Genomic DNA, 72,089 nt, shown 5'->3' with positions numbered 1-72,089 from the left:
GATATGCTGACTTCTTTAGCAATAAATTTCTTATTAAAATAGACTCCCTGAACGTCTATAACCAACGTATATTCCTCTGACATTATATAGCTTGAGCTTTTTTTTAAATTAGCTTAATTGCTGTTTATTATAGTTATATTTAATGTTTTTCCTAAATACTTTATTAAATGTTCAGGAGGATATAAGTTTTTCCAAAGCTATCGAAATAATTAATCTCATTATCACAGACCTTTCCATTCATATGTATGCATATATACACATACGTATTAAATGCTTAGCAATTAACTAAGTGAACATTATTAACACACTTTTCTAGGGGTGGAGCATCTATTTATGCCGGTTCTGTTACTACTTAATTATGATAGTCATAAATCATCAAAATACATATTTTAAAAGCAAATAATTTATATAGTTGGGCTATGTCTGAATACCTGCCTTATGATGAATTTCAATGGTTGGATAATATTTTGGATTTTTATGTTTCCACAATAGAATAAAACTCTTCATATGGTTTCATTTTAGAGGTTGATTTGGAATATCTAAATTCAATTCATGATATGCGTAACGACTTACCATTTTGTTGTGAATATAAAAAAAAATTTTGCTGATTTAAATGCTAAAAATAAATTTGTAATTCAGCAGTGTCTTAAACATAGTTTAAAATTGAAGAGGATTCATTGAGTCTTGAGATTCAAACAGTCTAATTGGTTATAAAAGCAAATAGGCTTAAATACTTTTAATAGAGCTTTCAAAGCTAAGACTGACTTTGAGAAGGATTTTTTCAAGCTTCTGAATAATTCAGTATATGGAAAAACTATGTAAAATATTGACAAACTGAAAGATATAAAAAGCATTTGTGAATGGGAAAGTATTGGAAAAAGGTTAGGAACTCGAGCCGTCATCGCTAAACTTAAGCTTCCATAGCTGTACATCATTTGTGTAAAATATGACTGCTATACAACTAAAAAGATCATATACTTTATATGATAAACCAATTTATATTGATTTTGTTGTGTTAGAGTTATCTAAGTGGAAAATGTATAATTTTCATTACGATTACATGAAACCTTAGTTTCAAACAAAGCTATCTTTAAACTATATGGGTACTGACTTTTTTGTATGAACTATTGAAGCGAATGACATTTATATTAAGAATGCTCACATACAGACGCAGGTGCTCCACCGCCAGAATCGGCATTTAAAAAAAAAATTATATACGATATTTTCTAAATATTCAGATGTATAAAATTTTAAATCAATGTCATTATAAATATCCCTATAAATGTCATTTGTTATTGCTTCAGGGATACGTGTTTTCAACACATCAACTCCAGTTCGACATCGCAGTGATGAAATTTATAGTGGGATGCCATGCTAAAGACAACACAAATTGAACTACAATTGATTACAAGTGTAGATATTTTTAGTCTCATAAAGAGGGGTCTAAGGGTTGGTACAGTTCTATGCTCTAACCGATATTTTATTGCAAATAATAAATACATAAGTACTTATGATAGTCATAAGTCATCAAAATATGGTTGGGCTATGTCCGAATACCTGCCTTATGATGAATTTCAGTGGTTGGATAATATTTTGGATTTTTATGTTTCCACAATAGAATAAAACTCTTCATATGGTTTCATTTTAGAGTTGGATTTGGAATATCTAAAGTCAATTCATGATATACGTAATGATTACCATTTTGTTGTGAATATAAAAAAAATTAGCTAAAGACAACACAAATTGAATTACTATTGATTACAAGTGTATATATTTATAGTCTCATAAAGAGGGGTCTAAGGGTTGGTACAGTTCTATGCTCTAGCCGATATTTTATTGCAAATAATAAATACATGAGTAATTATGATAGTCATAAATCATCAAAATACTTATTTTAAAAGCAAATAATTTATATTGTTGGGCTATGTCCGAATACCTGCCTTATGATGAATTTCAGTGGTTGGATAATATTTTGGATTTTTATGTTTCCACAATAGAATAAAACTCTTCATATGGTTTCATTTTAGAGTTGGATTTGGAATATCTAAATTCAATTCATGATATACGTAATGATTACCATTTTGTTGTGAATTTAAAATTTGTAATTCACTATAGGAATTTACAGCAGTGTTGTAAACATGGTTTAAAATTGAAGAGGATTCATTGAGTCTTGAGATTCAAACAGTCTAATTGGTTATAAAAGCAAATAGGCTTAAATACTTTTAATAGAGCTTTCAAAAGCTAAGACTGACTTTGAGAAGAATTTTTTCAAGCTTCTGAATAATTCAGTATATGGTAAAACTATGTAAAATGTAGACAAACTGAAAGATATAAAAATCATTTGTGAATGGGAAAGTATTGGAAAAAGGTAAGGAACTCCAGCTTCCATAGCTGTACATCATGTGTGCAAAATATGATTGCTATACAACTAAAAAGGTCATATACTTTATTTGATAAACCATTTTATATTGATTTTGTTGTGTTAGAGTTATCTAAGTGGAAAATGTATAATTTTCATTACAATTACATGAAACCTTAGTTTCAAACAAAGCTATCTTTAAACTATATGGGTACTCACTTTTTTGTATGGACTATTGGAGCGAATGAGATTTATATTAAGACATACAGACGCAGGTGATCCACTGCCAGAATCGGCATTTAAAAAAAAAATATAGACGTTATTTTCTAAATATTCAGATGTATAAAATTTTAAATCCTAATAAATGTCATTTGTTATTGTTTCAGGGATAAGTGTTTTCTTTTCATCTTCTTTTAATTCATTATGTTTATTTGTAGTCAATTTCATTATTTAATTTAAAGTTCAGTTTTATGTTTATAGTATCATTATTAGGGAAGTTTTACAGAAAACTATATTTTCAAATTAATTTTGACTCAAATCAGTAGGCATTGCAGATGAGAATGCTTGCATGAAGCAAATAAATGTTAATAATATAATAATTTTTTTATTAGCAAAATCATAATTGCTATCGTTACTGTTGTCATCGATAACACTATCTAATCCAAATATCGTTAACCGAATTTTGCACATCCTGAGCTTCTCCATATTTAATGGAATTATGTCTTCTTCAGCTTACCGACTAGCTAAAGCTTCAATATCAATTTCGCTGAGAACGCATGTCGGTTTAAGACTATTTAAGTTTATATCATTTTGACCACCTTCATAAACTGTACCAACTATGGTCATTACAAAAAGGTTCTATTTCAACATATTGATTATGAGAAAATTGAAACGATGAAAGAGTTAAAGGAATTTGTTGAGATCTAAAGTTTGGTTTTGCGCTATAAAATCTCGTTGGTTTTTATTTATTTTTCATTTTTTTTGCTGTCAGTGCTAGGCATCTTCTTCCATATAAAATAAATTGACGAGCATACTTTTTATGGAGGAAAATGTACATTTTTAAGGGTGCGAATGATCAATAATCTATAACTTATGAACGGGTTTAAATTATTTCTTCGGATTTTTTTTGTGTTATTAAGTAGAAAATGGTCTATCGATAATCATAACTAAGAATTTAAATATGCTCTAATTTTACCTTGAAAAGTTACCCAAAAAAAATAAGAATTATATATATATATAAGTATTTGTCAGTTCTTTTAGATTAAACAGGTCCACAAAAAAAAATCGATGAAATGTTCGTTTGACCAAACCTAGTCTATCATATATTTTTGCGGTCGCTGAACATGGAAAAAATCTAGACATGATGGAGCAAAACGGACTTCAGATTCGTGTTCAGCGACCCCAAAAACATATCACAGACTAGGTTTGGTCGAAGGAACCTTTCATCGATTTTTTTTGTTGGCCTGTGTTATCAAAAAACCAATTATTTTATCGGTTTTATCTAATATAGAGTTTTGAACCAAAATGTGACTTACGGTCTCACAGAAAGTGAAATGCTTGACTAATTTTTCTCTAATTTTAATACATACATATATGTATATTTTTACTAGTTGTTTATTTAAAATGCGTTAAATAAATATATATATTTGTTTTAAACAATTGTTGTTTTTATGAAAGCGTTTAAGATTTTTTTTTTGGCACATTTTTATTTGATTTGGTACATTTTCTCTGGCCTTTGGTACAATTTCGAAAAATTCATTTATCATCCTTGGCACACACACCGACGGGGGTGGAGGAGTTGGTGTTTTCTAGAATCTTTACCGTGCGATATTTCAAATTACATATTTGTTATAGTTTTTATAACTGTATGTGTTTATAGTTATCATGTAAGTGTAAATTGTATGTGTCAATATAAACAAATGTTTGTATATATTTAAGTACACATAGCATTTGTTAATGAATTTATTATTCAAAGTCTACTCTTGATAGTGAAAGTACTTGTTCTTCTTATTAAAGTGAATATTCTGAAAATGGTTCATGAAGTAAAAAGCAAAAAAGTAAATATAAAACTTTCAGCGCCTATAAAGAATTTGGAAGATTGTAAGTGATATCAAGGTGATGCAGTAATAATGCGTACACCAGTTATAATATTATCCAATAATGATATATTTCCTAAAAGTGAAGCATTTAGAAGTAGAACGTTTCAATTTCATTGGAGGGCAGTGTTGCCGTCTCGCTCACTACAAAAATCTTTGAAGGTTTGTGTCTGAGTTGAAGATTTGTGCCTGAGTTATGATCATGTCGCACCCTAATAGTACATTCAAGTATAAAAGCTCAAGCTGTAGCATTTTTAATGAACAAATCTCAAATGCGTAAGCCCTACGTTTCCCTAACCCCCGAAAGGGGATCTCCGGTACATACGGAGTCTCCCCAAAAAAGTTGTGCAATTTATATACGAAATAAGGAAACAACATATAATATGTAGTTATTATAATTTATTGTTGAATAAGTGTAAAAAATAAAAAAAATTAAAAAATAAAAACGAAAATATAAATTTTTTGTTCTTTTGAAGATTTACTAAACTTCCCAAGTTAATGTGTTTTTGACAAACTCGAATTACATCTACATACTTAAATATGTATGTGTGTATGCTTACATTGTTGCATACGTTTCTTATCAGTTTGATTGACATATGATCTTAGTTTTTGTAATTACATTTAAATAACATACCCTTGATATATATTTATGCATTCGTTTCTTATCAGTGTGGGGTTTACTGCATTTGATTAACATAAGTTTAAGCATTTCTTACTTTCTTCTCAATGCGGTTTCTTTCGAGTATTTTGTTGACACATATTTGAAAAATTTTTGCTTACGTTTCTTATCAATAAAACGTTTACATCAATTAGTACAAACAGTGTTGACAAAAACAGGAAGAGAAAAGATGATTTTTAATATTTAAAAAAATTTCCTCTTCAATTATGAAAAAACATGCGCATACATGCTACATTGTTGCACTTGTCAATGTGACTTTATATATTTGTTTGACATATGATCTTTGTTTTGTAAAATCATTAATCGCCTTTTCTATATATTCCATATATGATTCCGACCAATTAAGACTATATAAGTATAGGCTAACATTTTAACTGTGAACTGTTTTGCAAAATGATATTTACACGTTCTACGAAGATCAATGTGCTATTTTGTCAACGAAAATGAGTGAATTTCAAGTAAGAGATAGTGCATGGTCATTGATTGAAATATCATATCTGGAGGTTAATATTAACAAAAATACGAACCCATAAAAGGATCAAAGTATATACGTTTACCGCCAAGCATTATGAAAAAGCATGCATGCGTTTAAGTGTCAAAATTCAGATGAATTTTGTTTTAAGTGGGCAATTATATCAGCTCTATATCCGATATCCACCTCACCTGTCACTCAAACAGATGCTCATCATACAACATCGTTGATATAAAGGCAGCTGTAAAACATTTAAATTTTCCGCTAACTGTTAAGGAAATCTAGATCCTTGAGCAGAATAATCCTAACATTAGCGTCAACGTTTTTGGCTTGAACCATATTACTTCACACAGGAGGAAAAAGGATGTCATATTAACTTATTGCTCCTAGAAGAGATGGAAAACCTTCATTATGTTTGGATAAAAGATATGTCAAGGTAAGAAAAACAAATAATAAAAATTAATAAATATAATATTTTCAGATTATTGAAATCTCCATTAACGAAACACAAAAGGAAAATGTTCATGTGCAATACATGTTTAACATCTTTTCACAACAAGGATGACTTAATATATCATGGGGACTTTCGTAACAAAATGGTTACTCAAATGCCTTCAATAAATGATAACACACTAAAATTCACCAATTTTGAGAAACAGTTGGATGTATGTTTTGTGAATTACGCGGATTTCGAATGTATTTTAGAACCAATAGACATTCAAAATTCTAGTAAAGTAAAATCAATTCCAGAACATATTCCTTATGCCTATAGTTACTATATTAAATGTTCTTACGGTAGTAGTTTAGATAGTTTTAGAATATATAGTGGAGAGGATTGTACAAGTGATTTGTTTTTTTTTTTATTTAATTCAGGATGTTTTGAATATCTACGATATTATAAGTACCATAATACCGATGATTCCGTTAACTCTCCCTGCAGAGAAACGACAAAGGGAAGATCCAGTTTGTCATGAATTTTTAACTGCAGAAGATAGATTAGCTAATCATTGTCATTTAACTGGTAAATATAGAGGTCCTGTTCATAATCAGTGTAACTTCGTACCAATATTCTTTCATAATCTTTCATCATACGATTGCCATTTGTTTGTTAAAGAGCTTATACCGTTAAATAAAACTGCTAAAAATATAACGAATGCCATGAGAAATATTTTAATCAGCAGTCATCGGCAACCAAAAAATTTGCAAACAGATGATGGGTAAAGAGTTTTTCAATACCCACATATAGTATTTTAATAGCATCTATAGTAGAACGATTTAATCATTAAACATTTGCCTTAGTATGTGACTTATTAGAATGTTCATGCTTTATGTAAGGTTAAGATAGTAGGCACAAATCCTTATATAAGCATGCTACTTTGTTGCACACATTTCTTCTCAATGAGACTTCGTGTATTTGTTTGTCATATGATCTCTGTTTTGTAAAATCTTTAGTCACCTTTTCTATATGTGTATATAAGAATAGACTAACTTTTTAGTAAGTAAGTAATCAACATGGAAAACACCTTAGTAGAAATGTTTGCCCAACAAGCAACTAGTCTGCAGGTAAGGATGGTGGATTTTCGGACAGCCTTATACATGGCTCAACGTATACAAGAATTAGAGGAACCATAAAAGGAGAAAACACATCCCAGCCAAAGCGGTCTATGCTTTCTTTAACACAAAATGGAACGAAGAGGATGACAATGGCAAATTTTTAACAGTTGGAGCGTGGGGAAATTGAGGAGTATATGTGTATTGGCGCAACCCCAAAAACAGGAGGAGTATCAAAGGAGAGCTTTAAAAATTTAAACTAAATTGCCAGAAAAAGGCCATGAAGTCTATTTAACCTATAAATTGTTAGTGTAAATGGTTGTAACTCTTGCTGGCAATTTGTGGTGGAGAAATCGAGGAGTACATAATGGAACAACATCAAAAACAACATGAATATCAAGGGAGGGGTTTAGAAATTAAAACTAAATTAAGGTATTATAATAGAAAAAATAGAGAAGCGATGTATGGCATAGAAGTTTCTTTGAAATAGGGTAGTAGTAATATATTTGAATATATAATTCTGATCCTCGAAGACGAGGTTCAGAAAAAGGCAATGAATAGAAAACCAGGAGATAATTACCATAAAAGGAGAAAACTCTAACTTTTTATAAGTGTTTAGGAAATTTTAAGAAATTATTGGTTTTCTTAGAGAAACGTGTACAGCACATCATGCCTGGTAGTATTCGAGTCTTTGAGAATATCATTTCGATTTCGAACTGGAGTTGATGCGTTTTGAGGACATGGAAAAGCCTTATATGTGTATGCCTTGAAAGCGAAGATGAGCATCCCAGCCACAGAGGCCCATGCTTTCTTTAATGCGAAATGGAGCGAAGAGGATGAGAACGAAAATTTTCTAACAGTTTGAGGTTAGGAAATCGAAGAATATATACTGGAGCAACACCAAAAACAGAACGAGTATCAAAGGAGGGATTTAGAAATGGAAACAAAATTTCGATGTGATTTGTTTATTGAAAATGCTACAGGCGCAAGCGTACAGGGTGCAGGACGGGCACACGGGTATTTTATTGATGTTAATTATGAACAAATGGGAAATTTTAATAGATATTGTTCTTTTCCATTGATGGAGTGTGTAGATAAAAGAATAATACTGTGGAATGCACCTATGATGGAACCAGCAGCATCAGAAATTTTAAAATGTATTTTAGGTGGTGATACATGTAATGCGAAAGTAAAATATCAAGGTGGTGCAGTAATAATGCGTACACCAGTTATAATATTATCCAATAATGATATATCTCCTAAAATTGAAGCATTTAAAAGTAGAATGTTTCAATTTAATTGGAGACCGGTCTCATTTCTAAAAGATTATAAATCAAAACCACGCCCATTAGCAATTTACCATTTACATAAACATATTATTAATAAAATGAAATAAAATACAAAAATTTAAAAATGTTTTTTCTTTTTTGAGTGAGAAGCTGTTTGTTGTTCGATTATTTCAAATTCACCTAATTCATTACGCACAGAATTGACATTTCCAGTTATGGAATCTGTATTTCCAAAAATAGTCGTTATCGACTCCGTAACATATATATAAGAAAAGTCGATAACGAGGTTTAAACTGTAGTTGTCGTTAACGAGACATTGAGAAACTAGCCCTACATGACTTAGTTGATCATTGTAAGACGAAAAAGTGAAAATCGATTAAGTGGCCATAGAAGACGCATTAAACTCACTGATAACAACAAACGAACGGCCAAAGATCAACTAAACACTGACAGCAAACACATTAAAAATGTCTAGCGACGATAACGATAACAAAATAAATTACGCAACCGCAGCTATTGAAAAATGTAATATTACTTGAAAATAATTACAATTTCAATAGATACACTATATGGTTGTAATTAAGATGTAAAGGTATCCACACACCTCTGCGATTCCGTCGGAGCGGATCCGCACCATTTTTGAAGCTACAGAGTTGACTATTTACTTCGAAAACCCAAGAACGCACACATCTGTGCGATTCTATCGCAGTGAAAAATGTCTTTTCATAAACAAACAAAAAATATTTTTCCACAAAAACTTTTATTCTTAGCATTTCCACAATAAACACGTTTCGTTTTCTTACGTTAATTTTTGTTTTAAGTTTACAAAATCCGTCTACTGACCTATTTAGTTCTTCTCAAAACGCGGCATTCTGCGATTTCGGCACAACGAAAAGAAGAACTGTGAATGTTCGAATAAAATCGCTGCAACAAAATCGCATAAGTGTGTGGTTCGTCATCTAAAACTATGGTCGGGCATGCATTGTTGTAATTTTTGTCGAAACAGATTCGCACCGACAGAATCGCGTAGGTGTGTGGATACCTTAAAGCTCAATTCCGAAAACACTATTCATATTGAAGATACTACTGGTTTAGGAATTAGGAAATTATAAGGAAATTTTATTTATTTACTACAATTGCTCATAAACGTTACTATCGACCGAATGTTTAAAGCAAAAGGAACAAAATTCATTAAATATCGACATATAATACCCAACAATATTTAATATAAATGGGAATATATTGACGACAGGAGTTGTTAACTCTGATCAGTGTAGGTTGTGCAACGAAGAACAGGTAACAGCAGAGCACATTATGTGCTACTGTAAAGCTCTCTCGCTAGGACCAGGATTTGCTTCTTGCGATCAACGTACCTAGAAGTACACAACCTAAATGCCGTTCAGCCAAAGGATCTCCCAAAATTTCTTAGCAATACACCAACTAGAGCTAAGTTAAATAGATTATTTCAGGTGGCGGTAACTAGATGACCTGCCTCCCTCCGCTAAATCTATAATCTATTCTAAATCTGGGATCACACGATTTGTACATTTGTACATATTTGCACATTTTCACAGTTACAAAGTGGGGTTGTTTGGAAATCTATTTTTTATTTTTTGAGAAACTTCTAGACAACACCACTCTGTGTCTGCCAGAATGTACAAATCTCGACAAATGTACAAATATACATATGTATATTTAGATATGTTCTTTATCAACAACTTCTCATTAATATGTTATATATAAGTAATGATGAAGCCAAGAGTATTCCTATGATTAAACGTCAACATTTTGAAGGCATTATATTTATTGTAAAATGCAATGCGAACCATTTATGTATATACATAAATACTAAATGTATATAAAACAATATGTATTGGTGTCAAACCGTGAAAACTTGCACTTGTCATGCTCAATGGAAAAGTTTAAATATTATTAATGCTATAGCAACAGATAAAACTATAGATGTATTTTTTTCCGAATTTATGTTTGGCTAGATATCAACAAATACCGTTAATTCTTGCATCATTTCTATTTTCTCATAATCAACATGTAAAAATAGAAACTGTTGGCAGTATGAATTAAAGAACGTGCCTTGATTTCATAATAGAAACTGAAAAGGAAATATAATTTTATTATATTATTATCAACATTTATTTCTTTAAAACAAGTATTCTCATCAGTAGTGAGGCCAAATTAATTTGAAAAGACAAAGTTTTCCGTTACATGTTACGTGTATACGAGTATACGAGTATGAAATAGAAATTTTAGTAATCCCTCGAAATAATCAATCAATTTTTTATTATTATTTTTTTCTTTATTGATACAAGAGCTCGCTATTATGTTAATGAAACCTAATAACATAGCTTGTGTCTTCCAAAAACTAAAATCACATTGCATTGATAATAAATATTTGCAACATAACTTGATCATTTTTTATTTAAAATGCTTACACCAATGTGTCAAGGATGCGTTAATTCAATGCAAAAAAAATAAACCAAACTTTTGTGAATAGAAATTTATACTTTTCAATTACTTTACATTAATAAGAAATGCTGGCAACAATATATCAAATACATGCTAGTCAACTTGAAATGCTAACCTGTGAATATTTAAAATTAAAAAGGGCCTAACTTCATCATTTTTAATATTGATTACGATTAAGACTACTATACTTTAGTTTTGCTGATTTTAATTCACAAATCTGTAAAGGTTGAACCTTGTTTTGAAAGATTCAAATCTACATTAAAGAATCAATATATGGTCCCGAGTTAGGTATTTATAGTTTAAAAAGCAAATGCCTTCATGTATTTACGTGACAAATTTGTAGAGTAAAGAAATTCGGCGATCGGATAGCAGACTTTGTATTACCTCCAAAATTTCAGCATCAAATGAGATGTGTAAGTTCTTTGGATTCTATTACCGCCACTTCCGGTTTCCTTGTTTCGAGGTAAAATTTATATTTATCTAAACTTTTTTAATGACTTATGGCAGTCAAAAAAGGTAAAAAAGCTTCTCGACAGGTGGCGATCAGAAGAGCTGACGTCTTATGTGCTTGACAAGCACTTAGAAACCGAAGTAGAGCTTGAGTATGCCCGGAATTATTCCATGGAACATTAACTCATAGAATTCGATTATGTTAAATGTTCCGCTCTATACGACATTAAAATCATGAGCCGAAATCGAAGAACGTATAATGATTTTGAGTTCAAAGTCAGCGTGGAAATAAACTTCCGCGATGTTTAGTTGCATTAGGAAATAAATTAAATAAATAAAGGAAATTAATATATTTACACTTGGTTTATTAATTCAATAAATATATTATAGGTTTGTTTATATATTTTCATATCCACCTTTAATTATATTTTCTGTATGTTATATGTATGTCGGATATTCGAGCTTATCACTGAAAGATAAGATCACAATCGATTGGTTATATCATCATCATCATGGATTGCAATGGAAGGATGGTAACTCAACACTTAAAAATGTACAAAAGTTAAAAACATTTTAAGCCACTATAAAGATTGATACTGAGAAAGCTGTATTTATAAAGCAAATAAATCTCTTGGAGACAAATCTCAAAGCGCTGCCTGAATAAGGAAACGCCTATCGATTGAAGAAACTGAATGTAATTCGGTTAAAAACAGAGATTAAGCCTATATCAAAATATTACTTTAAATAAAATAATCATTTTGTATACAAGTTTGCATTTTTTATTTAACCTGAAACCGTGAAATAAGTAAAGTGGAACAGGCGCGAATGTCAAGCGTTTTTATTGCCTTGAACACAAAAGCTTCGATCTTAGCTTGTGTCAAGCGCCACCTGGTGGGCAAAAATATTACACAATTTAATAAACAAATATAACTGTGGAAATGATACCTTACTACGAGTATATTCCGTAAAGAACCAAGGAAACCAGAAAGGTGAACTTCAAAAGAGAAATACTTTCTACACAGCGATTATAAATAAAGCTGTTAATATTTACTGAGAACTACATATATAATGGCTAGCAGAAATTATCAGGGTATTCATATAAACGCGTAAATACCTCGTAAATAAACCGGTTTAACGTACAAAATTAAAAAAAAAATGTACGAGGTTTACGTGGATATAAGGCTTTTACGCGTTTAGATGAATTGCCATTATAATTCAAATCTAAAAAAATATATTTAGATACTTCGTTTTTTTTTGTCAAATCAGCGGCACTGCACCGCGTAATTGTAGCCAACCCTATTTTTGCTATATGTGTACTCAATGCTTATTCTTCTTGTTTTTTTTTCCAAAAAATTGGAATTGAAATAATTCATTGGATAAGTAAAAAAAAATGACACAAAGCGCTTGTTTGAGTTCAGGCTTCCCAAAAGCCAACCAGTCTCTTTGAAGCTGCTAAACTTCGAAGGAAACAAGTCGTTCGTCATGCGATTAATTAAAGTTTTACGTGAAGATGCTATTGAAAAGAAAATATTTTTTCAGTCAATTTCAATATGTTTGCTCCACTAAATAGATTGTAGGTGTGTAATTTTATTGGAGATTACAAATCTCAAAAGGATTGCTACAAGCTCGGTTGTAGCATCAACGGTTGAAATGATTAGTGAAGTATAACGCACGTGTAATTCACGCCATCCTTCCCTTTTTTTTATTAATTTGTTTTTTTTTTTTGCATTTGTTAATATGTTTGTTATAGCAAACTTTTCAAAAACAACAAATTTCTTCTAGCATAGGAATTAATAAGAAAAAGTTATAGCTCCATCCTAAAATCGAATAGTTCGAGCGCCATGCCTAAATTAACGGCGTTTTAGACATAGGATCAACAGGAAGCGTTTACAAAATACCTAATTTCTTAAACAACTGCCTCAAATACTGGCTTGTAATGCTTTTTATAAAAACCAGTGGCAAGATAAGCAAATGTACAGTAATAAATGTTAAGTGGTTCAACTCTCGGGATAGTTTAGAAGGTAGAGTATGCCAGAAAATACGATAAAATAAAGATACATACATATGTATGTATATGTAACCATTAAATTTTAATTGCTAAAATTACATTTTTTCAATTAAGTAAATAATGTTCCCACGCAACGAAACGTTTGCTCAACTTAATTTGTTTTTTTCTTTCGTTTGTTGTTGCGTTCTTATAAAGCTTAGTTTCCAGCCGTCAAGAAAAATTACAGGAAATTGTTTTTATTGTTTCCGTTTTAAATTTTCTTGAAAAAATAAATATATCTATGAACATTTTTTTTAAGAACTACAAACTCATTCACTTAAGATTTGTTTTTCCATTTCTTGAGCATTTTTTTCATATGACTATGTAGGTTTTCTTGAGAGCTAGATACTGTGCTTAAGAGTTAAATATTTGAAAAAAATTTTTTAGCAAAAAATATAATATTTGTAGCAACATAAATCCGGAAATTCGATACCGCTTACGTTATTATTGCAGCATTCGAAGTTCTATTTTATACCCCTTCACGCAGTATACATCTTCACCCATTTCGTTGCTTAGTTGGCACTGGCAATGGTAACCGGATTTTAGTCCTGAGTTCCAGTTCCAGAGTTCTGCTTGCCGTTGCGTTTTCGTTCGCAGGCCTCCAAATTATTTACGCATCTCTTTCAGTCATTTCGTATACTCTTACAGCAATTGAAGTTTCTCAAAAAGAGCTTGGCCGATCGCAGGCTATGCAATTGTATTTTCACAGTAGATCCTGGATTAATGATTTGCTTGAAATATCAACAAAAAGCTCTGCTTCAGGTGAATTCATCTCCTTTTCCGACAAACAAAAATTTATTCGTAGTCGTGTTCTTCATCTGCTTTTCGAACAACTAAGTTGTCCATCAAAGAGCTTTCGAAAATTTCGAGAATATACTTTCTTTGAAGCTTATTCTAGTGTAAATTTCGTTTTGCTCAGACTTCTTTGAAAAATTTAGACTTAATCACTGAAAATAGAAGAAAAAGGCGAATTTAATGTAATGAGTAAAAGAATGCACAAATATACAAGTAATTTTTGAGCAAAAAACAAAACCGGCTTCAATTCTCATATAAAAATTTAGGAGTACCGTTATTTTTCCATAATCCAATGATCGGATCTAAACCAGATTAGTATGGGACCACCTCTGAGACACTACCTTTCCGATGCAAGAAGAAAAAAAAAATATTCCTCCTCCTTTTTTTGAAGTCGGTTAAAAAGTATGTTTCGAAATATATACAGTGAGCGTCAAATGTAAGCATACTCTGACGTTTTGATGCTTTTATTTATTTGTATCTTCCATACAACGCATGAACACAATCTTTTTTTATTTGAAATAAGGTACGAAAATTGCGATGAAAGTTTCACGCATTTTCCCGAGTTCTGTGTGAAATTTAAAAAATATTTATAATTATGGTTTTTGCTGTGGGATGAACTATTTTTTATAAAAATAAAAAAATATATATATAAAAGATTAACATTTTGGTATGGAAAATGTGAATAAATAAATAGTCTAAACGTCAGGGTACACTTACTTTTGATGCTCACTATATATATTTCGAAATTACACTGCCGCTAGCGAAAGAAGTTAGCTAAAACACGAACTTGCCAGGCAAAGTGTGAAAACAGAATTTTTTTAAATACAATTTTCAACTTAGGACTTGTGCGTCTGTTGCAACAATTTGCTTACAAAAGTTCAGTTGCCTTACGGTGCAACTTTTCGGTCCAGCCTATTAAATGTCAGTTACAGTAGCAAAAAAAAATATGTGAAAAAAAAAACAAAAGAAACTATCCTATATTGGCATTGCAACACTTTGGTAGCAGCAACCAACAGCAATTATGGTCATAAAGTTGCAACAGAACAAAAGGCAAGCCAACCACGGAAGTAGTCAAATGACCGAGCTATTGAGAGGAAAGGTGTGTCGTGTGAAGAAAACGTTAGCAAAGAAAGTAAATGGCAGTAGTAGTTATACATACTTGCGTCTGCTGACCACAGCGCATCAACGACGCCCTGGATTGCTGTTGCGCAACGCAGCGCCGGTCATTACCCAAAAGCCAACGAAATCATGTTGCATGATGGCAATGACATCAGCAACAGTATCTATCTAGTGGCCGGCTACACTATCTCTAATAAGAATTTCTGCTGCTGGTCTTGTGGTGTTGTAACTTTATATGCGCCTAACTGTGTGCATTTTTTATGATTAAGTGAAAAGCCATTGACTGGCTTTTCATAGCTCTAACCTACTGGGATTTATGTGTGGTCGTAAATGAGCTGTTAGTTAGTCGTTCGGTCGGTCGGTCGGCATAGTCTGGCGTGACCTTTGCGACTTTGTTTGCTGTAGCCATCAAAAGTTTTTGCGCCTAATAAAACCAAAGTCGGAAAAGAAGACTAAAGGGAAAGCCAAACAAAAAAACCAACCAACTATTGCAAGACTTTAACCACAACAATTTGACTATTTATATTTGTTATTATTTTTTATTTCTTTTTTTGATTAGGTAACGTTGTTAGTTTTTTATTTTTTATATCTTAGTGAATACCACAGAATTCAGCTTTAACGATCTGTTAACTATTTCGTAATAATTGGAATAAAAGGTAATAGGCGGGCTCATTTTTATAACACTTCAAAAGAGTGTATGGTTTCGAGTTAGTTGATTTAAATTATATGTAAAGTATTTTGGACGAGTTTGGAAGCAAATGAGCAACACCTGACACAAAAAAAAAATTGCCAAAAATCAGCGATAAGTCCAAACTACTTCCGATCTCCACTTCATTAAGCTGAAATTGTATGTGCTACAAAACTGCGCACTAAAAACCTTTCTAAGAAATATACATAATTAAAGCAGCTCGGAATTTTTCTGAAAGTTGATAATTTTTTTTTTAAATATTGCACAAAGTTTAAAACTTAGATTTGTTATTAATAATGTATATATATATTAATAATATATAATTTCGCCTACTATAGAATTTGTTTACTAGAGTCTCGAACAGCAACCCAAGTTCTTCAGACTTCAGTAAGTCTAGACCTTCATCTATTGCACTAACTATTTTCTGTCGAATTGGTAGGAATTGGTGATTCACTCTTGGACAGATGATCTTCATGTCAGCTCACCGAACGATCATGAAATCCAGAATATGTAAAATGGCAAGGTTCCCAGTGTGGATCGGCGACGGTCCTTATGTTTCGCTAGCCACAACTCGCACTTTTATTGGAAGTTGCAACAGTTCACTGTTGGATTGAAATGGGTTGCTTGCAGCAAGATGAGGTTAAATTACGTCTACTAGGCTGCCCTACTTTCGCGAAATATTCTGGCTCGCACTTTATAGCCAACTCTGTGGGAACTGTCGAGGATAGATATTCGGCTGTCTTGTAACCTTGTTGGCGGCGTTTCAAGGCGCTCCACAAGGGACAAGCTCTATAATTTCCCATTGTGTGCACACCTTACGAAAACTACCCAACTTATCTTAACCCAAAAAAGGAGCACTGAAAGCTAAGAAAAATAAGGCCCGTTCAAAGGCAAGGAAATATTTAAAGGAGGTAAGTGTTTCGCAAACTACCATGGGACCATACCTGCAAAGTATTTAGATAGAGATAGAGAAGGAAGTCACGGTGTAGGTGGTGATAGAAATAGATATTTAGAGAGCAAAAGATATGGTGATGGATATGAATATGTAGATATATTTCCATTTAGATTGAGATTGAGATCGAGGTAGAGATAGCGAGCGAGATAATGATATAGATTGAATTAGAGATGGCCAGGGGTAGAAAATTAACAGAGACACAGAGAGATGTAAATAGAGGGACAGATAGGGGAAGGCATAGAAATAAGTATAGAGATAATGATAAAGCTATATTTAGGCAAAGAAAGGAAATAAATCGAAACACAAATAGAGATAGAAGTACAGCAGAGAAAGGAACGAGGAGAAAGATAGAGTGAAATACATACATCGACCTTCAATCAATCACCATGGATATTGTGAACCACAAACTATCAACACCTGGAAACTGGGCTCTTCAACCATTATTGGCTCCTTTGCCCTTTCCAGCTCGATTTGGTGGAAAGTAAAAACCAAAAAAAAAAATGGTGGCAGTAAAAGTATCTATTTTTTCAAAACCAAAAATTTTGTTCCTTTAATGTGTTTTTGTAAAAAATTGTGCACTTAAGAAAAATGTTAGCACAATATTTTTTTCGCCAACTAAAAATCCATTTTATGCATTTCTTATGTAGGTAGAAGCACATACATCAAACTCTTTAGCTTTTTACACACACTTTTTAATTAAACTTAACATTTCTCTTAAAAGCAAAAGCCAGTTAACCCGCCGATGCATTCTAGGTAATCCCCCGATGCAGCACGAGGCAAAAGAAATCCCTTAAAAAATGCCAACAAATAAATCTATATGTCGCTTAATTGAGTGTTCCGGTCACGCGCAGCACTTGCACACACACACACTCAAACACGCAACTAAAGCCGACCAACAAAAAAAATTGCAAAAAAAAAGCGAACAGCTACAACTCAATAAGTTGAAATTAATACCATCAACATTGCTCTGCACTCGAAAGGATACACGAAAGGACAATAGGCAAAAAAAAAGTAACAAGGATGCATTACCGCCACTGTTGCTGTTACTGCTTTACTGCTGCCCTTGCTGTGTTGCACATGCGTGCGGTTTCTGTTTAATTGCGATTGTCCAACGCTTCCGGCTGTTTCTCTGTCTGTCTGTCTGTGCGTTTGTGTTTCGCGGTAAGCGACCTGCAATTAACCCATGAATGTGCGAATTTAATGCAATTAAAGGAGTCGGTGGAGGCCGAAAGAAGCGTAGGTACATATTTAGCTGGGGTCACATGCCCATGCATGCGCATGCACGCACACACACGCGCGCGGCTAACATTGCAAAAGGGCAAATGTGCGTGTCACGCAGGTCGCTGCTATCGCATCGAGCATTTGTTGGCGTCGCGCATTTTCACGCTCAATTATTATTAAATATTTTAAGTTTCGCATTTACATAATGAGCACGATTTCACGCGCATACCAGAGCGCATCCGAATGCATTTGGCTCCACATGAGCGCTTGTGTGCGTGTATGTGTGTGTGTGTGTGTGTCTGTGGCATCGTAAATACACGCTTAATTGGCGCACTGCAGCAGCAGCAGCTAAAGCAGCTGCGATGCGGCTCCGCCCTAATGGGATTGCAATTATTTGTCGATAAAATAAAATTATATCGCATTTTTGCAATATTTGCGCGTTAAACTTAATGCGCTCACACACAAAAACACACACGTGCAATGAAGCTGCAAAGTTTTTTCGGCCGTTTTCTTTTTTCTCACCGGGCTTTATTTGGTTAAATGAACGCCGATAAAAGCGCACATTTAATTTTTTAATTATTCTGTATTAAAAATGTATTAATAATGTTTGGTTTAATGATTGTATTTTTTTTTTTTTTGGGTCGTTATTTATTTGATTATGCGTTAATGACTAAATTTGAATGGGATATAGTGTGAATGAGAAAATAACCAGTAGGAAATGTTGATGGTGGCGGCGTTACGTTAATTATTATTTTGTTGCTAGGAAAATGGCAATAATTCCACCAGCGATAGGTAAGGAGAAAACATTTCGTGAATTTAGGTGAACATTTGTTACACTTTTTTGTAGTTTACTACAAATTATTAAACTTGGGTTTACATGGGGTTTGTTTGAGAATGAACTACATATATTTTAATTGAAAATTCTTTTTAAAATAAATAAATAAACATAAGTGGCATACAATATCACTTTGAAATGGCGTGCTATAGATATGACCGATACTGTACATACATATCGGTGCTCTGGAAATTTAGAAAGTCACCTGGAAACTAGGATTTGGAAGGAGGTATGGGCATGTGTATATACTAAAATACTTTACAGACCCATGGATTAGATGTTTTCACACGCGACTGCGAAATTAATCTCGGAGTAACTGCCGGCATCTTTCCACAGTTAACCATAATACCGCCATTGTCATTCAAGCGGAAGTCTAAGCTATTCGGGGTGGCTGGGAAAATTCTCTTATCCTGAAAATGTCATCGGACTAATCTCGACAGGGATCAATTAGAGCCCTTGTCTCTGACATTGTTAGGATAGCTCATCGATACATCAAGACTCTTATGCGACCGCAATATTTATAGCAATTAAATGACAAATATGATGGTTGAAACGGCTCAGTATTTGACACCTAAGGCGTTGAAGAGATTCTTCTGATTCTGTGCGTTATAAAGACCAGAGGACCTATATTAATCAACCAAGTAATCTGCATGCAAAGCAATTCTTGCCAATCATTCCTCCCAAATATAATGTACTCGTATATACATACATATATATGTACTTACATATGTGGATACCTGATCATAAATAATTCCCACTACTTAGGCACCTCAGTGTAGACAATTTTATTACTTTAAATTACGCGCTTGTAACTACTTCAAATAAATAATAAATTATTCTTAGACTCGTTCTCATCAAATTTGCCTGCCGCTTACCATCTACATGAGGGCATTCCAGCGCCAATCTACACTTTAAGAATGTATCTAACCTTTGACTACCATATTAAAATATATAAACATTAGGGTGGCCCAAAAAAAAGTAAAGTCGGAATTTTAATGCTCTCACCCCTATGATTGTTCTATACCGAGAAAATATACCCCTTTTTTTATTTTGAAATCAAAAAATATTTAGAGGTCGCTCAAAGCGCCCAAATTTTTCCACGTATTTAATATGGAAAAAAAACAAATGTTTGTAAAAATGCTATAGAACTTTTGAAATTGAATATTTTTCGATCGGAAAACTCTGTTTCTCTTCAGGAGACTCCCAATAATAATACCCAATTGTTTATTGAACAATTTTTTAATAAGAACGATTTTTTATAGCCCCCCCCCCCTTGCATTTTCATGGGTTTTTGGCGGACCTATAAAATGCAGTTGCAATGAAACAATGGTTAAATAAACAGTTGGGTTTTATTATTTGGAGCCTTCTGAAAAGGACCAGGATTTTCCGATCAAAAAATATTGATTTTCAAGAATTCTATACCATTTCTACGAAAAGTAGTTTTTCGCATATATAATACATGAAAAACTTTGAGCGACCTCTAATAATAGGGGTATATTTTTTCATTATGGAGCAATCCTAGGGGATGAGGGCATAAAATTCCGACCTTACTTTTCCCCCATTTATTTTTGGACCGCCCTAATGTGCATACATACATACATACATACACACGAAAAATAAAAATTATAAAATTGATGCTCATTCTTATACATACCCACTAAATATGTCTGCCGATTTTACTTTTTTCACGCTCCTTCAAGGAGAAAATAAATTTAAATAAAATAGCTAAGGCAGATAATGAGATGCTCGAACAAGCGACGAGTCGGAAAAAAGGTAGAGCAATTGGCAAACAAATAAGAATAACGCACACCTACACACACACACATATACATATACGGCACGCATGCAAATTACCAACTCACTTGCAGGTATCCTTCATGAAATTGAAAAGCGTTGAGAGCCTAAGCTGAGACACTGACTAGTTGGTTGGTTGTTGGATCAGTATTTGGCTGGTTTGCTGGCAGTTTGCCATGCCTTTGGCCTATTGCATATACAAAGCGATATTTTTATTTTTTTTTTACTTTTCAAATAAAAAATATTCTTTTCGCATAAATTTGCCAATGCAGCGCAGCGGCTCAGCTGCTGTAAGTCATCCTGTTGCTGCAGGTGGCAACTAAACGGCGCAATTCTCTATGTACTACTCAGCCAACTCTTGCCTCTCCTGCTATCTTACTTTCAACATTTACCCAAGCCTCCACTTATTCAGCTTTTATTCACTCTTTTATTCTACTTCTTCTTTGTATATATGTATACGTTTTTTTTTTGCACAACGCTCCGCCCCAGGCTTATTATGAGTTTTTAGCTTCCCTTTGGGAATTTTTCAATTTTTAAGCCGGAAATCTACTTTCAATTGTTTGCTTTTGCTGCTTGCCGCTGCTCGCGTAGCTCAAAGGCGAAGGTGTGCGCTTTGGTTGAGCAGCGTCCTCCCCCCCCCCCCCCCCCCNACATACATCGGTGTTGCTCATTTTGCTACACACTGGCGTATCCACTGCCGCCGCTGCTGCTGCTGGTGCTGCTGCTCCTGCTGTCACTGTTCTGGTGCCGCCTACAGCCTTCTGAAGTGTAAATATTTTCACAGAAGGTGTAAATAAAATCTTGTAGATTGCACTGCTATGCGGTGGCTTACCTCTAAAGCCTGGCTATGTTGTTGCCAGTGTTGCATAGCGGGGAGCCTTTGCAGCAATTGTTGGTCTAGCGTTCGGGGATTTTAACGGTGCAAATGTTTCAATTTCTCAAATGAAGTTGCTATCTTTTTTTGTTGCATTTTCTCACTTCAATTCTTTTCAAATTTATTTATTTTCATTTCTAAGATCTCTTCAATTCTTGATATCTTTGGCTATTTCTTTGCTCCGGTGGCGGCATATCCTTCAGTGTATAGAAATATTTGCTTCTTTGCTAAATTTTTCTTTTTATTGCTGCCTGCTTAAGGCGCTTCTACTTCTTTGCTGTGCTTTCTTTTCTACACTTACCTTCCTCTCCTTTATTCCCTCGCAAGCTTTTGTAAACAAATTAAATTTTATTAATGCGCAAGGATAAACACTTCAACGCCGCGCCGAAAGTGCAGATGGATGTACTATGTATGTAAGTACTACGCGAATAAGCGAAACCGAGTAGAATGGTGCTTTTCAGCACAAAGAAGGAGTCCGATTGTTATCCTTCTTCGCCGTTATTGGTTGATATTTAATAAGCAGCGCATAAAAGCAATGAGAGCAGTTGAGTGGCAAGAAGGGTAGCTTTCAAATAAAATTTGAAGTATTCTCGTTTGCTTTTATTAAAGCGAGCTGAATGAGCTCGCCGCGGCGGAAGGCACAAATCGGAGCTCATTGTGTGGAGCCTCAATTAAAATTGTATTTCTTATTTTACTTTTTTGTTAATTTGAAATATCGCGGATGGATCAGATTACATTAAAAAAGGTTCCTGTTTCGGGGATGAATATGTAGTATATATGTAAGTACATATGTAGGTATGTATCTCTTGAATTATGGGACATACTTTCTTTTGTTGCTGGTCCTGCATGTCCCTTAAATTCAATTGGGACGGGTCGTTGCCCGCAGCCCGAAGACCCATGTTGTTATGGCGGCCTCTGTCTTACCTGCTCTTTTTTCACTATTCTGTAAATGATGCTAGGGCTAGGTGAGTTTTTAGCACAATTGTGGCGTGAAAAATCATTTCGTCTACCCGACCACTGTAACGTTTTTCAGGCTAAGGCGGAGCTCAGAGCATTTAACTTGGTCATTTCCTATTCAAAAACTGTAGCTGACTGCCGCAGATCCCCAAAACGAAATAACTAAGTATTTTTCTTTGATTTTGGTGTGGGTGGCGGAGCACTGGAACATACTAGGCAACGGGAAGGTGGATGAACTTGCAAGAGAATGCACATCCCTTCCCCGTTTGCTGTCCTGTAAGGGCTAACGCATGACGCTTGCTACATGCAAGCCCATTCTAAGGGATCTGTGTAACTATTCAACTAGTAAGTGATAGATAGGCAGGTCTCACCTCTTGCAAGAGGATGAAACTCATGTGATCGGTGTGGCACCAAAAACGGCATCGAAAAATTCCCCCATGCTGGGCAAAAGAGAATTAGCCACAGAATGATAAAAGGCCATTTTGACACCAATAGGCGCGCAGATAATTTTAGGGTACCCCAAAAAAGCTTCTGCCGAAGCTGCAAAAACGAAGAGGCAGAAACTGTGCAGAACCTATTATGCGAACGCTCCATACTCTGTGGAATTAGAAGAAAGTTCATGGTCTAACAATTTTTAGAGGGTTTAATCGATACTCAACTAGATCCGCTGGTGGGGTTCCTGGCAAGCCCTTCAACCTAGCCTAACCTAGACCAACTAGGACTCCTCTGACCTATAGCTACATAACTTTAAACTATAAAAGTTTTCTCGTTTTGTTTTCTCTAAGCTGTTTAAGTTCCCGGGCAAGTGATTTCCAGAAATTGGAATAGGAATTTTACTTTCGATGGCTTCAACTCATCGTTAGAAAAATCATTGGTGTTCGCTATTAAACGGTTTGGGGTTTTTCAGCAAAGAAATTTCAAAATTATGCCTTACGCGAGCCGTAAGCCGTGGCAGCTGGTGCCATTTTTTGGTAAAATAATAATTGCATTAAAAATAATTGTCACACCAAGCGCCAGCGCTTTCCAACAAAAAGGCATATGAGCAATTTCGGGCAAGGAAAATGTATGTTGTAATTCTCATGTAATTAAATAAAATGAAATTTTCAATAGTGCCTCTCAAGTTCCTAACTCAAAAGAAAACTCTACTAGTCACTGGTCAAATGATTAAAGGTGATTGAAAATTAAAACGTGAGTATTTTTATAAACAAAACTTCTTTCTTCCGGCTAGGATAATTGCTTTTCAAGTAATAAAATACAACAAGAGACTGCATATTAGTCTGATGGGATCAAGCAGAGTTCCAAATACAAAAACAAAAGTCGCAAGATAAAAAAGCAATATGAAAGCTTGCCATTCCATCTACTCGTGTAGGCATAAATATTAAACACGAAACTCACGTAATTATTTAACTCACTAAAATACAACATCTTAATGTAGCAAAACTCGAGTGTAAGTAAATTACATTAAAACGAATTACATTAAAAACTTAAAGTATTTGCGTTACACTTGACTCCAACAACACAATTCGGTTAGAACTTAACGAAAGAGGAAAGGAAGAATGTATGAGCTTCGAGTGTACGGGTTAGTAAGAGCTCAAGCCAAGTAATATACATACATACTCGTACGTAAGTACACAGCGAAGAATGAAGGTATCTAACACAACCAATGAGCTTAGTTAAGAAGTAGAAAAATACTCAGGCGCATTGCCTGAAGTACTGCCAATTCAAGTGGTATGCGGTACTACGCAGCTTTTCAGAAACTAAAACTTCTCAAGAAAAGTATTGCAAAACATTTACAAGACGAAGGCATGCGAATTTACTACGCTTCAGCCCTCTCTCTCTCTCTTTAGAGCTGGCATTAGCGTGCCTTCGCAATATTCATAATCACATAATCAGCGTTATGACTTTCTCAACTCTGTATATTCTTCACTTAAATATCGCTCACTCTGTCGTTATTTGCTGTTGTTGATTTGTAGATTTGCAAAATTTGCATTTGTTTGTCGATTGTCTGTGATTGCTTTGCTTTGCTTCGCAGGCTCAAACGCCGAATTGTATGCTATATTTTTTTTAATATAATTTCATTACGTAAATGCCTTTTTGTCTTTGTGCCCAGTCGAACGCACTTCTAGCCTTTTGGTGTATTTTTCCTTGCTTATAGATACTTCTTTTGTCGAGGGACGTTCGTCTTGGCCTTTTTACGCAAATTAACATAATTTATAAGCAGATTTTGTAGATGAGTTATTTCTGATTATTTCTTAGACTTATTAGTGCGTTCATTGTTTTTAGAGGGGCAATTGCTTTCACATTGCTATTGTTGTTGGCAAAATTGTTTGCTGTTCGTATACTTGCCATATTATTTAATTTAACTTTTGTAATGCAATCAACGAACTAAAGATTTTCAGTTCAAATGTAAGTTTTGCGGAAGATTGGATGAAATTTAAGGCAAAGCAAACAGTAAATTTTTGAAATTAAAAAAAGTAAATTATAAATAAGGCGCATTCATTTTGTTACTGCACAAAAAAATCGACCCTAGAAAACGTAGCTACATACACATAATAGTCACATAAAATTCAAAATCGCGGATCTAGTACTCACAACATTATTTTTGCTCAAACTTAGATATTTTTGTTGCAGTCGAATTGTTTGTCAAAATAACTGTGAGCATCAATATATTTAAATTAATTTCTAAATACATATGCATGTACATATGTACATTAGAGTGTTCCAAAAATGCATGCAAAAAAAGTAACGTCGGAATTTGTATGCTCTCACCCCCTAGGATTGTTCTGTACCGAAAAAATGTACCCCTATTTTTATTTTGCAATCAAAAGAGGTCGCTTAATTCGCCCAAAGTTTTCCATGAGGAAAAAAACTAATCTTCCTAGAAATGATATAGAATTCTTAAAAAGCAATATTTTTCGATGTAAAAACTCTCTTTCTCTTCAGGAGATTCCCTTTAATAATACCCAATTGTTTGTTTAATGATGTTTTCAAAGTAACTATCTGTTATAAGTCCGCCAAAAACCCTAGAAAACGCAACGGGGGGACCAATAAAAATCTGTGCGATAATTGGTTGATGATTTTATCAATTTAGCAAAAGATTGGTATCTATATGTTGATAGAGGAGTTATCGAAATATGTATCGACTTTTTCCTTTGTCGACATTTTCATCGGCATATCTGACGAAGTTTTTGTGTTTTATCCCACCGATAAATTTGTAGGCATCGCTATCGATTTTGTTATCGATGTTAGTCTGTATTTGTATTATAATCAATATTGATAATAAATATAGAATAAGTGATAAATAGATTAAACAATTTATGTTATCGAAATATTTTTCGACTTGTCTTAGTAATAATTGAACTTAGATACTACAGTCTTCTCCGAATAATCAACGCCGCCATTTAGGCTTCCCCTCTAACTTTAAACAAAAACTCCGTCTAAATAGAAGGAACTTTTCAGGTGAGCGAGTCCTTTTTAATTGGTTTCTCCGCATAATTAAGTAAACATATTTACAGTTATTATGCCCAATTAAGCTGAGAATACTGTGATCGAGTTAGACTTGCAAAGCAATATTTCCTTTTCGAAGGAATTCCATTAACAAAAAAAAATTAAGAATTCGAACAGTTTTTAAAGTCAGTGAAAAAAAATGCCCAATCAATAACACAGTTTAACCACACAACCAAAATTTTGAAATCATTTTGTATAAAAAAACAAATTTGCGCTATTAGCCACTTAAAATGACTCACCTGTGTCGGCTTTCAAGAAATCCGCTTCTAAATTGCCAAATTTCAGAAGAAGAAAAATTGCAAAGAATTTCTATTAAAAAACGCTAAAAAAAACCAATGAACAATATGCAAGAAAAATGTCGAACATGAGCTGCAAGAGAAATGAAATGTTCTGTTAGATTTAGTGTCAACTACTGAACCAGGAAGCGAAAGCAGCTAAAAACATGGAAGCCAAAAGAAACAGACACAACAGAAATGAAGCAAAAACCCCGGCTTAGGCGTCATCAACTGAGTTCGAGTGACAACTACTATTACAGAATTTTAATTAGAGCCAAAAAGGTTACAATTTTTATAAACAAGGAAATTGAAGAATTAAAAAGAAAAAAAACGGAAATGGAGGAAAAGGTGAAAAAATGCAAAATTGTCACGACCATGAAATATTTATTTAAAAAAAAAAGTAAATACATGTGGAGGTACATACATACATACGTATGTATGTTGATTAGGGTGGTATGTAGGTACATTAGGACCAACCAATTTGTATAGGAAATTTTTTGTAACACTTTGCTGCAGTGTCGCAAAGAACTGCTTAAATTTTGTATAAAAACATGCTATAAGGTGTATTTGGTATAAAGAATTCATTTTTACATTATATTTTTCTTAAACATCCAAAGCAGGGCGTAACAGTGAGAATTTTCACATTTTCTTTGGAATATATTTTCGCAATTTGGCAAACTTCAAATTGATTTTAGACCCATGGTTTCTTCGGCATATTTTCTTAGAATTACATACATAGTAAAAAAAATTTACCCGCCCTAATGTATCTCCATACATAAGTTTATATATATGTATATATGTATGTATGCTTGGATGTATGTTTATATGAAATTATGTACAATTTTGAATAAAAAAAAATTGTAAACTCCGTTGATAAAAACCAGTAAATAGGAGAGCGATGGCTGCGTTGCGATAGAAAGTTCAACGGAAGCATGATTTGAGTTTTTAAACACTTTTTGAGCATATATATTTACATATGTATGTAAGTGCGCTACTATATAAATATATATACATATGTACATATATAGGAGTATTTCATATGAGTATGCAAGTAAGTGTTAACATTTATGTATGTCACGTGATTTGCCTAACATCAGCATTTTTTGGGGAAATTTGATTTGTGGCTTGGAAAACTACAAAAGCGAGGTTCAACTCTATGATCTTGCTGATATGAAAACGCGATAACAAAAGGGCAAACGCACCACCACACATGCATTCATGCATATGCGCGCCGACACCGGATGACTGTCACTTTTTCCAGTAAACTATTTAACAGCCTATCCAGCGTGCGATTCAAGTGCCACTGAATATATACATATGTATGTATGTATGTATATACAATTGCGTATGAATATGTATTTAGGTTCTATGTATGCATACTAGACTGTGTTAAATAAAACGATTTTTTTTTTCTTTCGGTCACATATGAGAATCTCATTGTCGCTCACAAAATCTTAATTTTTCAGTTATCACTAGCAAAGATAAGAATTTTTGATGGAAAAAAAAAATTGTGCCCTACTTTTTTTTAACCCTGTTTGATAACCCTACTTGCTGAGAAGACGTATCATGGTTTGCTTGCTTTAATTTTATGGTAATAAAAATTTTATGAAAGTTTTTTTTCAAATATATAGAGTCTTCAAATATGTATTTATTATTTAAATGCGTTTTATTTAGAAATAACCTTCATTTAAAATCGAAATATCACCGATTTCAATACATACTCATTTTCCGAAAGAGAGAACGAAAAGTTTAATAAAAGCAAACGTCTCGCAGACATATGTACATACATAGGTTATCAAAGCAAGGTTAATAAGCAAATAAATATAAAAAAAAAAAACTAAAAAATCACGTAACCTATTCAATTTTAATACATATAATAAGTGCAAGTTTGAATTAGCTAGGACTCACCGATGATTTTTAGCAATTTTTTTTTAGGGTCTCGTCATTTTGTTTAGCAGGAAATGACTGCTTATGTAATTCAAACTTGCATTAATTATATATAATAGAATTGACTACACGATTGTTTTTCCTTTTTTTGTATTAAATTGCTTACTAAAAAAAAAGTTGCGAAAAAAAAATAATTTTCATTGAAAATTCTTATTTTTGCGAGCGCTAACCAAAAAATTAAGATAGGAATCTGACAACGAAATTTTCATATGGGAACAAAAGAAAAAAAAACATTCGTTTTATTTGACACAGTCTATTGCACATATGTATGTACATAAATACATATCTACGAACTCATTTATGTACTGTCACACTACCCGGCGTGCCAATGACCTCAACACTCCATTAGGTTTTGTAAAACCATTTCGCTTTGTGCAACAACTCAATTTTGAATGGTATTAATCATTTCGTTTCATTTTTTTTCGTCATTTGTCTACACACTTTCCACATTCACACTCTCTTTTGCGCTACACGCTGCCCGCATATGCTTACTATGCAGCTCAGATTGGGATCCAAATGTATGTATGTAAGTACGTACGTACGTATGTATGTATGTAGGTACAACATTTTCGACACCCGCACTCAGCTGACGAATTTTTAATTTCGTTCAATTAAACATTTAGTTTAAGAGCAAAGTACAGTTTTTTTATTATTTTTTTTTTGGGCTTGTTTGTGTAAACTGTCACGTAAAATGCTCAATGAAAGCAATTATGTGTACTTTTCCCGCTCAATTCTAACAGCAATGTGCGATCATATCGAGCCCTAACTGTCAAAATAACGTAAGCGACTTTTTTTTCAAAATTTTCTTTTTGATGCAGTAATGCATTTAGACTCTCCAGGAATATTTCTACATCAAAAAGGAAAAAAAAAAAAAAAATCGGCGGTTACGGCTCCAAATATAACTACTGTATTCCTTTTTTATCTGCAGAGCGAATCTTTTTGGATAATTTTCAGACCGGGTATCGGATCAGAGTTCAATCGAAGTCAGAACACATTGCCGACCTCCCACGACATTGATTTGAAAAAAAAGTCTTCTTTCATGCTTATTTTCTGAAATCTAGGATGGTACCCCAAGGCTCTGTAGAGCTTTTGCGGAATCAGTACTTGCAGAAAATAATTCACTGTCTACCATTAGCAGAACGCGAGTAGAAATTAGAAAAGCCTCCTGTGAAAACCTGTGTTTTCTTGCCACATATCCTCCTCGGCCAACTCCAAACCATAAAATAAGATGCAGGTAAAGCGGTCGTTGTTTCCGAAAGCTGAATCGGGAGACATTGGCAGATCAAATTTCTGGTGTGAAACCTTCGACCGGCGGATTGGTTTTTATGTGAAGCTTTTAATTGATAGACCACATTCAAATTAATATTGTTTGCTACTTATGTTTATTTGTTTAAAAGCGAAAAGAATTTTTTTCAGAATTTACGTACTACTTTTTTTTAATATTCAAAAAAAAAATTAATGAAAAACAAAAAAATTTACCATACATTTGTGAAGAAGCTACCATCGAAATTGTATATTTAGCTCTTAAAATCACTGTATATAATTCAAACTGTTTTTTTTGGCTATGGTCCTGAAAGGGTTAATGCGCCAATATCCGTTTTACACTAAGATAGCAACACAGATATGCAGAAAAGTATTTTTATTTAAAGGATTTTAAATATGTACCTCATCTAAACTAGCTACTGTTGTTAAGTAATTTTTTTTTTTAACAAATTTTTATCAAAAACGTAAGCTTATTTAGCTCAAAAAATAAATCAAACAGTGTTTGTTAGCTATAATTTTATGGTCCCGAATGGGTTAAGGTACCAATATTCGGTTTACACTAAGAAAGCATAGCATCGCATCTAGCAAACACGCTGCCGCCGAACATTTTGAAATCAAACTGAAGCAAACACATCAAAATTTTAATCCATTGTATTTCCTAAAATTTTCCTAATCTGTTTTAATTTCAAAAACCACTTTACAAACGAAATTAGGTACTTTCGAATTGAACCAAATGAAACAAAAACAAACGCGGCAAAACATACGCACCCATTTTTTTTTTTTTGTTTTTTGCTAAACTAAAAATAGTTTTTAAGAAAACATGCACTAATCAATCATGACAGAGTGTCACGTCTTGATAGAAAAAATCTCGAAAGAAATAACAGAAAACGTCAAATGTAAAAAAGTAAAGAGAAAAAACTCTTTAAGAAAAATCACTTTTGTATTTTCAACAAAACACTTACCCAGAAACCGGCGCGTACGTACGTGCTCCGTATGTTTATTTAAACAAATAGCCAAGCCTTGCCGCGCCACACCACACCATACCACGCACTCGCCTCTGCCTTTCTTTGCCCCTAGACGGGCGGCACAGCGCTCCTTAACTGATCACCGCCCGGCGCACATGTGTGTTTACTCGCTTTAGCGAGCGATAGGCTGAATGAATGCAAAAGTGTTGTTGGCGTTATTGTAAACATTCATACATTTGACGCGATCATTGTTGGTTGGTTGGTTCGCATAGCTACTGTCGTTGTTGTTGTTGTTGTTGCTTTAGTTGTTGTTGCTTTAGTTGTTCTTGCTTTAGTTGTTGTTGCTTTAGTTGTTGTTTCTCGTCTTGTTATTCTGAGTGTTCACGACTTATCAGCACCTGACCTTTCAACACTATTCAGCAACAACAGTCGCCACTAGCGTGTTGTTTTTGGTTTGCTCTTTTTTTTAATGTTCTTTAATTTTTCCTCGTTTCATGATGAGGCAGATTGCTGGCTTTTATAAATATTTACATTGTTGGCACACAACGAATAGCTGGTACGTTGGAGCTGTTAGCTAGTGGCTGGCGTGAGGAGGAGCGCCACTGATCCGTCTGGGCTGAAGTTTCAAGAACAACTGACGTTTCGAGGCATAAAAAGTCGGCATATAAATTGTCGACTGTGGAAATGTACATAAAAAATGTATGTATGTATGTATGTATGTACATAAGTAAATATGTACAAAAATGTATGGGGTACATAAAGTCTGCTTATCGGTTGACTGACAAACTATATGCTTGCATTCATACAGATATTTGTTATACATGTGCCTATATACATACATATGTACGTACAATTGCATTGCATTTATGCATTTTTATACTTAGCTCTAGCGCGAGAAATGCTATGTGTTAAATATGTATGCAAATATGTATGTAGTTAAAAACATATCAACGAAAAGATTCCAGTTCAGATTTCAGCAGATCTTGCACTGGAAAAGCTAATATTTGTACGCTGATCGTTTTAAGTGAGTGCGAAAAAGAAAATGAGAATGAGTACACAAGCCGATGTGCACATTGTGTGTACCCTGCAGCGAAAAGCTGAATCAGTATGCACAAATTCCAGTTCATGAACTATTACACAGGTCCGCAAAAAAAAAATCGATGAAAGGTTCCTATGACCAAACCTAGCCTGTTATATGTTTTTGGGGTCGCTGAACACGAATCTGAAGTCCGTTTTATTCCATCAGGTCTGGATTTTTTCTAACCTCAAAAAACCTCTGACAGAGGAAATCCGCTTGGAGGTTGTTAAAGTAAAGTAAGTAAATTAATTTAAATAATTATAATTATTTCAATTTAAATATAAAATAAAAATTGTACATAAATTGAATTTCATTTGAAAAAACCTAAATACCCAAATACCATAAAAAAATAGAAAAAAAATATTTTTTTGTTCTTTTTAAAACAATTAATTTAAAAATAACAAGAAGAGATAAAAAAAAAAATAAAAAAAAAATGAAAAAAAAAATCGAACTCGGGTCTCTTGATTTGGCGTGCCAAAGCTTTACTCTGTCGACCATTGCCACTGTTGCAGCGCTACAGCATAGTTATGCTTTTCACGGGGGATGAATAGGCAGTCTATCCCGTCAACTGGCATCTCCTATGAAACCACCACGTTTAAAATACCAGTCGCTAACATTGAAAAAGGATACAACGTAAACTAGTTGGGCTGAAACGCAAACTGGCAGCATTCTGGTAGCTTTCCCTGCAGGGTATGTATGAATGTAAGTGCAAATACATATGTATGAACACACATAAGTACATTCATTTAACCACAAGTCGTTATGAAAATCTGAAATGCATACACATACATATTCGCATGCATCGGCTTCAGCTTCAACGTTAATAATACTAACGCACGTACCATATTTAGAAACTTGATTATCAATAGATATGTACGTACATATACCTATGTACATTAGGCTGCATCACCAAGCAAAGATTCGGTTTATCCACCGTAATTTCAAAACTTATTTTATTTGAAGACTTCCACCATAGAATTTCGGAAAAATATTAAGATTTACGTGAGCTGTTGCCATTTGAAATACCTTGAAAAAAAATCATTCAGATGACAAAACAGTTTAAGCTTAAAAAATCTGCATATAAATACAAAAAAAAATAATAAATAAAAGCGTGAGAAAATACCTTTCCAATGATAACTCATGAGTCTATTTAAGACGGTATAGTTTTGACCCAGTTACTCAAGTTTTTCTTAAACCAATATTTGAAAAAAGGAAAAAAATAGCATTAAAAATCTCATTATTTTGATTTCGTTGAAAATTGAAATTTCGAAAATATTTCTACGCAAGTTGTTTAAGATTAAACTTGTATGTCATTTGAGGTGCTCTTTTTTTAAATCTTAAAAAGAAAAACTATTTTTTTCATAAACTCAATTTTTAAAGGTATTTTGAAATCGATGCAGCTCACGTAAATCTTAATACATTTCCGAAATATTTTGGTGCGGGTCCTAAAATATAATATATTTTATAATTCCAGTGCAAAAACAGTACACATTTTTTTTTGTATGGGGAGTGATGCAGTCTAATATGCATACTAGGAATGTTAATCCCGGGATCCCAGCCTTTTTAGGTCCCGAAAATCCCGGGACTCTAGGCAAATAATCCCGGGATTTTCAAGATTTGTAATTTGCACTGATATCAATAATAGAAACTCCTTTTCTTGACCAGTATTATCTATATTTATTTTTTTATTTAATAATGAATATTTTTTCATAAATGTCTAGCTCATTATAAATATAACACCGTGCGGTAGTAAATTTTACACCCAAAAATCAATATATTCGTGAAGCCATCTGTCAAATATTGTAAAATTGCGTTTATAGTTTCTCACCCTGACGTAAGTAATTCCAAAATGATTTGAAAAATTCAATAAAATTTGCTTATAGAAGAAGTATGGGTATCAAGTTCAAGAAGAAATCCTCTAGAATTAAATCAGATTAAATTTTTTTTTATGCATATGGACTGGTAAGTATTGAAAATGTCCTTTTAAACATTTTTCCTTGAAATTTCGCAATATTTAATTTTGAAAGATTCATAAGTTAAGGACTCATATAAACTCGATAACATTCTCCAATTTCATCCTTCTAACTTTATCAGCTTAAAAAACTTGTCCTTGTGAGTACAAAATATTTTAATTTTTTTAGTTCTAAAGAAAGTTCGTTCTTTTTTTTTGGTACCGATATTTTTATTCTACAATGCATTGAATTTTTTTAATAATTTTTGGAATTAATCATATCTTCGAAATTACAAAGTCCTTTAAATAAATCCTGACGTCAGAGAGAAAAAATAAAAACGTCTCTTTAAATAAAAAAATAGGTTTCAAACCCATTTCTTTATTATTTATTTTATGGTAGGAAGAGTCAGCTGGGGTCGTTGGATCAAATCCCACTGAAAGAAGTCTGATGAGGAAATGTGGTGATTTCCGAAATAGCTATCACTTCTACCATTTTTTCAAATTATTGTTGCTTTTCCACAATCAATTTTCATTAAAAACGGCCTCAAGCTCAATAAAAATTGTGGAATATAGTTGTTATGACGCCATAAATAACAAAAACAAAGTAGGAGAGCTTCTCAAACAATTTAGGAGCAATTTTTCCGATTTAAGTTGTTGAAAAATAATGACTATCTAAATCCCGAAACTAATCCTGGGATCCCGGACAAACGGAAAATCCCCATATCGTAGAGAGCCAAAAAATTAGCATCCCTAGTAAATACATATGTATATATGTACATTAGCTGAGGCACATGCATTGTAAAAAATCCTCCTCCCAAGCAAATTACAAAAATACAAGATTTGGTGACTTTACCGAAAGATTAAACCTAAATTGGAAGTCATGATTAATCTTGGACCACCTTATATCTATATAACTGATTTACAAAAAAAACTATAATTTTACTAAAAGTTTAAAAGAAAACAAAATTACTTTAACAGCAAAATATCATAATATTGCGGTTGAAAAGTCGACCCTTTAAATTTACATAATAATTTTAATCTATAGTCTTATGGTCCTGAAAGGCGTGTATTTAATTTTTACTTGAGTTACCGAGACCTCGCTCGTTGAAAAACTATTTTCGTCGCAAAAAAAAACTTCGATCGATAGATATTTTCTTACTTATGACTCAAGATCTCGAAAGGGTTAATCCTGTTCTCTTAAAAAATCAAATAGCTTAGCCGGTTTCTAATTGAATTTCGATATCCAAAGTAATTTTGAAAAGTACCACCACCAATTCCCCTAAAAAATTTACATTTTTTTTAATATATTAAATTTTTTTTAACAAAAAATGTTTTAAAAAATTTCGGTGAACATCGAATAATTTCTATCATAGAGTTGGGTACAATCGTTGACCATCTTTATTATAAATTAAAATAAAAACATAATTTTACCAAAATTTAAAAAAAAAATATTTTGATAAATATCAAAGAATTTGTTTTGTCCTTAATGGCTCAAAATCTAGAATTCAAGCCAGAGTTTATTTTCCTTAAAACCTTAAGGCCGCAAAAGGGTTAATACCGTTCCGGTTGAAGCTTTCGAAGACACCATTTAAAGCTATTTTCTTCCAACAGTTATTTATAGTAAGAATTTCATGGAAATTTTTGGTGTGTTAAAAATCGTTTTAATCTCTTTTAATTTCATCATTTTTAAACACTACACAAATACATATACAAACGTTTTTTACGACAAATTTACAAAACCCCAAAAATAACAACGCCCCTAATGCAAAACTATGCCAAAGGTTTTAATGTGTAGGTTTTTTACGTAATTCAATGTACATATGTACATATATGCAAAAAAGCTTATGTATATATATAATATGTATATACAAAGTACATACATACATTTGTTCGTACCTTGCGGGAAATGTATCTAGCTTTGAGTTAACTTGAAGTTGATTAAGAAGGAACTAAATGTCACTTTTATACGTATATTTTCTTTTTCTATTTATTTCAATGGCGAAGGTCGCGAAATGTCAAGGGTGGGCACCTCTGCATTTGATGTCAACTAACTTGTAACTAACTAGTTTTGGACTTAGAATTATCAATAAGAAAAACAAAATATTTTTTGTTTGTTTTTTTTACTTTTTCATTTATTTACTTTATTTTATTACATTTCATATTTGTTTACATATTCTGCTGTAAGCGGTCCCACATTCGAACTCCGTTAGACATAACTTTAAAATGATAATATAAAATTTCGATTTTCCTTTTATTTGTTCTCAATTCGAACCAGTATTTGTGAAGTGCAGAAAGAAAATGTATTCAAAGTAAACTTAGATAGAAACTTGTTTAAAGAAAACAATCTCCCGATTACGTCTGCATTACTCCTGCATTACTTTTCAACTAGTTTCAAGTTATTTATGTACATTATATGTATATGTACATATCTTATAGAAATAACGCAGTAAAGCGAGTTGGTTAATTTTATCAATTTATATATTTTTTTTCCTGCAGGGTACATACATATCGTCGTTAAAGTACAAAACCGCGTATCGTCGTTCTGCAAAACCGCGCAACTTGATATTTTTTGCCAAAAACTGGATTTTCTTACCGAAGCTCTTGGCTCAAGCCTATTCTTTGGAATTTTCTTGATACGCGGTTTTGTACTTTAAACGACGATATGTATGTACTTATGTATATGTATATATACGTATATACATCTATGTAGGTATGTGCAAAGAGTATGTATTTAATTCTATGAATAACATTAATTGTATCTATGAATGTTGCATGCAATAGGCGAAGTACATACATACATTGTATACCCGCAACTATGTACTTGCACGATAGATAAGAATGTCATGAGGTCGCTTGTCAAATGCAAACATGCTTTGTATGTTGCAGTATTGCGTAACATTTAAAAAATAATAATTAGTTTTGTTTTTAATTCAGTCACTGATATGGCAGCTTATGTAATTTATGTTTTAATACAGCTAAATATTTTGTATGAATAATCTACATACATACGTATACAGTTCAAAAGATCAAATAAACAGCATTAAACACAGTTTCCTAACGCTCGTTCGAGAAATATAAATGTTCTTTTCGGTACCAAAAACTCAACTAATTGGGAGTAGATCGAATTAAAATTTAGCACCGAAAATTATAACGAGAATTTTGATAGAGAATCCTTTTCGTAAAAAAATAACCGCCTGATTTTATTTCTCAACTGAAAAAGTTCATTACTCTTTTCTTATTTGGAACTTTTGTTAAAAATTTTTTTCAATACAGTGTTAGCGGTGTTATGTAGAAAAATTGGGACACGTCATCTTGACCAGTTTGGACTATTTTCCTTTCGGTTGTTGAATGTTTATTAATGTTTTGTTAAAGTCTAGTTAATTATACAGTACTTAACACCATACACTTAAGAAAATCCACATTTCAAACTTTGTAGGGAAATTTCAAAAAATTCACAACAACAAACTTTGTAGTCATAATTGTTAGAAAAATTCCAAGTATGCAGTTTTGTAGCTTATAAGCTAAAAATAAATAATAGGCTAAAGCTCGAGTTGATTTTTGATTACTATTTTTTTTTTGCCCACAGTGTTATTATTTTCTTCCATACAAACCAAATTGTCGAACATAGTAACTTTGTGTTGAAGATAATGCGTGCCGCCAACAGCAATAAAAAATTGAAAAATCAACGGTATTTTGTTGACACTTCAAACTGGAATATTCTTACTGCTTTTATTTTTAAATGGAGATACTGCGAAACGGAATTTTTTCGCAGTAATATACAGTTTTTTTGACCGAAAAAAGATACGAGCGAACATATCATCAGGAACGTTCTAAAGAATAAGTAAACAAAAAATTTTATTCCAAACGTTCAGAATGAATAAAGAAATGCAGCCTTTAGGTATTCAAAACTTAACCTTTTTCGACTTTTTTGAAAAAGAATCATTTGTAACTGCTTAAATTCAAACATTTTTCTAATATTACCACTAAATAGGGCTTGTCTAATTTATTAACATTACAAAACCATACCTGGCCATCACATCATTTGTCTCGCTTCTTTCGATGTTGCTTTGTCCGGGAAGTCAACAAAGAATTGCGTTCTTATAGCCCAATGATGCCAAAAGAGGTTGGCATTTCCTTAAAATCTACGGTTTCACTGCTTTGGATTCTGTTTCTTTCTATTCACGAATATAAAGGCCTTTTCCGCCTAGTATTTACTTAGTAGAAAACTATCTGACTCTCCATGGCATCAATCTCAGCTTGCGGGACGCTTCAGTTGCTTTAAAGATGAAACGACGAACTAAGCGGCGAGCAAAGCGAAGAGCTAGCTTCGAGCAAAGCTTCAATCACAAACATGTATGTACGCTTTGTTCGATGCTCTTTGCTCGCTGCTCCAGTATGTTTTTAGCCTAAAGGGGCTTTCGCACGAGGCGATTTTTCAGGCAACTTATGCGTTCAACTCACGCAGGGTTGCACAAAAAAAAATGAATGAAAAAATATTAAAATATTCGCCAAAAAAAGGCGTTTGCATTGTTCAACTTTGCATTCTACTTTTGGTTGAACGGCCTTTCAACTAATCACTTTCAACAAAGCTGGTCGCCAGCCAACATTTAGCCATTCAACTTTTTTTTGTGCAACCCTGCGTGCGTTCAACGCAAAGGTTGAACGCAAAATCGTCTCGTGCGAACACCTTTTAAGGGCTAGCCGCTGGCGCTTGCATCAACTTCGAACCATCAATGGAGACGGATAATGCCATTGCTTAGGTTAAAAATGTAAATTGAGCAGTCAGTTACGGATTTGAAGAACTTGCAAAAGTTCAAAATAAGCATTTTTTCAAATAAAGTGCCTTTCATTAACTGAGATTTCTTTATACATATGTGCGCTATAAAAACTCACTTCTACTACATTTAACTGCTGTGAATTCTAACAAAAGAAGTAGAATTTACGAACAATCAATTGACAATTGCTGTCCAATTAATTTTCAAAAAGCTTCGCTAAAATAGCAACAAATGATGAATGAACACGCTAACATACCAGTACATATTACATGTAGTATGTATACATCGGTATCTGAGTATATGCGACAATGGCATTGTAAGTGATAGAAAAGGGACAACAATTTATTTGTGGGCAACTATTCATGTGAAAAGGAGTATAGGAAAGCAAAACAAAGAAAAATACTTGTAGAAGAAATATTTTGCAATTTATAACAGATTCAAAGTAGCTTTTGAAGCGGGGGGAAGAGTAGGGACACGTAAAGGGTCTGGCAGTCCCTTTGACTTTTATCTAATTGACACAAGACAAGCAGACACAATGAGCTTTCGACCAATGAAATGTCGAGCTTTCAGGCAAAAGTTACAAAATTTACAACAAACAAGCTACATCTGTAGCTGCACATACCACCAAAAATGCCAATTCAAAACGAGCATACGAAGACATTTTTGTGGGCAAAAAAAAACAATTTGAAAGCAAAAAGAATGCAATAACAAATTTAAATTTAATGGTGAATGGAGGCGTGTACCTTGATGCCTTAAAATAGGCGGTGGTGGGAGATGGGCGTTTAATGTAGTTCTCGCTCCATGGGTGTTACGTTTATTTATTATCCACAATATACAATTTAAGATAAAATAGTTGAATTCAATTGTGTGCCAAACTGTAGGCAAAAGTACATACGCAAGAGTATAAAGAGTGAATGTGAGTGAATAAGTTCAGTTCAGAGAAATAAAAATGTTTTATTGATTTTGAAATCGCAAGAAAATTGTTTGCAAATCCCGCATATGAGAAAAAAAAAAGACACTCATACCACCTACATGCACAGTTTTGGGTTTAAAAAGTTCATGAAAATGTACAAAAATAGTGCACGAAATTGGCACTGCCTTGCTCGACACACCCGCAGCGTACCACAACCCGTATGCAACCTTTTATTTTCACTTTGGTAACTTTTAGCCCATCACAATTGGAGGGAAGCAATTGGTGGATTTTTTTTTTTTTTTAATTTTGAAGTAGAAAAAAGTGATAAAAAGTTTGCTACTTTCATTCGGCAGCATTTATTTTCAGTTACTTCTGCGAAAATATCCACATGTGATTGCAAACATACACGGGCATCTACATACATACATATATAGGTGTGTGTGTGTGCGTGTGTGTGTATGAACAAGCCTTGCTTACAAAAGGCCAACGGCCATTTCAGCCCATTACACTCGCTGCTATCTCGACAAATTCATTGTCCTGACGGGCGCATGCCATGGCACATATCCTTTCGCATTTTTACTTTTGTTGCGGAGTACGTCGTATGTGCTCGAGTATTTGTGAAATTTTTAATGTGTTCGTAGCAGCATCCGATTTTCTATTTTTTTCCCCCTCATATTCTTTTTACTTTTTTCAATAAGTTTCAACTCTGCATTTGCGTTGGGTTAAGTTGTAAATCTTGAAAAATTGCTATTCAATGCGAACATTCATCAATGGTTTGGCCATGGCAGCGCCCGCCGAGTGGAGGAAGCGGACTACTACACTCAGCGAAATTTCGGTAAAATTTGTGTGGCCCTTCTTGCATAAGTTTCAGCTTCTGTTTGCCTAAAGACGGCAGTGTCTTTCTAAGCAGAGCTGATAACTATATCGCAGATCACATTACTTAAAGATATTCGGCAGATAAAGTTGGAGTTGGTTTCAAAAGTAATTACAGAAATTAATTAAGAAATGCTGCCGATCTCTCGATGAGGTGGCTTAGATATTTCACAAAAGCAGTGACGGGATCTTAGAAATTTACATCTTCAGCGCTGTTCTACTTTTCCTGGCGTAGCGCGTTGTATGTCGACCTTAAATAGTAAGCCTTGGAGTTTAACACACTAAGAAGAAAAAGTTTTTGTATTGTCTAGGCTAATAAAATCTTAGGTCCTACACAGAGTTAACGCAATTGCAAGTGAATGCGAATATGGACTCAGCATTCAAGCCATTCACGCCTGTCAAGTGCAGATCATAAGAAACCAATACAATAAGGAAGGTCTCGGCAGCACTGTGTACATGGATGTTGGGTTGCACTTTGGATTTCTCCTGCACTTTCACACTGGATTTTCACGGCAATCGTTAAGCCAGTACCATTTTATGGGGTATTGGTATGGTAGACAGCAGCGGAAAAGGAGACATACTTTAAAAGACTGGAGAGTGTTTACAGGCTCTCAATGATCAGTAAAACGGATGCCTTGAGTACAACACCGACAACACCCAACGCAATCCTATATGCCACCATCGAACTTGGCAGCCATAAAGGCTCTAGGAGAGTATAAGAAGCCTAGTTGTGGCTAAAACCGTCCACCAATATTGGGTCCCAGTATACAAGAGTGGGGAAGGTAATGAGAGAGCTGACGAGCTAGCCAAGAAGGACAACCTATTCGACGCCTCACTAATGACGAATATACCAATTCCACTTGGTGAAATCAAAAGATCAACCAAGATCTGCTCGTGTACCGCCAAGCGGATAGGCTTTGGAAAATAGCTCAGGGTTGCAAACTTGCAAAAAATTATGTGCAATTCATACGATAGGAAACTTACTGATTTCTTAATATCAACAAAAGGAGGCTCCTGATAGGATTTCTAACAGGGCATTGTTTGCTAAGAGCATTTAAATTAGGTCTTATAGAGGAAAAAAAGTGTAGGAAATATGACTATCACGAGAAAACCGTGGGGCATATAATTTGCGATACCTTTTACAGTCCAGTTTAATGAAGTAAGTATTTTGTTTTGTGGAAAATAGTATTACATGGGGAAGAATTACCGAACACCGAGTACCAAGCTCTGTGGGAAGACCTCTATTACGAATTCGTATGCTCAGAATTGAAAATTCAGTACAAATTTTGAAAAATGACATTAGCGTACTGAAATTAATAAAACAGTACTGTACTGATCAGTACTTCTGGCCGTATGTGTCAGCATTTTCAACTCTTACTTACGAGGCTAAAATTGTTTGCCGTCTCAGATGGGCACCCGATGTGTAATCAAGAATGAATATCAGCCACCCAAGGAAAATTCTTGGCACATAGCCGGATCAATTTAGTAGAACTGACTACCGCGAAATCAATTCTTAGCACCCAATCGTCATCTCTATCGAAACGTTTTCTTAAAGCAAAAGTACAGTTCTTAGTAATTTTTCTATGATGATAATATCATATTTATGTCTTCGTGTTTGCTAATTCGAGAGCTTAGGGTTTTACACTGACGATGAAAGTCCCATAAAACCACGACGAATGGATATTTTCTAAGAAAGATAAGAAATGCACACTTGGCAGGAACATGGCTCATCTTTCTATCTTAAGAAATTGCGAGAAGATCGCTGAAATGTGGATGAGTCTAACCGAATTGGATGATTCAAAAGGAAATTGGGTGTGCGTCGTACGGTTTTAACTGAGAAAATAGGACAAATCGGAAGACTCTAACGTTTTAAGAGCTCAGTATTGGCTATTTACTGCCTTAGTCCGCGTAGCAAAGGACGAACGATCATGCCTTGTGAAGCTGACAGTATAAGGCACATCTGAAGAAAAAATGGGAAATTTTGGAAGCAGTAAAATTTATAATTTTTTAGAATCGTGTCAACATCAAAATTTCTCGCAATGCATACGTGCATTCTAAAATAGTCCCATCAATGCATTGTCGTGCGACATATTGCCAGCATTCCCAAGGATAACATACATAGTCAAATCTATCCATTTAGCCAATAAATCCTTGAAGCAGCTTATTTTAGTCGTCTGCGCATAAATATTACAGCACGACAAGAAGGGACGGGTCTCGACCTGTAGGCTAATGGGTGGACTGTGAGGTTTGCCAGTGGGCGGCCAGCCTAGCTGTTGAGCTGATTTCACGAGTAACTGCAACCAAGACAATTGGCTTTAGTAGTCATTGACGCGCCACAAACGAAATGGACTGGGCACAGAGCTGAAGTTGAGTTGGGCCACAAATGAGGTTTGGGTGCGCTTTCCGCTCGGCTTTTCAGCTCGCTTAGCTGCTGCATATCTCTTATGTGACTACTGTTTGGCTACTATTTTACGCCACTATTCGTTTTGCATTACTTAGAACATTCGTTTTGCACTTTCAGCTGCTTGACTTAGTATGTCGTTTCGTTTTTCTTGAAAAATATTGTTTCTACTGATTTTTTTTACATACATTTTTTAAGTCGTCGTCGTCGTCGTCGTCTTCGCACTGCTTAAGCGCACAGGCGTGCATGAGTAGGAAGTTGGTATGCCAAGCTTGAAACGAGTATAGCCTTGCCGATATGTCAACTAGGACATTGGCTATGTTGATAGTCGCTTGCTATTGCTCGCATGCCGGATAAAGCTCACGCACACTTCAGATGGCGTGCGTGCGTGCGTATGACGGCAGACGACGCATCCCAACGAGATTCCAGTGCTCTTCCTGCTCTGTCATTGCCTTGCTTGAAGTGTCTTGACACTGCACTCAACTTTATAGCTCTATCAAAGTGTTTATGTATCTATCCTTTTGGTCCTTATATATATGTATGTATCAAAGTTTGCGAGTTCATGTTTACTTGCCGCCTTGTCCGCCTGTGTATTTTGTGTGTGCAACCTGTGTTAAATACACATCGAATAACTTTTGCAAATTCTTAAGCTGACATTGGATTTGGTTTCAGCTGCCCATTCGGTCTGAAGTGTGTTGTTCAACGTTTGTTGGCATTGTCATTGAGCACATTGCTTGCATACTATCTACCAGCTAGCAAAATTGCCGCTATTGGTGCTGTTGTTGACATTTTTCCCGCCAACTGCTCCTCACTCGCGGCGCGCCTTTTTTATTTTTCTTGCTGTTAGTTTTCTCACTCTAACTAAGCTTCTTTACGCCATCACTCCGTGCCGCACCACCAAAAAGCATATGCAAATTGTTTGAATTTCGTCTGACCAACAAGTTCCGCTGGCTCTCCGTCCCCCTGCTTTTCCCCTCAAGCTGCTCTACTGTGCCGGAAATGCACGACAAGTATGTTTGGTTGTTGACTTCCGCACGCGGGCTCACGAGGGATTTGTATGGGCTGCAATTTTATTTTTTTTTTTCGGTTTTTTTTTCTAAAGACTTTTGCTAACATTTTACTATCATTTATTTGATTTTGTTGTTATTTTTTTTGTTAAACTTGAATTGCCACAAGGATAACATGTCCTCTGGGCGTACCGTAAAGTGTTAGTAAATGCGGCAGATTTTCACATGTTTACTTGCTTTATCTTTGGGCTACAAAAAAATTGAAATAAAAATCAAACATTTAATAGCCATTGTGTTTTCGTTGTTGTGGAAGAATAAATTTACTCTCCTCTACATAGGCTATCAGCCTTGCTGCGGCGCATAAATCACTGAGCGGGACGTAAAGCACAAGAATTTACGTTATTGCTTAGAATAATGCCTTACTACATGCATGCTTGCAATTTGGTACTACACATTATTGGCAAACTCAGCACAGGGAAATGTTGTATGTCCTTGCTCTTTATCTGTTCAGTGAATTAAATTAGTTTATTAAGGGAGACGAATTGCTTTTAATATACTGATATATCTTGTTTATAATTTAAAATACATGAAATCGCTCGCCGGAGTACAGGAGCAGGCATGTTGATGTAGAAAAAATAGTGAAAAAATAGCCTTAATCCTTTATTTTTAGAAATTTCTATGCATACAACTCAATTTGCATGGATTATTTATACTCGAAATTTGCACACCCTTCTCACTCCAACTGGCAGCACTCATGTACTCGTATTTACTGCTACCACTAACTCACCTCTTTTACAGGCACACCGCTGCCACTCACTCACTCGCTAGATACCAGTGTTGCCGCGGTGTTCAGAAATCTTAAGGCAGTGTCACACGATTGGTACATTTGGTACAGAGTAGTGTTGTTTGGAAATTCTTTTATTGAGCTAAACTCAAATCTCTTAAGAACACGACTCTGTGACTGCCAAAATGTACAAATCTTTACAAATGTACCAATCGTGTGACACTGCCTTTAGCCCAGTACCACATCCGACAGCTTCAAAATCAAAAAGAAAAAGGAACGACAATATTAACTAGTTCCCGAACTCCAGGTTTTAGTGAGAAATTGTTCTCAAAATGTGTGATAAATGTGTGAAAGGAAATAACTTCGGACTATTTCGGACTAAATCCTGGAGTGCGAGAGCAGGCTAGTTGTCTGTAGCTAACAGTGATGCCATATGCAGATTAAAGGTGGCATATTCAGTGAAAGAAAACAAACTTAATGTGTTGCCACAAAATCATAAAAGTCTTAAGATTGCTCAGCATGCTTGGGAATTAAAATGTATCACAATTTATACTACGCTAAAAATAAAAGTATATTTTAAAAATCGATGGAAAATGTATAATTTTGATCCATTTGGATCAAAACGGCAACACTGCTAGGCACCCACCTCTTTTACTCACACACCTGTTATTCACTCACCGCTGTTATCCGCTCTACTTCAACATTCACTCACCGCTTGGCACTTATCCACCTCAATTCCCTAACTTACCTCACATGCTCTCCTTTCTCTTTACCCTTTCTTATCTCCACCACTCCTTCCTCCTTATCTCCCCACTCTTCTTTTTCCCCTCTCTTTAATTCCAACTATGCATATCCTTGCATTTACAATTTCATGTAGTAATTTCATGTGCCTCTACTTCATTTGGCATTTGTCGTTTGTCCGCTTTCTCTCTGCCGCTACTACACACTTTTTACGAGTACTGGTACTGGTACTACCGCTACTTGTTTTCATTTTCATGTTTTCTTTGAATTTTGTCGCATGTTGTGTTTATTTTCAATTAGGGATTAAAATATTTTCTATGCTCCCCAAATGCTTGTACGAGTACACGGTAGCAGTGCATTTGTCGTACTACACACATGTTGTTGGCTGCAAATGAATTTTGAATCCTTTTCTGCGACAACCTGATTATGTTCTGTGATTTTATGTGTTAGCCCTTTTCGTGTTTCAGAGTTGAAGCAATCATGTTTTACACAATAAATTATGAATTTAACAATTTTAGGCTAATATCTGTTCATGATTTAAAAAGAAATAAAATATGCAGTGATTCAAATCAAAGGGCCATTGCATTCGAAGTGGCTATGGAAAAGGAAAACCCTTCCCAAATTCTTAAGGAAAGGCTCTACATTTTTGCCTTTGCTAACGGCAGGATTCTGAGCACTTTCGTATTTTCAATACCACAGGATAGTACGCCATCAATACCTTTGTGGACAAGATTCTATAACATTGAGTTTCCTGAGGCTGAATGCTGATTTAATTCCAGCAGTAATCCTGGACTCTTAAATGCTTTACTCAGAGTGCCAGGTCACTCGAGAGTGCCAGGTAATACGACATGTGGCCATACCAGGCACTCTTCGGTCTGCAACAAGTTATGGCACTCCCCAGTTCGTCTTTCGAAGCCACCATCAGAAACTGTGTGCATACATCGCTCAGAAATGACTGGGAGTCATCGAGGGGTTGCGGGTGGGCATGTTGGGTTCAATTACGGAAGGTCTATCTGGTTTTTTTTCTATCATAAAGCAGATGAAGCTCAGACAACTTGTTGGTCAGCTGAATGGTCGCTCCACGTGCCACAAATATCTGACTGTGATAGGCGTACATGACAACTCCAGTTGCCCAACCATCCTTCCACGAAGAGGATGAGACGGTGGAACACTTTCTTCTGCTTCTGCCGCGATGTGTTGAGGTGGAAACACCTGAGCTCTTTGACACCCTACAATCTGCTTAGGTGTATTCGTAAATCGTGCAGATTTGAAATAGATTAAAAGGATCAGGAGAACAGTAAAAGGGCACCTAATTTCATCTCATCGTTTTCGAAACAGGTCCCAATCTAGGCGCTTAAAGTTATATTGAGACCCACCGGTTGAATTCCTATCGGACAATGACCGATTAAAGCATTTGGTTAGTTTAAAGAGTTATTTCACCACACCCAAAGCTAAAAGTTTTGTTTCACGTATGATTCATCAATTTGGGGCCGGAAACCGGTAATATCTTCGGACAATCACGAGATGCTTCGCATTGAGGGGCGCGCAACACCACGTTTTGATAGTAAACGATACGTGCCTAGAAACTTCCCGTCTCTGAAAACAAACTGGCTAAATCTTGCATGCATAACTGTACGCGTTTCAGTTTTCTGCATACTACGTAGGCTCTGTCACCGAATTGGCTCTTGTTCTTGCTAATATAAACTCTTCCACTTGTCAAATTTTGCCTGCATTGATTGTCATAAATTTTAATTTATTCCAGTTGACCACTTCAGGCTAATGCACGCTACATTTTGTATGCAAAATTTGTGCGGAAAAAAATATAAATTCAACAACAACTTTTGGCAAATTTTTAGAACATAAAAATTTATTTGTTTCAAACTGGAGTTACGCCGCGTGTTTAGATGATCAAAATGTTTGTCAGCTTCAAATGACATAAAGTTTCAAATTTAATTATGTCCAACAAGAATGGCAAGCAAAATGGGTAGAGGGTGAGTCAGTTGACGAAAAGCAATTGTGACTGTTGTTGGTGGTCGTATGAATCCAATGATGTGGCTAAAAACGCTCAAGGCGAATCAAATTTATGCTGGAAAGATTTATGTGTACATACAAACATACATACATACATATATATATATATACTGTGTTGTAGGAAATCATTTGTAAAGCACGTAAATCCCTGCATAAAACGATAACAAAAATTTCAAATTCAAAACTAAGTATGATTACTAATTTTTTTGCTTAGTTAAACACAAAATATTAATATTAGGCATGTACATGATATTGCATTCAATAAAGCTCAAGCACTTGTCATTTGAAGTGTGACTGCTGTCAGTGACGCGCTGTCAGCGAATACGTTCACCCAGCCTCTCATAGTCGTAGGTGTCACTTTATGACAATCGAACCCATCAAAGTAATTTTGAATTAAATTTGTGAGCAGTAATTTTTGGATTTAGAAGGAAGCAGATTTTGCACAAAAAAGCGCTAATAAGATTTACACTATGAAGCAAAAGTGAATATGAATTCTGTAGGTTTTTGTATACAAAGACAGCTCAATTCCTTGAATGGCATCGCACCGACTTCTTTGGACGAAGTTAGATATCTGGGCGTTATTCTTGACAGAAAGTTAACTTGGCGGCGCAATATAAAAGATCTTTGCAAGAAAGCTATAACTGCTATGAATGCCTTTAAATAAGCGATAAGAAAAAATGGGGATTGACGCCTCACATTGTGAACTGGATGTACACAGCAACTTAGCGGTTGTGCGTCCAATTCTTTTCTACGGTACCGCGGTTTGGTGGCTGTCCGTAGGTAAATCTACAATAAGAAACAAATTAGCAATAGTTCAATAAAATATATATTTGGCCTTAATTTATTCAGCGCAGCAATTCTTGTCTTGCATCTCCACCAAATCTTGTTCATTGTAATTGGCATTGCTCTGTCACATTTACTCCATAGTGTAGTTGATAGAAAATACTTAGCAAGTAATATTTCTTCTGCCATGGAAAAGTAGTATTGGAAAACAAGCTTTTTTGCATATTTACTACGATTTCACTACACTTTGGCGTGCGCTGCAGGTTGATTAGCTTTTTTGGCTATAAAATTGCTTCGATTTAAGCAACGTATAACTATTTTTTCTCTTAAATTCCACAAGTTGACGGAATTAATATGCTATTGACTATTTGACAATCGACAGCTTGCGAATTTTGATACACTCAGCGCCTGCAAGAAATCTAAACTGCCGCTCAACGTGTCTCAAGTGAGAATGTGACAGTCAGAAGTTGTTTTTATTCTCCTCTTCTCTGCTGCTTTTTTTTGTTTTTTTTTTTTTACTGATGCTTGATTTATGGTAACGCGCAGTTGAAGGATGTGTCGTGCTACTGTCAATAAGAACTGCCAGTAATATTGATGAATAATTTTATTTTGACTGCGTATAATTAAGCACCCCCACCACAGAAGGTGATCCGGGTTGAGTATTAAAATTATGCAATTTTTATAACTTTGCTACCTGATTTTCTACTCGCTGGCAAATACCCCATTATCCACACTCTAGGTGTTAAAATTCAGCTAACATGTTGTAAGCACATAAATATAGTATTTTCAACAATTCCCTCGAATAACAATTGAATACTAAATTTATTTTGATAAAATGCAATATTCACAAATAAAGCAAAAAATATTTTGTACAAATATACGAAATTTTTTATTTTATTTTGAATTTCTACTTCTTGGTATTTAAGTTTTATAACCAAATTACAGTAGCAATAATATAAGTATACAAGTACTTTGCTTTTACGATTTGTCATAAAAATGTTACTCTTTTATAACTTTATAGCCCAATTTCGCTACGTGCATGTTATGTATTACTTATTATATTTGCATTATTTTCTTTACTTGCACTTAACCCGCCTTGGGCAGCATTGCCAGGAGACCAGGTTTGTAATTGCTCACTTCTTGTACCACTCCTTCGCCTATTATACGATCATTTATGATCAGCTCACGTTTTTTACCATCCAAATGGTAGGCTGCGAAATTTATTTCGAAATCCACTTCGGGCAGCGTGGAAACTGTGGCATCTTCGGGATACCAGAACTTATGTATGTAGTATTCACCCTGAAATCAAAAGTAAAAGACATGTTATTAGTGATGATATTAATAAAGAGTAAAAAGTACAATAGATCCAGTAGGTCAGAGAGAGGTATACACTTATGAAAATATATTCACCTTTGAACGAATGTATGCCGATAAAACATTCCCTATTATATTCGGTTTTTATTTTCATTGGTAAGGGTTCCCACTTTAGATCGCTAGATTGGTTGGTCGATACCTAGAGGATTGAACCGCTCGCAAAAGAACAATTTCTAGCCACTCTGGCAGTCAAACGTTTTCTTCATTTAAAGGGCTTCTGCGCACGGAATCATTCTCCATGGAAACCTCAGCCAAATCGCTTAGACCTTTATAGTGCCATTCAAGGAAAATATGCTACACTCCCAACTAGTCGACATTCAGTGCCCATTAAAAGTGAATAGAAGTTCTATGGAAACTCTACAGCAGAACTGAATTTCCGGTCAGCCCGTTAGTCAAGTTCGTCAAAATTACTACCTCTTCATATTATAGTGCTCCAAGGCGGGCTTTCCCAAATAGGGTGCCGCGAGCGTATGACTGGGGTGTCGCTAGTGGCTAGAGTATACTAGTGGCGCGGGCAAATTCTTTAAACTTTACATACACAACGCAAGCGGTTTGATCAAACTTCAACATGGCGGCCAGAAAATACGTTTTGTCAACGAAAAATGTAATCAGAAAATTTTCAGAAAATAGCCGTAGCTGTAGACCTTATCCGCGTTTCATCCATGTTTCTTCCAGTTTTTCGATTAATTTTCGGATCTTTTGCTGGCTAGTTACTTATTCTTTGGAGCTTCACAATCACACTGCGAAAGGGCGAATCAACAAGAAAATTGATAAGTGCCGGTTTCACCAGCAATTGAAATGGAAAAAGATTTTTTATTTTCTGTCAATTTCCAATTAAAACTAAAAAAAAATTTAAAAAAAATTTTCACTTGAATTGCTTTCGTGAAATTGGCTGTAAAAGTTATTTTCTTAGTGTTAACTTGGAAGGTTTAAAAAAAAAGAATTGTCGAAAATTTTCCCAACATCGAATCTGAGGATGTCTACACTTGGATAACAAACCCGTTTTCATGTGACCCGAAAAGCAAACCTACTGAGATGAAAAATTAAGCTTTTGAAAACCTTCTGAACATCAGTGAAGACAGCATCTTGAATATTAAATACTAAGAAGGGAGCCAAGAAGGTTCTAGATACAAGTATATGCACAAAACACTGCTGTTGGCAAGATTGCATTAAAAATACTAGTGACTTTTACTTGTATATTTCTATATGAGACTACATTTTAACAAATGCTTACAAAAGCAAGTATTTTTAAGCAAAAAACCAAACCGACTTCAATCCCCATACAAAAATTTTAGATTATCGTTAATCTCTTCATGATCCAATGATCGGATTTAAAATAAATTAGAATATGACCACTTGTGAGGTAAACTTTCCTTTCCTTTAAAAAAATAATTATAGTAATCGGTTAACGTGGACCAAAGTTATGCGGTAGCATACATAAAAAATAATTGAAAAAATATTCCGACCAATTTTATAGCCTTCCATACCCATAGTGCTCCCCGTTCTCATTTTTAATGGATTGTCCTGACTTTTTGACAGATCTGAGTCTCTAGTTAGTGCTCCTTTATTGCCCCTCTATTAGCTAAGCGGTTGGTTTTATCATCGGACACTGTATAATCGGAATACACGAAGAGCGTAATGGCCGCCCTTCATATGACTTCTAGCGTAGTTGCGAGAACGAGAAGGAGGAGGAGGTGCAGTGTATCGATCAGTTTATCTGCAACTACCCCAGCTTTACCCTAAATACGGCGATGTAATCTAAACGCCTAATTGCCCAGCGGACTAAGAGCAAAGTACTTTCAAAGGACAAGTTTTGAAATAAAGGCCAACATAGATTTTTAGAGAAATAAATAAAGTCAAGCGACAGCATCCTGAGGAGAAAAAGGACTGTCCTTTGAAATAAAGTACGTATGGTCACCATGGTTATAGCTTACCTTCACAATCGGGCATTTCTCAATCAAATTTCCATACTGATTCAAATAGTTATAAATGAGTGAACCAATCGGTGATAGATTACGCCAACTGAATAGACGGCACAAATTCATAGTGGTGTTTGTCATGAAATGATAAGTTGGATCGTTTTTCTGTACGAAACGAATCTCTGTATGGATATCGACGTCTTGGAGGTCCTAGAGTAAGCAATTAAATTGAAATTTAGAAAAAAATTCAAGATAAGTTGCGAGCAAAGAAGTTAATAAAACTTCATATGAACAGAATGGTCAAAATTTTCAGCTAATCACTTTTAGCTTCCAAAGTATTTCACTTATAAGATTCACTAATGTCATTGCGATCTAAACGGAAAAAATAGCCTTGCAAATACCTTCAACACGTGCAGCGTAAAATTCAAATGCGGATCTGTCGGATCGAAGGACATTTTATGCGAAACATGCTTCTCATCACTCCAAACCTTGACTTCCTTGAAATTGGGGCGCATTACTTTCTGCAAAACAAAAACAGCATTAAATACAAATTATAAATTAAATTTCTCAATAATAAAATCACTAGTTTACCTCCGCGGCTGCCAAAACACAGTACAGCACGAAGATCAAATTCAACCAAACAAGTGTCGCGCCTGGCATCATTTTGCTAAACGCTGATGAATATTCAAAAGAGGACAAAATACTTTTTAACTGGGAATGCCCAGCTATTTTAGTGCCACAAAGCTCTCTACGCCCATTTATATAGCATTCTCTGTACAGTGGAAGTTTCAAATGGCTAAAAATTAAAATGTCATTTAATATTGCTGAAAGATTTTAAAATTTCAAATAAAGGCGTTATCACTAAACTACCATCGCTAGCAATGATACAGAACGCCCAATTCAGAAAATGTATCAAAATAATTACTTTTTTTTTAGTTTGAATGTTTGCTGTACATATGTACATATTTGCATATCCCCAGTTTCACGATTATTTTCCGATCAAATAACAGTTCTGAATGATTTCTAAACTTTTTTTTTTTAATTTGCTGCTTCAGTGAACCATGAAAATTGCAATGATAAACACTTTTTCGCCATTTTTAAAAGCCGCCTGACATTTGACGCCATTATTTGCAGTTATCGCGCAGAGAAATAAAATCCTACAACATTTTGGAACAATTAAAAAAGCGATGCAAAATAATAATTTAAAACAAATTATAATCAAATCTTTGGTTTCCTATATTTTTTTCTTTTAACAAAAAACTTTGCACCCCGCCAGCAAAAATTTGTTTACTTCATTTTCAGGTTTTCGTTTTGTTAGTGTTTTAGTGATATTCTTCTTGTTTGTCTTGTGTCCGCCAGTAAAATTATAGCTTTTCGCCAAATTTGCATCAGTTAAATTTTGTGTAGCTATGAAGTTGCAAGCAGCAACTAACTGTGTGTCTGTCAGACGTATCTCTATGCTCGTTGTTGTTGTGGTAGCTTTAGTTGTGTGCGGTGCACCAATCGCCTTAGGATGGGTAAGTTTTGTATAAATTTTTTAGTGCAAACATGAAGGTGCATAAATATATTTATTATTTTTATTAATTTACTCGTTGTCTGAATTTAATTATGGTAAAAACATTTTAATTGTCGCAAAGTTTGTAATTAATTTGATTCGGCGCTAAATAAGAGAAGAAAAAATCACAGCCAGATTGAGCGTTGGTTTGTAAAGTTTTGCTCATTATGAGTTAGGAAAAGAGTACACAATGAAGGGAAAGATATTGAGGAAAACTGCGATGATATTTTTATCATGAGTGGGAAGGATTTTAGATTTAGCACATACCTTGAATTGGCAGTATGTTCCATAAAATAAACATATATATATATATATATTTTCAAAGTATTCCAAGCCACACCCAAGGGCAAACAGTTTTTCATAAAATGCATAAAAAAATCTGACCCTAAGATACAAAAAGATCAAAAAACGAGGAAAGGAAAAACGTGCCTGGAGTCTGCAGAACATGTCATAAATATTGGCACCTGTGAACTCCGAAACAGAGGCAAGAAAGTGTGAAACGGAACACCTTAAATTTACTGAAGGAATAATTAAAGCAAGTGCCCAGAAATCCTTCACTTAATGTCTTTCGCAGTAGCTGGAGGCATGAAATCATTTTGGGTCCCCACGAGCCCTTCATCCTTTGAACGTCCTTCCCCGCCGCAGACCTGCTTTGAGATTTTACGATGCGCATCTTACCAAGAGCAGCCTATGGATAACTAAAAATTTTGTTAGCCTCATAAATAAGAATTCGGAAAAAACGGAATCAGGGCAAGAAGGAATTCAGCCTTTTCAGCTCCTTAATTACGCCCCTTAAAACATGAACTGGTAAGCAAAGACAAATAATTTGGTCTCAAAATCTGTGATAGTCATGAGAAGTTGCAATAAGACCAATTCCAGAAAAAAACTAAATACCGAACTCAGAAGCCGATAAAAAAATATACAAAATTAAACAAAACTAAAGAGTAAGAGGCTAAGTTTCCCCTACCTGTCCAATGGACCCGTCTTGGCTGTTTTAACTCATCACGATTTTTAAGTTTTTGGAAGATCCATTTGAAATCCAGAAATAAATATATAAATGGGAGAGAACAAAGCAAATCGATAACAATTTTTACCGAATGGGAAGTCTCCAGGTAAAGATTAAAGTTGGCCTGTATAAATAGCCTTAGCACTAAAAACGAGGACTCCAACCGGTTCGGTCTTCTTAGACGTATGCTGAGCCACCACGAACTTACTAAGATAGTGTTGAAACAACCACAAAAAAATTTATCACTAAGTACCTCACCGGCTACTTGGAAGTTTCTTCCTCTTGCCCGCTTAGGGTCTGGAAGTGCTATTCTCATGCACGAGACCATATTTTCACGGCTGAAAACGAAATTAGTATGTATGCAATTCCTACCTCGGGCAGTAATTGTATGTATGTGGAGATCTTCATAAAAAGGAAACATTTTCTGTAAACTTCTCGGCTAACAGCCAATGGGCGCTACCCTTTTTTTTGGCTGCTGTCGTTGCTCAGGCGAAGGGCACTTTAAGTTTATTTAAGAGATTAGGGAATATTTGCGGCAAGAGATATTTCTGTCAACAGCCCACTTTAAACGGATCTTGGGTTCCTGCATCACATTCCGCCTATTTGTTCCCAGAAAGGATGAGTATGGATTAGATTTCACTCTAAGCAGATATCGGTGATACGTATTTATCTCCCGATCATTAAATTCATAGCACACAAAAATCTGGTGTCTTCTTAATCTAAGGAAAAAGGAAATTCTTATCTAACTTCCGTACGTACGGTAGCAGGAGGGACTCAAATGTTTAGGAGCAAAATATATAAAATTATTTTCAAGCTAATGTTGCCAACGTAGACTTTTTCGAAAGGCTCACTCGAGGTACAGAAATTAAACCACTGTTGGCCAAGGGTTTCACCGAAATACTGAGGTACACAGACATCTTTAAAACGATGAGCCAGGTCTTTGATAGTTTGAGGTTGCTACTAAACTAGGATTTTCCGGTTCGGTTTCCTTTCTGCTCGGATGATAAATTTTCGAAGTTCTCATTTGGGGTATGTAGAACCATCATAAAAAAATTCTGTCATAACACTTACGATGCCGGCAAATCGAATATGCTGTATAGCTTTGGGCAGCGTTAGAACTTTACTACGATCGTAGTAGATTTGCTACGATTTTTGACGAAAATTAGAAATTTACTACGCTACTCCGCTTTACCCACGATCTATTTCGGTTTTGTTTACCAAATCATAAAGAGCATTTATTGCAGTATCTGAACTCAAAATATTGTTGTATGTCTATTTTTCAAAGTAGCTTTTAAAATTTATGTGGCCTTCAAAGACATTTTCCGCTAAAAAATACTACACATTTTTTGCTTAACAGAGTGATTGGCTTCCAATTACACTGTACCTATGTATTTACTTAACTTCTGAAATATTCTAAAAAAAGAGATTTATAAGGCCATGAAATAGTATTCGAATCAATGTATTCTCAGTTTTGTTTATTCAGATATTGTCCTACTAAGGTTTTGATTTTTATTGACTTAGAACGTATATATATCCTTGTCATCAAACACATCCCATTTTTAACTTTGGTGCGTCATTTGTTCAAGAACTGTATGAAATTATGCGACGAATAATTTTTTTAGAACTTTCTAGAAATAGGCGTGGCTATATTAAAAACAAAGTTCATAAATTCATACTTTATTGTGGATTCGGAGACATGAAATCATATTTTTTACGAAATCCGTCCGCCTTAAAAAAGAATGGCTCATATACATATAAAATATCTATTACGGAATTTCATTTTCTGCTACGCTTTTTCACTTCAATTACTCCGATTTAGGTTTGCCGTAGTTCTAACCCTGGCTTTGGGCGCTCTATGATTTTTTCATACTACATATACAAATGCTTTACTCAAAATCAGCGACAATCAGAGAGAGCTTTTTCCCAGTTCTCCCCATACAAATATGATGAAAGCGTTAAAAAGCTTTTTACATGAGTCATATTTTGGGCATTACTGTTCGACATATTTCCGATTTCGCTACAAAACCACTTATATAAATTTGGGTTGGTTATTTTATGGCGATGGGGGGCCCCGGCTGGCCGCGGGAAAATTATTTACATGGCATAAAAGCTCTCTGTGATCAACGCTGGATTGGATATATTTTTTGCTTAAAACTATTATCTAACTTTTTTAAAGTAGCCGCACCCCAAATCCCTTCCTTGGTACACCATTTTCTCATTTACATACTTTGACAAGTAATTTACATTCCCCTCTTCGCTTTCAGCGCACCTTTGAGGTAATTTTCGACTCTTTTCCTTACCACTTCCATTCAGAAATCTTAAACGGTAAATTGGAGATCCAAAACAAGACTGGCGATACATATTTGGACATTGCTTTGGAAGTACATGAAGATCTCGATAATATTTATCTTCAATACGCCATCGCTTTAGACTTGGGCGAAAGCAACAATACAACACTCGTGAATCGTACGATAAATTATTGCAAGTTTCTTAAGCAGCATTCAATGGAGCCACTACTACGTATAATTTACGAAGATTTACTGAAACAGGGTAACTTCATCAAGCGATGTCCTGTTAAGAAGGGTAACTACACAGTGCGCGGATACCGTATCGATGAAGAGACGTTGCCGAGTTATGTGCCTGAAGCTAAATTTCTCGCAGACTTCAAGTTGCTCCACACCAATGGACAGGTGTTATTCGAGGGTCAGCTACATGGCAAGATCGATAAATCGAAAGGATTCAACAATTTTAAAAGCTTCAGTTTGGGTTGATGAGATAAGCAGAATGTGAAGCAGCATGTGAAGCGTTAATAATATACATACATACATATATGTATGTATACTAAAATATTTAAAAATACACAAATCATTTTTATTGTTAATAAAATTGCACTTGACTAGACACTGTAAATTTTAAAAGTATTTTTATTCACTCGCTGCATTCCTTAGAAGTCAACAGCTCCAGTTCATACGCGCCTTAGATAATCTTGGTCACATTCGCTGGCATAGTCATTAAATGGCTGACGGATCTCCGCGCTATACAAACACACCCACACACAGAGAAGTATTCGCGTATCTGTCTAGTGAACCGATACATCAAAGTGGGTTGGCCCGGGCGGCTGGTAATTGGTGGTGGAAGGATTTTGTTGGCCGCTGTTGTCGGTTGACTACGACAGCCACATCGCCGCCACCTTTGCGCGGCGTGTCAACGTCATTGCATCGTCCGCTTTAGTATGCAAAGCAGCTGTCCTCGTACAGTGTTGTGCCTCCGCAGATTCTATGTGCCTGGGCTGTGTGGCATTGCTTGCTTGTCACGTGACGACATTGTTCATCATCTGTGAAATTGTGTGCTATGCGTGTAATGGCGGCTTGATGCGGCTTTCCGCGTTCCGCGTTCATTTGTTCCTTTTACTATTTGCTTTTCTTAAAAGTTTTTGCAATTTTTCGGTTTTTTATTTTTATTTTTTTTTATATTTTTTTTTTGCATTAACCATTACATGCGGCAGTGGTGTCACGCTGTCTGCCTTTTGCGATTAATTATGACAATTGTGTGAAGCTGATAATCATGATAGAAATAAGGAAGTCAGATTCAACAGGAATGTGCTATGTTGTTGAAAACGAAGAAACGTGCTGGTATTTATTCGTATGGAAAATATGTTTATTAAAGCCTAAGCACGTTTCTATAAAGAACTTAGAATGTCAGTATATGTAAAATACTTTGGTACTAAACGAATAAACTGAGGCACGATAAATTGAATAAAGAAAAGTGGAAAAGTTCAAATGTTATCGAACAAAAATAGGACCGAACAACTTAAAAATGTTGGTAAATAAAATACATAACAAAATATTCGAAATATTTTGTGTTTTCTTTTATCGATTATTTATCGATATACAAATCGATTGTTTATCGATATCGTTGTGCATAAATTAATCACTAATAATGATCAATATAAACTTTTATTGATACTGTATCGTAATATTTATTGAAAGTATTGTACATTAATATATTTTATTTTTTTTAACGATATAGTTATTATCAGTAAAACTTTCGTATCTGATCGACGATAAATATTGTTATCGAAATATTTTCTGTTTTAATTAAATATTAACAAGCATACATATGTATGTATCGATCTTTTATTGAGAACCTTATTGATACGCATGTACATACAATGTATGTATATCTGTCGAAGTTATTTTTGAAACTGATATCGAAATATTCATTTTTATTGCTATCTTAATATTATTTAATGTTATTGTCAATTATTATTGCTGTTGATCAATTTATCGGTATAATCAGAAATATAATTGCGATAAATTTATCGATAACTTATTTGTTCGTATCGTTATCGATATATCTGTGGACCTCGCTGCTTCAAAATTTACCTTCGTGTATTTGTATCAAACTGAAATCAAAAACCTTCGTGTAGATAATAAGTAACGCAGCTTCAATCTGTATTTGGTTTTGAAGGAAAATCCATCACGAAAGAGCATCTAGAACAGAAGTTTGCTCTAATCATTAGGAAATATTCGCGAAGCTTTGGGAACTCTAATTATGGGCAGCTGCGGTGGAGCCACTTCGACTTATTCGGTTTAAGGGCTCCGTGAAGTCTTCAGCGTCTGTGTACCAGTAGGTGCTCGAGACTCGCTTTATAAACGTCTATTCGGTTGCGAAACTATCCCCGTCACAGCAATGGGTTGTGCGTTAGGTTTGGGTCCCGCCAAGTAAAAACCCCTTCCCATTGCGATGGAAAGACCAAGTCCAGAGGGACTGTAAGTTGGCACAGAATTGAAACGACTGGCGTGCTTTGTTGAACACGGCCAAAAGCGCATAGGCGCCGCCTATTAGGCGGTTACAGAGCGAAATAGGAAGAAGAAGAATGATGGGCAACAAACTATAGGTGGTTTCTTTGGACTATATGGGCATATGTAAGTAGAAAAGAGAAGGAGTCGAAAATTATTCAGACTAGACGTGCAAATGCCCAGGACTTTGAAAAATGTGCATTCGAATTCTGAAGATCTGGACGATTAGTCGCCTACTCGTTCGAAAGACTGACCAGGTTCACCAAAAGTCCATACTTTTTTAAGACATGCAACGATCGGTTTTAAGAGGGTTGCAGCATCAATAATATTTCTCTAGCTTCCTGAACCAGCAGTATGCCTGGAAGTATGCAGCAAAAGATGTTTCCCAGCTAGCGTAAATTACTTATTTCTTTCGCTAAATTTTCACTTATATGCAATTCTCCACCGGCTTATAAATTTATTATCTCAAAATTGAAGGTGACCATACTCGTTTCAACGAACAACAGTTAAAATATATCTCCTATAACTATTTTTAAAGCTATAATTTCCCTTAAAGTCACAGTGCTAAAAGGTTCTTGAGCTACATCGAAAATCATTTCCGTTTTCTACACCCAAAATTAGTATTAGCCGTTTAAACGTGGCGATTACGAATGCTTTAAAAGCACAAGGTAAATTACGCGCCATTTCAATTAATGGCATAATTTAAAAGTAAATTGCTCAACAATTTTATCACGCAAACCTATCAATGCCTAAAGTGATCATTTATGTGCCAAATCGACACAATCAATGGTAATTTGTTGCATACACAAAAAAATTGATAAAACACAGAAACGAAATACATACCTATGTACCCTACAACCTTTGCACCAGCGCGCTCTCAACCGTTAGGTTTTACCAAAAAGTAAACTGTTCACTTAATACCGCGAATATTTGCCGTGGGCCACCAAGAGCTCTGTTATGTTGTTACGCAGATGGTTAGCGGCAGCGTGCTACCCTCTGGACTTGGTTGGACATTGCATGTCGCTTTCGTCAAATGTGGCATAATTTATGACACTTTCATTACGTTGACGACAAGCGGCTGGCGACAAATGCCATACAAAAAATCGGAAGGATTGAGCAATACATTGGCGTGTATGTAAATATGCATATGAGAAAAATCGAAAGGGATAGACGGACTTAAATGGTGAAACTGGTGAACAAGTGGGCGCCCAACATACATATCTCCGGATGGCGTTGGCTGACACGTGTTACTACAAAATGCTTGGCCGCCCGCCCACTCAATCACATTACAACACATAGTATGTCGTATATTTGAAAAAAAAAAAATCGCGTACACGAAACGACACGACAAGCGTAACGGGCAGTATGAGGATCATTCATTTGAATTGCCCTGGGTCGTGTTACAAAACGTTTTTCAAATGTGTATTTCTGAAATTTATTCGCGTACGCTTATTGGTGACTCTGCAGGAAATGGGCTGGTATTTCTTTCACTATATTTTATGGATGCACTAAACCACTATAGCATCCTAAATACATTTCTCTTTCAAAATTTGAATAAATTTTATACTTAAAAGTTATTTAGAGTCCTTTTCTCAATTCTGTCAAACTGCAGGCGGTGAACCGAGACTCTTTTAAAACTTTAGTTTTTTTAGCCAATATATTCCCTCTTTAAAAAGGGGAGCATTATTATATGAGACAAAATTTCAATACAGCTATTTTCCGCCAATTTGATTTTTCTTACAGGGTTTGCACATACTCTCGCATTTACATTTACATATCCTACCTGCTGTTACGTTTGACCAACTGTCACGTTGACATTTTCACCCTAACGGTGTCAATTTTTTAATGCCAATCGCAACAGGCCATTAAGGGGTTAGAGAACAAATGAAGTGCAGTGAGAGAAAGAGTGATTAGTAAGCGGGAGGGCGGTGGGCAGTGTTGGCCAAGCGAACAATTAACTCAATGCTCACAGTAGTGTTTTTCGATAGTAAATTAGTTACATAGTTAGCAAAACTGCATATCGACCAAAGTCCATCGCTCCCAATAATTTCAGATAAAGCAGTTTCACTTCATTTTTACTTAAAACACTAGAGAGGCTCTTCCCAGGGAAGGCCTGTGAGAGTTAGTCCGCGCACTACCTCCGTGTGGTCATAGCTGCCGAAGTAGCCATGACCTGGTCGAAAACCTGTTGAGACAACCGTAGTTCAATTTCACCGCGTCTTTCAAACGCCGCCTTTCGCTCATTGGAAAAGGCACCTCTCGATCATCTCTCACCATCTCGTTGTAGTCAGTTTTATCTTCAGCGTCATTCGAGTGTACAGCCTCATTCGCCTCATTCCGCTCTATCCTATCCTGCGGTAGTGCTTTTCCTGAAATGCTTTTGACGTCGATGATTTAGTCGAGAGAGAAAGAGATTGGTCAAGCGACGGAGAACCGTGGCTCTCACTACTGACTCCGTCGCCATGTGTCAGAGTCTTCTTATTTGAAATAAGAAGGAGCTACTCCTGAGTGGCTGGTACGGACTGCCTAGTCGAGGCATGTTCATTTAGTCTCATTTTGTGTTCCATAGTAATAAGGCATTATTTTTGTTGCTCATTTTATGTGTATCTTACGGACGCTCCACTTGTTAATTCTCAGGAGGAAAACCCAGCGAAACTGAGCTGGGCTGTACTGAAACCGAGACGGTCCGATACAGCGAAATGAGTGAGTGGGAAGGCGAGGAAGTCAATCCGTCATGATAGCGCCTCATGCCATGGTAAGCTCAACGTTACTCACTGATGCGACCCGATTTCAGTGAGGCAGCGTAGACTCTTTTTCAATGGGTAAGCTTTGCTCTTAACACTTTGGATTAAGGACAGCCTCTGCATCACTATCAAAGACCATTGCGATGGGTTGTGCTAACTGGTATGCGAACAATGGACTCGCTGTAATAATAAATTGCTCATGTTAACTAAGGAGTGTACTGACACCCCACGCGACTCTTTCGTCAACTTTCCTGTAAAGATTTTAAACATGAAGCTCTCGTTGAAGCATAACGATGCGAAAAGAGTACAAAGAAAGAATCAGAGGACAATTGGTAAGAGATTAGGCTTCTATTTTATGGTGATTCCCGAACTCTGTGAAACTATTTAAAGCGTATAACATTTATCTAAATAATTGTCTTCTGGAGAAACCCATTAGAGACGACTACACAGCACTCAGACTACTCTCGCTCTTTGGGTATCATTGTAATGCAGAAAGGTCTTAGGTTACCGCTTAACTGACTGACAATCTGGATAATCTAATATCCTAGAAGGGTTTGCTGATTTAGCAACGCCGAAAATTTAGATTTATATCTTGTGTATAAAAATGAATTGCTGTCCGTTAGTCTCGCTAAAAGTCGATAGCGACCCGCCCGATTTGAATAATGGTCTGTTTTTGTTCCTTTGTTATAATACTCGCATGGTTTAAAATCAAAAAAAAAATAGAGAGTTGCCACCTGTTTGACATTTTCAGAGTATGTTCACCTCGATCGAATTATTCAATTATCGCGCAGAAATTCAATGTGACAATTCAAAACTTCATTCCGGGACAAATGTTTTCCTACAAATCAATCGACACAGATATCAAACAGGATGAAATAGTCAAGTTTTCCACTGAATTTCTGAATTCGCTGAAATTTCCTTGACTACCACCTCACAATTTTAAATTAAAATAAGGTTCAGCCATCATCATGTTGCGTAACCTTAATCGACCTCGACTATGCAATGGAACCGGACTGGCTGTGAAAAAAAGTGATATGAAGTTCACCGGGTCATCTTCTAGTCGACTATATTATTCAAGCGACAATCAGACCTTATGCTTGCTCATTCTGCGCTCAAAACTAGTTGGGTAATTCCTCTCCTTAGACCAAACATGCTTATTTTCATTACAGACTTCTATGAGCGTTAGACCATAAAGACATTAAGAAAAACTGCGTGGCGGATGACCTGAGCTGAGAAGGCACCTTTGAGTCGATCGTTTCGAGATAATCGGGAGCGGGAGTGGCTCTGGATATATTAGGGGACTCATCGAGCGTTGGGCGAAAATCACTATATATGTGATATCGTTTCTAAACGAAGGTGAACCAGATGCGGTCGAGCGACCTCCTTAGGCTTCCGAAGCCAAACTCTCAACTGTGTTGTGCGTATTGACAGGAAGCTGCCGGGTGATACTAAATATCACACAGAATTCTCTCAAGTCCCAGCTGCTAGGCGGACGATGAGTTAGAATCATCTCAACACTTCCTCTTAAACTGTCCAACTTTAGCAAGTCTGCAGTCTGTTCCATCTCAGTTTCCAAATCGTTTACCTTAATAGTCCCAAAGGACTATTTTTGCTTGCTGTGATTTTGTCTACAATATGTTTGTCTATTTTTTTCTGTCCAAGCGCAACCTTTCACTTGTCGCTCTCATTTTATACACTACATACATTGCATTGGAATTTGATTTCTTTTTTTGTTTATTCTACGCCATGTGAATTGGCGGCAGTTTTTGTGCGGCCATTTGACATAATTAAAGGCCATTAATCACGCTGCTGATTCAGTGCGTCAAATGTCCAAGTAAACTGCCGCCCAGGACGACGACCTCCAATGTGCATCTGGTAGGCGGGCGATTTGTTGCAAAGCTTTATAGAGTTAATAATAATAAAGGTGTAAAAAACATATTTAACACAAAAGTATGAGTGCTTACGAAGCATTCAACATTTTTACATAAGTGCGCGCTGTAAATGAAAATTTAAATTTTCACAAAATTTTATGTGGCAAAAAAAACGGTTGTGCAGAGTTGACCACAGCCAGCAAGCTTTCAGGCTGGATGCTATGTATGTACTCCTTTATTTATTTTTTCGCTTCGTTTCAAACCTCTATCAGACACTTGATGTCACTCTCCCGGGTATACTCTCGAATGAAATACTCCAGCGATATCATAGGGATCGGCACTCGAACGCTATCACTCTCGTTGGTGCTGTCGTCCTGCGCACAAACGGATAAACACACAAACGCTACATAGTACAAGCGACTGTGGATTGGCGGTTTTTCGTTCTTTATTTTTTTTTTTTTTTGGAAGTCAAAGTTTTTTGCAACAGTCTGCCTTGATAGCCACACACATGCAGATATTTAACATGTTTGATGCCTTTGTGCGCTTGTGTGTCTGCGTGTTTTGTGGCGCGTCAATTAACGTTGCTTTGTTGTGGCGTTTATGTTGGACACTTGCGCCATGCCAAGCATTTGTGGCGTTGTTATAACTCACTGTCGACTGGTTGTCCTTTCCCTTGACCGCTTGGTCTCACAATCCCCGTATCCAACTCACTTCTATATACATATAATTTTTTTTATTATTTTTTTTTTCTTTTTTTTCCTTGCCGACCAATTTTTTGCCTATTTTCCTCGCAGCTCGCTTGATATTACACCACTCCATTTTGTTGCAATTTGTAGACGACCGATATGACAAAATATGTATAGCAACATCGCCAATTCGTGTCATGCCAACAGCATAGCGCTGGATAGCCTCAGCCGTCCAGAATATGCTGATACGCGCGTTTTGTGTTGCGTCATGCCTGACTGAATTTTTGGACAAGCGTGGACGTTTTTTTTACCCTCTACGGTTGTCTTGTTGGTGGTCTCGTTGGCTGATAACTGTCGTTTGATTTTTAACAAACGTTCTGTTTTCTGTTTTAAGCTGGCGTAAAATAAAAAAAAAAAGCTAGTACTTCTTCTGGCAATAAATTGTTGTTGAATAGAAAATATGGGCTTTGGAGTATTTTGATAGTTACCATCCTAAAATTTAATCATTTATAAAGTCTATTAAATTAATTGGAAAGCTTAAGCTTACTTTCCCAAAAACTTATCTTCCGTGCATTTAATTTCTCCAAGAGGTTCTTGATGTTACGGGTGGCATTACTAAAAGCACTCTGTGCTTGTGGAGGGTAGGAGGGCTATTACGTTCTGAAAGGTTTTAAGCTCTTAGCACAACCCAAATACGCCCGCATCATATGCAGACGTTGTCCTAGTTACAGTAGTCCCTAAGTTCCCTGTCACGAGAGTAGAACCTAAACAGCCCACCTATAAATTGTCGAAGTTCGAGATATCCCACAATGGCGCAAGGAGAGACATTGAGTTCTATCGGACCTAGCAGAAATCTTGAAGATGCTCCAAGAGTTTAACCCACGATTAATTATAAGGTTTGAAGGTGACAACATTGCTTTTCCTTGCAATTAGGGGAACAAATGGTATTGTGGATTCAGCGGCTAATGGGTACCACCTATTTAAAAAAAAAAAGTGAGAGTCAGTTAAAATGGCGATTCAAGTACAAATGAGCTCTGTGAAGGGAAATTAATAAATATATAAACGTATTGCAATCAAATATTGTGTTTGCAATGATATTATAGTATACATTGGATTTTCACCCCTTTCGTTTTTGTTTTCAAAATTTTATTTTTTTATGGCCTTATTCATAAAAAATAAAATAGGTTTATAGGGTTCTATAAAGTGACATTTTTATAAAAAATTTCGATTTATAAAGCAGTTAAAGTTTTTTTTATGAATTTGGGTATTAGATTTTGAATGCTTATTATTTATTTTTTGAAACGTTAAAAACTAAAATAAATTACACCAGCGAGTATGGTGGCTTATTTGTATTTTCTTAGTGTCAGCTATTGGTGGTAAAAATTTTATAATATTTAATTATTTTAAAATTTTTCTGAAATCGTGACAAAGATAAATTTTTGTACCAGAATTTAATGTACAGTTGGTGTACCACAATATTAATGACACATCTTTTTGAAACCTATAACACTACTTCACAATTTTAAGAAAATATTCCGACCTATAGCATTTGACTATCATTTCCTCTATAAAATTTGCCTCTGAATTTGAATATGAAATCAAATGCTAAGAAAGTAAAACAGTTTTCGAGATATAGCTAAATTTCCGTTTTTGAAGTAGTTTTAAAAAAAAAACTGATTTCACTAAAATAACATTTTCTCCAGATGTAGTGTGTCAATTTCAAAGTTTTTTTATATTGAAGAAGGTAATTAAATATCCCACCAACAGTGTGTGCAACACTTTTCAACAAAACTCTCAGTTTAGGAGCTATTTATGAATTTTTCTAGAAGTTTAAAAAAAGTCAAACATTTTATTCAACTTGCTCCTCATTTTTTCTAAAATAAAATAAAAACAAATAAAATTATATAACAAATGACTAAGTGACCATCAAGTCAAGGTGCAGGAATGGTATTTTCAGATATAATAGTCGAGAGTTCCAGCTGTAATTTAAGCCAAAAGACCTTTTATTTCTTTGCTAGAACTTCAAAAATATTGCAAAAAACGCGATTTTGTGACACTTTGACCTCGTTTTTCTTTTTCAAAATCTGGAGCTGATGGAAACTTTATGCTTAAGGATTCGTAATTAGTACAAAAACGTCCATCAAAAACAGCTTTAACATTTGCCGTACCAAAATTTTTTTCAATTTTTTTTTTGGCCTGTATTATCCAGTAAAAATTAGCGAAAATTCAGATTTCCGTATTTTCTACAGACATTTCTCTTCACTTGGTCCATAATACCCTTCGCTCCCCTATTTAGTTAAGTTCCTCAAAATAAAATATGTATGTTCATTAATCCAGGCAGGGTCATGCTGCGTTTACCTTGGCACTGGTGGTCTGTTCATGCCTAGAATGCACAATCAGCATCATTGTGATTCTCCGAAAAGTGCCCAAAAAATTTTGTATGCCACCCTCAAATGCCGCTTTACCGCAAAATGTACAATTGCTAAAACAAAAGCAACTCTATCGGATTTTTCTTAATTTTATTATATTACGAATTTAAAATGCACACCTGGCAACGAAATCAAACGAAAACGTTTTTGCAAATGAAATAAAATCACTTAAAAGTCTAAAAATAAAAACAAATTGAATTTCGTAGCGCTTTTACGCCGGCATTGGCTCTGCCACCTGCTAAATTGCGTTGACAACTTTATGGTCGCAAAAGTGTGACATCAATTATTGAATATTGGCCATTATCACCAATGCAATGGTGATTGGAAATTGGAGCCATTTGCGATTGAATTTAATTGCATGGAAATGTATTTTTTTTTTTTGCTTACTTGAGCACTCATTCAATTACGCCAAAAAATTACAAAAATAAACGCATTTCCATTCCTATAAATGTACATAAATTTATTTTGCATAAATTGATGTATGTAAGTTTATACTTATCGTCGTTTAAAGTACAAAACCGCGTATCAACAAAATGCAAGGCTGCGTATCGAAATAATGCAAAACCGCATATGTGAGGTTGCATAAATTATTTTCTAGAGAGTAAAAACACTCATATTTCAAAATGGTTATATTTTTTATAAAGCAATCGCATTTCTGGTGTGTGAGCAAATCCAATTTTTAGCAAAAAATGTCAGTGACGCGGTTTTATACTTTAAACAACGATATGTTCATATGTTTGTGTACGCGTGAAAGAAATATGTAATAAGTTAATTTGATCGCAGCAAATTGGCGAGCCATTTTGGTGTAAAGTTAATAAAACTACTGCCGCTATGAAAATTAAAAATTGTAATGAAGATTATATATCGACCCTTAACAATTTTTTTTTTCTTGCAAATAGGTTACAAATACGAATTTCATATAACTTGCGTATAAAATAGTTCAATTAGACTTCTAAAATAGGTGGCAACCCTATTTAAAATATTTCCATACTACTACCTTCTTAAACTTCTTTTGTATTACATCCATATAGTTAGTGATACCTTATTCACTTACCAAATTCCTTTAATTAAAATTTAATTACATTTATTTAACATGTGGCAACCCTCCTATATGTAGTTAACACCCCATTTTTGAAAATCGAACGAATGGTGCAGACCTTTTATGCTGCACAAAAAATGCCCTCGCGTATTATATATGAGTTTATTGTTCGAACTATCGATCGACCTTTGTCACAGTTCCGGGCGACCTTTGGAAGTTACGTCACGCATAGTCCATTGACCTTATTAAAAAAAAAACTTACTGTAGCTGATCTAACTCAATAGTCTGGCGTCAATCATAAAAGTTGGATACTTGGCTGCCTGGACTTTTTTTCGCCCATTACTAATGTGACCAACCGTACTTCTTTCGGAAGAACGGTACTTCTTTTTTCGCCCTACTTACATACTTCGTACTTCGAAGTACAGTCAAATGTACTTTTTTGCGATATTTTGTACTTCAGGAGGAAGATTGTGAAACATGCATGATATAAATATTTGTGCGATAGCAATTCGAAAATTGTCGCTAACTGGTTACAGAATCTCCGGCCAGGTCCTGTACTTCTCCAATATTCTGGACGATCGTGACATGGCCTGGGCGATAAATCTGTTCAAACAACATTAAAGATGCCGGGGACCGATGGCATCATACCTGCGCAGCTACAAAGGGCTCTGAAGATGTCCTGCAATTCGTTGGATCCCATTTATGCGAACTGCGTGAGGACCGGGGGTATCCCCAAAGCTTGCAGGGTAGTCAGTGTTGCGTTCATCCCGAAGGCCGGAAAAAGCTCTAATGTTTCCCATAAGGATTTTAGGCCTATCAGTCTCTTCGTTTTTGCTAACAACGCTTTTCCTAAAAACGCTAGAGATAGACCGATACATAAGAAACGCGATTCCTCAAGATCTCAATATGCTTATTGCAAGAAAAGGTCGGTGAGTACCGCCCTGCACAAATTGGTAAAGTAGTCAGAGGAAGCCTTCACGCATGAAGATTATGCAGTAGGGGCCTCCCCGATATTGATGGGGCCTTCAACAATGTCACTCCAGAGGCAATAGTCAAGTAAATTTATAATCTGGGGGTTGAAACCAACCTAATAAGCTTACTTCGCGACAGAAGTGTGTAGTGGAGCGTCTGCACTCAGTGCAGAGTCAATAGGAGCACTCCACAAGGTGGTTTTCTCTCCCCTCTGCTCTGGATTGCAGTTGTAAACGATCTTCTAGAGAAACTGGAAAAAGTGGGCTGTCGGGTGATCGCCAATGTAGATGATGTGGAACTTTTGGTCAAGGGACGATTTCTATACGGCCTTTTTGATCTGGCTCAAGGTTACCTGAACCATGAGGACGATCAACGGCGGCTGTCGTAGAAGCCTAACATTGAGGAAAGGGTAGGAAAAGTGTCGGTTGCTTGTACTGCTGTCGGGGAGCTATCGGTAAAAGGTAGGGTCTCTCGCCCAAATTAATTCATTAGCACTAGGAAACCAAATTAAAGCCTACATATATTGTTTCAAGGAGCCCTTGTCTGGTGGTACTCACTAGAGAAGGCTACACTTGTAAACCAGGAATTAGCGGAGCATTAGGAACCACACCTACACTGTTCTAGTTCAAGTTCTAGTGATGGGGGTTCTGACAGGCCATTTTGCAATTGGTATTCATGCGGTGACACTAGGAATTTCGACTGATCCTTTTGTATCAGCGTTCAAGAGGAAGATGAAGTGAAATCATCTCTACATTTTCATTTAGACTGTCCACTCTTCGCGAGGCTAAGATGGAAGCATTTTGACTCGCACTTCTAAACAAACACTGAGCTCTCAGCGATCGAAATTAGCCGCATTCGAAATTTCGTAATCGGCTCGCGGCGTTAGCTTAACCCAAACTAACCTGTACTTCTTTGAGCTATGTAATAGTTGGTCACATTAGCCATAACCGTGGCACAGTGCGTAGTTAGATTTTTGTACTAAAACTCTGTACAACTACGCACTGTGAATTTGCCCCCAAGAGAATTATTTATTCTTCAAGACTTGGAAATTCAAAGTTGAACTATTTTAAATACATATATATGTATCTAGTTCTACGTAGTATTTTACATGCTTGTCGTAGAGTCACTTCAAGTGGTAGCGACAAATTTTTCCCCAAGTCATTAATTCTCCCACCTGTCAGCGGTCCTTGCAAACACCACCGATCTTACGGCCGTCTAATTACCAAGTCACTGCCGCCGTGAGCATTAGCGGTGCGCAATTTGCAGTCACATTTGAATATCAAAAGTCTAAAAGCCGCTTTGATCCGCACGCATTATTTTCCTTCCTAATGTCACACTTCTTTTACTAATCAGCTGTTGTTCGTTTGAGTACTTGCACCGATGTGTAAACTAATCTTTTTTTCTTTATACTTTTTTTTATTTTATTTAATAGTATTTTCCTATCGTTTTATTGTTTAGTGTCATTAAACGAATTTCACCGCCATTTAAGCGACATTCTGTCTACTTATTATGCCAAGTTCCTTTAAAGCTCTTGATTTTTTTTTTGCTGATTCATTTTGCGTCAACTCCTCTGTCATTGTCACTGTGTCAATTGGCTCGTAATTCAAAGAGCAACGAAGATGTGTGTTGCATCTTTAATTGCTTAAACTGCTTTACCTAGTATTTAATTGTGACAATGCCGCTGTGAGAAAGTCTATAGAATTAGAAGAAGGTTTAAAAAGTTTTTGAATAAGTCTTGTGATTGTTTATGTTCTTTTGATATGATTAAAGTTTTAATTGGAAAAAGTACACTTCAAATGCGACTCGGAAAGACCCAGCCACCGATTACAAGACAAATAAGAATAGTATTAACCTTGAATAATATCGTGAATTTCTTTTAGAAAGGGCATTCGAAACAGGGCTGCAAACCACTCAAAAAATCGGTGCGGTTCGGTTCAATGGTTCGAACAACTTAGGCAAAGCTTGTACTGGTACAAGAACCGGTTCACGAGTTTCTCTAAACCGCGGTTCGGTTCAGTGCAAGTAGTTTAATTTCTTTATGTTAAGTATGTACATATGTATATAAATATTAAAAAATAAGACAAATTTGATTAAATTATTTAAAAGCAACGCGATAAAGGAGAAATTAGAAAAATTTTTGTTAAGCATTTTCTTCTGTATAACAAAATCAAGCCTTCATTATATGCATATATATGGACGAATTCGCTACTCACGGAGGATCCATCAAACAAAAAAAAGTTTGCTGTTTTACTATACGGGTTGCAATTTTAGACCAAGTTGTGTATTACATAACTTGAAAAATGCTGCTCCACTAAGGATTTTCATTTTGAACCAAACCGGACCATTTTTTGGAGTGGTTTTCGGTTCGGTTTTGGCATTTCAAAATAAAAAGGGTTCGGTTCGTGGTTCGGTTCGAAGTTCGAAAAAAGCGACGGTAAGGTTCAAAACCGGTCTGTAGCCCTGATTTGAAATAAGATCTCCTATCTCGACCTTTTTCCAAGTTCCAGGTTTAGGGAAGTCGGTTTTTGTGGGAAGCATTTATTTCAGGCTCTGAACGGTTAATGCTTTGTTGTTCAGGCAAAGTCGGGATACTGGATTTTAACCCTTTCAAGACCGTCAGTATGAAAGTATATACAATTCAATTGAATTTCAGATTATGATCTACAAAGGGCAAAAAACATAATTTGAGGTTAGCCAAACTTCATTTTTTTGGGTATTTTACTGCAAATACCTTTTATAATTTTATTTTTCTTAAATTAACAATGACTTTTGCTATGTCATGCTTTGGCATATTTAGAAAGTGAATAAAACAAAATACCATTTCTTATAATGTATAAGATTTTTTCTCTGAGTAATGGATTTTCTTTGAATGCGTTAAGAATGATGTCAAATTTAAAAAGGAACAAAGTTTTCTATTTAACCTATGTAAATAGAAAAAAAAATCCATTGGAAACCCTTCTTCATTTAAGCCCTTTAAATTATGAGCTTAAAATGCTTGTAACTAAATTCCATCACAAAAAAAATACCTACATTTCATAGAAGCAAAATAAATCATATCCAAATCCTTGAAGGTAATTCTATTGTCACAGCAAATGTATGCACAGCGCGAAAGCGAAAGAGGAAGGCCACTTTGCATAATGCTTGTTAATACGAATAACTCATCAGATCATCGTTGATTGACAACCACAACCATAATGGAGAAGCAAAAAAATCGCATTTACTAACACAAATGTAACTCATACTATTCTCCACTGTACACTTGGCAATGCTAAGGACACTTCGTTTATCAATCGTATACTCGCTGAAGTACTCAGATGTGCTGTGGAAGCAATTTGAATGAATGCGGCACTCTTCGGAAACCAACAAATCTTATAAATGAACTAGTCCGATAAAGACTAGTTTGAAGCTAGTATAATGCTGTCGAGAAAGTGGCTAAGAAGACTCAAAATACTAAAACTCGTTTTTGAAGCAATAAACCTAAAAGATGTCATTAACATTTAGATCAGGTTTCCAATTAACTTAAAGCATATCTCAGCAGCCGAGCTTCATACTCGCTAGGCATTCCGTATTAACTTACCGAAAATCGCTTCGCTACCATTCAATATTTCTACCGGGTCTATGCCGCCGCGTGCGCCTGTTTGTGTGTCTACCACCACGGAAATAAATCAAAAATCTCTAAGGACATACGATTATCCTTACAATTTCATTGCTAAAATACTTTTCTTGTAAAATC

The 72,089-nt window shown here is 35.2% G+C and overlaps 2 protein-coding genes and 1 long non-coding RNA gene across 5 annotated transcripts; 1 reads left to right on the top strand and 2 right to left on the bottom strand.

The window, feature by feature from the left end:
- Positions 1–12,626: 12,626 nt before the first annotated feature.
- Positions 12,627–30,932, bottom strand: LOC108379307 (uncharacterized). The gene is made up of 2 exons (XR_001849478.1): positions 30,620–30,932; positions 12,627–14,374 (listed from the first exon to the last, which is right to left on the bottom strand). It is a non-coding gene; the product is annotated as an uncharacterized LOC108379307 (long non-coding RNA).
- Positions 30,933–30,960: 28 nt separating this feature from the next.
- LOC108379282 (uncharacterized) lies at positions 30,961–56,604 on the top strand. 3 transcript variants are annotated; one of them, XM_017635637.1, is made up of 2 exons: positions 30,961–31,321; positions 56,078–56,604. In XM_017635637.1, the coding sequence occupies exons 1-2, from the start codon at positions 31,307–31,309 to the stop codon at positions 56,582–56,584; spliced, it is 522 nt and encodes a 173-aa protein (XP_017491126.1). In that variant the 5' UTR covers positions 30,961–31,306; the 3' UTR covers positions 56,585–56,604. The 3 variants fall into 3 exon arrangements, with proteins under 3 accessions (XP_017491126.1, XP_017491133.1, XP_017491119.1); XM_017635644.1 differs by having other exon boundaries at positions 30,961–31,329; XM_017635630.1 differs by lacking the exon at positions 30,961–31,321 and adding an exon at positions 52,673–52,769.
- On the bottom strand, positions 49,043–51,923 carry LOC108379275 (uncharacterized). Its single transcript, XM_017635618.1, has 4 exons — positions 51,844–51,923; positions 51,654–51,773; positions 51,268–51,462; positions 49,043–49,258 (listed from the first exon to the last, which is right to left on the bottom strand). The coding sequence occupies exons 1-4, from the start codon at positions 51,913–51,915 to the stop codon at positions 49,046–49,048; spliced, it is 600 nt and encodes a 199-aa protein (XP_017491107.1). The 5' UTR covers positions 51,916–51,923; the 3' UTR covers positions 49,043–49,045.
- Positions 56,605–72,089: the final 15,485 nt, after the last annotated feature.

The sequence above is a fragment of the Rhagoletis zephyria genome, unplaced genomic scaffold, assembly GCF_001687245.7.
Source record: "Rhagoletis zephyria isolate East Lansing unplaced genomic scaffold, Rhagoletis_zephyria_1.1 Rzeph_scaffold_00122, whole genome shotgun sequence".
NCBI lineage: Eukaryota > Metazoa > Arthropoda > Insecta > Diptera > Tephritidae > Rhagoletis > Rhagoletis zephyria.
The sequence above is the reverse complement of the archived record's forward strand: the minus strand, read 5'-3'. Positions and strand labels throughout refer to the sequence as shown.

Bases quoted from the DNA above. Each gene is read 5' to 3' on its own strand.
- LOC108379275 (XM_017635618.1), bottom strand. From the start codon at position 51,915: ATGATGCCAGGCGCGACACTTGTTTGGTTGAATTTGATCTTCGTGCTG. The intron at 51,774-51,843 runs GTAAACTAGTGA...TTTGTTTTGCAG, and splicing joins GTGTTTTGGCAGCCGCGGAG to AAAGTAATGCGCCCCAATTT. The intron at 51,463-51,653 runs GTATTTGCAAGG...TGCTTACTCTAG, and splicing joins TTACGCTGCACGTGTTGAAG to GACCTCCAAGACGTCGATAT.
- LOC108379282 (XM_017635630.1), top strand. From the start codon at position 52,710: ATGCTCGTTGTTGTTGTGGTAGCTTTAGTTGTGTGCGGTGCACCAATC. The intron at 52,770-56,077 runs GTAAGTTTTGTA...CTTCGCTTTCAG, and splicing joins CACCAATCGCCTTAGGATGG to CGCACCTTTGAGGTAATTTT.